At 44.1% G+C, this 72,089-nt stretch overlaps 1 protein-coding gene across 1 annotated transcript; it reads left to right on the top strand.

Annotated features, from left to right (window-relative positions):
* Positions 1 to 20,193: 20,193 nt before the first annotated feature.
* Positions 20,194 to 41,236, top strand: LOC119162292 (uncharacterized). The gene is made up of 6 exons (XM_037414745.2): positions 20,194 to 20,329; positions 31,256 to 31,326; positions 33,167 to 33,277; positions 37,463 to 37,570; positions 39,659 to 39,780; positions 41,102 to 41,236. The coding sequence occupies exons 1-5, from the start codon at positions 20,229 to 20,231 to the stop codon at positions 39,763 to 39,765; spliced, it is 498 nt and encodes a 165-aa protein (XP_037270642.1). The 5' UTR covers positions 20,194 to 20,228; the 3' UTR covers positions 39,766 to 39,780; positions 41,102 to 41,236.
* Positions 41,237 to 72,089: the final 30,853 nt, after the last annotated feature.

Raw genomic sequence — 72,089 nt, 5'->3', positions numbered from 1 at the left:
TACAAGTTACTCGTCTCCGCAGCCACACTACGACTTTTTCTGAATCCTTCTTTTGTCGATCATCAGCTGACTGGAACAGCCTGCCCCGTGATATCGTCGAAACTATCTGTTTATCCTCATTTTCCGAAAAAATAAAACTTGGATGACAAGAAGCAAGTCTGATCCAAAGGAATAAAAGTCATGGCGGTATAGAATCCCGTCTTTAACCAAAAAAATTCGTAAGGACGGGTCGCGAGGCGTTGATTACTGTTTGTCAATGATGGCTCATAAAAAGCATTTTGACGTTGCTTTTCGCCAATGTTCAGCAGCTGCGACACGGAATAAAAGTCTGTGATAGCGTCAGTATCGGTTGCTTCGTCCACAGGGTAGCGGGATAAACAATCCGCATCCTGATGTAATCGCCCTGTTTTATACATTACAGAGAACAAGTATTCTTGAAGGCGTAGGACCCAACGAGCAAGGCGTGTTGTTGGGTCCTTCAGGGAGGCTAGCCTGCAGTGCGCGTGGGGATCCGTCAAAACACAGAATGAGCGCCCGTACCGGTATGGACGAAACTTGTCGACTGCCCATTCAAAGGGCGATGCACTCGTGCTCCGTGATAGAATAACTGCGCTCGGCTATAACACGTTCGTGATATAGCACGGTCGTGTCCCCGATGGTGTTGCAATAGCACAGCTTCTATGCCGTGTCCACTGGGGTCCGTGGGAACCTCAGTCGGGGCTAATGAATGAAAATGGGCCAAGATTGGTGGCATTGTAAGCAGGGTCGTAAGTTGGAAAAACAATGTTGCTTATTCATGTCCCCGGTAAAACGAGGCGTCTTTCTTCAGGAAGTCCGTGAGAGGGCGTGAAATTGTTGCAAAGTCCTTAACTAAGCGTCTGAAATAGGAACACAACCCCACAAAACTGCGGCCATCGTTTGTGGTCTTCGGAATGGGAAAGTTTGTAACTGCGCGAATTTTCTCTTGGTCTGAACGCAAGCCTTGGGCATCGACAAGATGACCAAAAACGGAGATTTGGCGACGAGCGAGGTGGCACTTGGAGGCGTTCAACTTGAGTCTGGCTCAACGGGAAACGTCAAGAATTGCTGATGGAGATGTGAGTTGAATGTGGGCGAAAAGAGAATAACATCATCGAGCTAACACAAGCAGGTGGACCATTTTGACACTTGGAGCAATGGGTCCATCACTCTTTTAAATGTGGCTGGTGCATCGCAGAGACCAAAGGGCATCACCCTAAACTGATAAAGGCCATCACGAGTGATGAATGTGGTCTTCTAACGATGCATCTCGTCGACGGCTATCTGCCAGTAGCCAGACCAAGGGTCAATAGTTAGAAAATAAGTACCTCCGTACAGGCAGTCGAGGTCGTCGTCGATGCGAGGCGGAGGATAAACATCTTCTTTGTCACTTTGTTGAGGTGATAGTAATAGGTGCAAAAGCGCCATGTTCCATCCTTCTTTTCAACACGGACGACGGGAGAAGTCCTGGGGCTGCATGAAGGCTCGCTAATGTCTTTCGCAAGCATCTTACCGACTTTCTGTTGTAGTATTGCCCACTCCGACGCGAAAACATGGTATGGGCATCGGTGAAGACGTGAGGCCAGATGACACCATCCGCTCAATGTCAATGCCCGATGAACGTGACGGAGTTGAACCACTGGCTGAACTGCAGCAATCACCCACTCTGAAGGGCTCGACATGGTCGTCTTCGAGAGTGGAAATTTTCGACAGGATGATACTGTGTGGTAGAACTTGGTGAGTGAAACGTTGACAAGCGAAAGGAAGGTGTGGTTTCCCATAATCATCAGAATCATATGCGGCGCAGCAATCCTATGCGTAAGCATCACGGCAGGGATCGGGGTCACTATGTAATGACTGTCAGGTACTGGTGACGTGGAGAATAAGCTGACCTGTGTGACAGAGTTAGGTGGGAGGCGTGTGAAATCAATGCAGCAGAGGCTCCTTTGTGGTAGGCTGCTCGGGTCGAAAAAGTTAGGTAAATCAAGGCACAGAGAGCCAACTGAACAGCCCATGAGGGCAGAGTGCGTGGCTAGAAAACTTATACCAAGAATGAGTTCATAGGCAAATTAACGGCGAAAAGAACGACAGTGCTTCTCTCCACAATAGAAACTCAGGCAGTGCACACGCCAAGACGTGGGGCAGTTACTCCATCGGCGACTCGTATAGCTTGGTTGAGGGGGGGCGTGACAACTTTTTGATGTCGGCGGCGAAGGTTAGCATTCATAATGGACACACGCCTGCCAGTATCTATCAAAGTGCAGACACCAACATTGTCGACAGTAACGTCCAAATAGTTCAGGTTCGTCGTTAACGTTAAGCGAGGAATTCTTACGAATGTCGTCAGCGCAGCTCCACCTCCAGAAGCTACACAACCTAGTTTAACAGTCTGTGGTGCTGCGAATAAGTCTGGGAGGCAGCACGGTGTTATGGGGGCAACCGGAACTGACGACAAGCAGGGAATGGTGACCGGTAGTAGCGAGGTCTGCTCAGAGGGGCTGTAGGAGCGGAAAATGTTGTCGGAATTGATGGTAAAAGTTGTGGGGAAGACTGGTGGACAGAAGTGGAGTGAGACGGAGGCGCGTATTGTGATGATGGAGCCCAGCGGTTGCGGAAGTGACGAGCGATATGCTCAACGCGCCAACAGCTGAAACATATGTGCCTGTCATAAAGAGTACACCATTCGGACGGATTGCGTTGGAGGCGAGGAGCAGAAGGACGATGAGAAGGCTCAGCAGCGTATACGGTAGGAACAGGATGTAGGCCGAAATTCGATAACTCTAAACGACGGCCTGTATCAAAGAGAACATGGTCGGGGAAGTCGCAGGCGTCGGGAATGGCGTGGCTACCGGTTGTGCTGCCTTGACCTCTCCACGAGTGATGCGTGTGAGGTTGTCACATTGAAGGGCCTGGTGGAAGGCGTCATCACACGAAGAAGTGGCTACTGTGTTCTGAAGGCGCACGATGCTTTGGGCCACGCGGCGGGCTTTAGCTTGTTCGAGATGACGGCATTCGTTAAGGATAATGTCGATGCTCGAGACGTTGGTAAAAACGAGCAGGTTGAAAGCATTGTAGGCAATGCCTTTCAAAATGTGGTTAACCTTTTCGTCTTTCGACATGCACTGGTTGGCCTTGAAACAAAGGGCCAAGACGTCAAGTATGTAGGAGAGATATGATTCGTTAGAAGACGGGGCCCGTGTGGCAAGAGCCTTCTTCGCAGCATGCTGACGACCAGACAAATTGCCAAACAGGTCGCGGATTATTATTTTTTTAAAAGATCGCAGCTCGTTAATTCGGCTTCGTGACATTCAAACCATGTTCGGGGAGTGCCGTCAAGGTAGAAAAGCACCTTGGTGAGCATGTGCATTGGAACCCAGCGGTGAATATCACTCACGCGCTCGTACCGTTTCAGCCAAGTGTCAAGATCGATGGTACCACCAGCAGAGAATGTACCGGGATCCCGGAGGTGCGAGAGTGTGACGTAGGTTGTGGCATGGATTGATGAGGGTGGTGGAAAGGAAGTACCAGCAGTCGAAGCAGTCGAAGGTCGCCGGTGTTGTGACCACTGCGCGTCTCCATTCCGGTATGGGAGTCGTCCACCTCCACCAATCATTTTACGAGTAACTTCTTTATTAATCTATTCAAAATGCACATAACCCGACGAGCAAGATGGTGCCAGTCCAGCATCAGCCAACTAAAGACGCTGTTCGCTTCATTCATGCAGCCGTGTTTTAGCGGTTGTTATGTATCATTATATATATATATATATATATATATATATATATATATATATATATATATATATATATATATATATATTTTGCAGCAAGAAAGTAACGCTGGCCGTGGTAGAATAGGGAAAAATAGAGTGCGACGCACGTTGGTTTTGCACGGTATATTCTGACTGACGTTTTGGCTGGTGGACCAGCCTTTGTCAAAGTCAAAGGCTGGTCCACCAGCCGAAACGTCAGTCAGAATATACCTTGCAAAACCAACGTGCATCGTACTCTATTTTTCCTTATATATATATCATCGAACCCGTTATTCGAAGGTCGTAGGTTCGATTCCTGCTCACGGCTGGCTATTTTTTCACCCACTTTTCTTTCTTAATATTTACATTCCAGTGGTTCTAATAACTTCCCCTGTACATTCCTTGGCATTACTGTCTGTTAGATCTCAGTATTATTGTGTCAAAACACGGAAAAACGAGCCCTTAGGTATACACTTCTTTCCATTATATATATATATACATATATATATATATATATATATATATATATATATATATATATATATATATATATATATATATATATATATATATATATATATATATATATATATATATATATATATATATACATATATACTTGCAGAAAACTTGAAGCGTCGACATCATACGTTGTCCGACATCCTTCCAAACCATTTTGACGTGACCCCTGGCTCTTGCTGCGTCATTGGCGGGGTCGCTCTCAACTCGCTCCCTCGATGCTATCTTCGAGCCCAGTTTGCTCCCTTTTTAAGGAGTTAATTTATTCGCGTGGAATTCATGGGCAGTATTCTGCATAAAGATCAGTAACGATCCTGGCGTTGGATTCACACCTCCAATGGTGTCTAATACCTGCTTTCTTGTCAAACAGATAAACATTACTGTCTCTACAGATAGTCAGCTTTGATCTTGTGAGGGCCTACCTCAGAGCGTCTTCATCGGTTTGCTGCAAATAGATGCAATTTCTCGTGATTGTCGGCACAGTTCTAGTGGGTTTTGGCGTTATATGTAAGCGGCATTTCGTTTTTTAGGCGTTTATATTTTACGGCATTTCGAGTTTTCGCCGTTCTAACGTTAGGCCTTCATATTTTGGCATCCTAATTTTCAACGTTTTCATGGGAATCCTTCCCAAGGCTATTCAGTTGGCTATTCTCTGGCTGCGATCGGTTCCCTACAGTACGCACGTGTCATGTAGTATTGGTAGCATCTTTTCACTTGACCAGTTTTTACATGATGTGAGGTGATGGTACGTCATTTTATTGATGTGTCTAGCTGTTAATTGACGTTACATAATTTCACTCGAATGACTTGCTATTACGTGGTTACTGGCAGAAACATGTCGGCTGAAAAGTTGTTACGCGATTTAGTAACCTGACCCTCTGTTTCATGGTGTTACGTGTTCTAGTTCCATGAATAGTTGCTTCATGGTTTATGATGTATACATCATACGTGACTTGCTGTTACACAATGTTACCGTGATTCTAGTCAATGAAGTATTCATGGGATGTGGTGCGATATTTTGTCGCGTAACCGTTGCCTAATTTTACACAAATTTTGGCCGCATGAATAAACGTCAAGTAAGTCATTGGACTAAATGTTTTGATATTTTTAGTTACGAGGCTTGATGTTTCATTATGTGAAGTCCTTTTCAGTCACGTGATTAAGTTTTGCATGACGTTACGTGATTTGTTACGTGATTAGGTACACGATTTTACACGAGTCAGGAGACTGATAATGCGTGATGTTATTGATTTTTAAACACCTAACTAATGGCAACGTGGAAAAACATGACTTTACCACCATGAGTAGTTCTTATGGGGTGCTATATTGCTTCAAATCAAGGAACAGGCTCGCCCATAATTTAGTTATTGCATTCAGCACCTGACCAATTGGTACATGTTTGTCGGAGCAGAGCTTCTGTCCAAGAGGTGGAAGCGAACACACACAGGTTTTTGATTATCACCAGTACTGTTCACAATACTCAATGCGAAGAAAAGCTTCAATGGCTTCGCTCCTAAAAGAACCTATAAAAAGTGCTCGTTTACGACGACTTGAGGTTTTGCTAAAATAAATAGCGACTTCATGGCGGGTGTATTTATACACCCACGAAGTTACACTATACATTTCAAAAGTCTCCTTGAGTTTTTACAGCCCTCAGCCCTGTTTCAAAGTACTTCTGCCCTTCGCCCTGTGAATAATAGAGGTATTTCCCCCATACAAAGCAATAAAATGACCATTTTGAATGCAGCTTTTAGTAGAACTTGGATAATAACTGAATATGAATTGTCTGCACAGCTTGTCAGTACAACTGTCTATTGTTTTTCGATGCGAATTATTCAAGTGAATAAATAAGTTAGAGCACTGAATCACGACGAAATAGTCACATATTTTTCTGTATCACACAACATTGTGATTTCACAACAACAACAGTACGACAAAGACCACCCTGCTACTGTCAGGTCGGTGATTGTCGGAACACCCACCCGCCTTATCTCGTATCACGTGGTACCATATTGTCATTGTGTGTCCTCCCAAGTCCTCCCAAGTAGATGCCTCGAAAAGAAGGCTCACATGTTTCGCTTGCTGTAAAGTGAACGATGGGAACTGTCTTTACTAAGCAGAAAAAAGTTATACTTCGCATCAATACAATTGTCAGCCAAATTTGTGCAAGAACAAACCCTACAATGGTTTCGTGGACCAGACATAACAGATTTAACGTGAGCAATTTATAAGTGACAATTTACTGCTGAAAGAGTTTAACGAGGCGTTTCTTGGATGAGTGATCCTGTCCACTATTTTATAACCACACGTAAAAGTAATTAAAAAACGATGCAGGTGTGATACCTGTCTAGCTCAAGAGTCGTTTGTGTCCATAACTTTCATGACGCAAAACTACAACTACGACGGCTTCATAGTTTTAGTGTCACGTTACATCAAGAAAGTTACATCAAAACTCACAGCATATAAAAAAAACAAGAAAAAATTTGCGTAATTGCCAGAGGATGCGCAATGCTAAAGAGACGGAGAAGCTGATGAGCACCTAGGCAGTCTTGCTTGAGGCTGTTTTGCTGAGTTTTGCAAATTCTTTCCTTCTGTCTTTCTTTTGTACTTTCCGTCGTTCTTTGAACGTCGTGCATGCGTTTCCTAATTCTGTGTATTAATATTTTTTTCTCTCCACGTTTTTCCATGAGCTTTTCTTTTCTCTGTTTTTCAATATTTCGTTCTCCTTTTCTCTCGCTCTCTGTATGCACTTATGAATTCTGCATCGTTTCTGTCTTTCAGCTTCTATTTATTTCTGTCCCTTTCTTTGATTTTCTTTCTTTCTCTTTCGACCTCTCTTTCTTTATCTCTATGTTGTGCTTTCCACTACCCCTCCCCTTCATCTTTGTCACTCTTCCTTCCCATCACATGTTTCTTTCTTACGCTTACTCATTTTTCTCAGTCCCTTATTATACTACACTATAAAATGCTATCTTACACTTCGGGAACGCAGAGCATAACATATCAAAACAATTCATTTTTCTCCATGAAATATACCCGGGACAAGAGAAGACTGCTTTATTAGCGCCAAAGATGCCAGTCTATTTGAGGACCTACTTCAGCCAAATCTAAAAAACATTTGGAATTACTTCACATAATAAATGTTACCTTTTCCCAGCGTGTATTTATAAAGTTCCGCTTGATGTGTTTTTTTTTGTCATGAGAATGCATAGTGCGTGGAAAACGCGTACGCTAGATCGCAATGCAAAAGGAACTAGTGCTTCAAGTCGCATTTCATTCATGAGTCTGTTAATCTGAAAGTTATTAATGAAGACTTTAACACCACACCAACCTGGCATCCAATCTTTTTGTGGTATTTCTACTTAACAACCTCCCGATGCGACAAATTTTGAAGAACTTTTCCTGTTTTGGAGACTTGTACACTGCATGGATATTAGCGTTTTAATAGTTGTCTAGTAGTGCTAGTGCCATTATTGTCTCTGAGTGAATTCAACACCACGCGATACCGTTTGGTATTTTTAAGCACGCATTACAGAATAAAAAAAACTGCGCCTGGATAGTTGAGTGATGAAGACACTTCCCTTCAAATCAAGGGTACGTGGGTTAGACTCTAGTTAGCAAAGAAAACTTCTTTCTTCATTATCTTAGATTTTTTTTCTTTCGGTCTGTATTTTTCTCGCCAGATAAAGTCATGGCACCCCTTGCTGGACAAATTGGAGCTCGTGTTCCGGGAGCGAAGCAGAGGATGTTCAAGAAGACGATGAAGAAGAAATTGAACGCAATGCAGGTGGATTCGATGGTGTGTCATATCACAACAGATGAAGAAACGCCACACACCAGGGAAAATATAGAGGGAGAGAAAAAAAAACGTTGGTGCTCTTTGGTGTAACAAAGGCAAGTAGTGCGGGTTGTTTTTGCACATTTGAACTGAATACATACGGTGCGTGACGACGAGAGACAGAGGGCTCCCCATATCTGATCTCTACCTTTGTCCAATGTCGTCGTCGTCGTGGCTTATCTTTCAAATATTCTCTTCGGTGGTGGGAACGTCAGCAATATATAAATGGCCCAATCGCAAGCCTTGCCGGGCGAGAAACTTGGAGGACGCTTGAGCTTCACTTTCGAAGCTGGAATACGATAGCGTAATCGGAACATGTGCGTACTGCCTTCTCAATTGCCAGCATTGCTTCACTTTTCGGTGTTAACCCGAACCGCGGAACGAGAATCACCCCTAGTTCACACTGAAGCATCCACTTTCTACGGCGACCGAAATTCTCTTGCCGCCGAAACGCCGCGTCGTTCCACTGCACGCGCCTCGCGCCGCTGAATATGCCATCTACCGCGGGGCGAACGCGCGATGAATGCGCTGTCACCCGGTTGTTGTCGCAGCTCGCAAAAGCCACTACGCTATCCGGTGGGGTCGTCTTCGATAGTTGTCGTACGCAGGAAGGCAGAAGAAGCAGTACTGCTGACTTTGCAGGCAAGTCAATGTCTTGTAATGCACGAAGAGCAGAAAAAACCGACGACGCGAGTGGCATTGGTGGGCTCATCTCGCTTTTCAAGACCATTACAAGCTCGGTCACTTGTTTCACGAAATAGGGACGTGAAGTAGGCACAGAGTGGGTTAAACTCTCGTTGGTTACAACTTTCAGTTACGTGCACTGTGACCTGATAAGTAAGTAGGGCTTCACCGCCATTTTTGAAAATTCCTTGACAAGCGCTCCTATTGGTCCGCGCCGACCAATTTGGCGGCACACGCCGTAAAAATTGGTCCGACAGCAATTGGCGCGAACAGGGCCTTTTCGGTGAAGCTGACCGCCGCTGAATCGGATTCGGCGCACTTTCGGTGGCCGGAATGCTCAGTGTGAAAGCGCCCTTAATGTATCCGGTGTGATAAATTAAGGCCACATGTTCGCACAGCACGGTGTACCATTTGAAAGGGCGGATGGATGGATAGATTGGGTGGTATAACATGACTGTACCCGTTAGATCGGGCGGTGGCTAACGCCACCAAGCCGTAATACTTAGTGAACCAAAAACTAGATTTAATTTTTCCCTTTATATAGCGGGGTTGAGGATTCATACTTTGCAGTGAAGGGTTGAATTTTCACTCGCGCCTTGACTTTAGCCACCAATCAGATAACCTTCTTCTAGTTCATTCTACCCGCTTAAAGTCTATTTTGCCCTCCCTGTCCCTAAACCCCAGTGCTTTGAAAAACTCTGCGCCATCATCCTAAACTATAGGGTGAAGCCCTTTACAGAACATTATCAAGTGTTCGTCAATTTCCTCTTCCTCTCCACACGCATTGCATGCCGTGTCTACCCCTTCGTATTTGGCTCGAAATGTCTTGGTTCGCGATACTCCCGTCCTGGCCTCAAACAATAGAGAACTACCCCGAGTATTATCATGGATGCTTTCCTTGGCAATGTCCTGCTTAAAAGTTCGATAGATCTCTAGTGCGAGCTTTTTAATCATGCCAATTCTTCACATATTGGTCTCATTTTCCTTCACCTTCTTCTTAACTGGTAATTCTTTTTGGTTTTGCCCCCTGCTGTTTTCTAAGTATTTACCTGTTAGTTTTCCGGTTCGCTTCCTCCATTTTGTATCGACATTCTTCATGTACAAGTAGCTGAAAACCTTCCTAGCGTAACGCTCCTCCCCAATTTTTCTCAATCGCTTCTCAAATTTGATCTTGCTGCTAACTTCCCTGCCCTCAAATAATGTCCCTCCCATATCACCTTGTACTCCTTGATTTGGTGCATTCCCTTGAGCTCCTAAGACAAGCCTACATACTCCACGTTGCTTAATTTCTAATCTTGCTTGAACTTATGATCTCATGCACAAGACTGCATTGCTGAACTTCAGACCAGAAACCATGACCCTTTTCTATAACCCTGTCACAACATCATACCTATTGTAATTCCACGGTGCCCTGTTTTTCATAACCGCTGCATTCCTGTTACCTTTAGTCATCACGCATATTTCGGGTTCCCTTGGGTGCTCGGTCTCATTGATTATTCATACGCCGAGATATTTGTATTTATGTGTTATCTCTAGCATGAACTCCTGTATTCTAAGCTCATTACCTTCATTATCAATAAAAATCTTGACTGCCGATTTTTTTTACTGAATCTGAAATCTAACCTATCTGCCTCATTACCGCAGATGTCCATCAATCTCTGCAAATATTCTTTGGTGTCAGCCATTAGCACTATATCATCTGCGTACATCAATGCTGGTAGTGCCTGTTCAATGAGTTTTCCTTGTTTGACAAAAGAAATGTTGAAGCCCAGTTCACTTCTCTCTAATTTAGCCTGTAATCCTTGAGGGTACATCATGAATAACAAGGGTGACAACGGACAGTCCTACCTAAGCCCTCTTTTACCTTTGCGGTCTTGGATACCTGTTTTTGCCACTTTATAACTGCCTTGTTACCTTTTTAGATATGCTTTAAAAGGTTAGTGACTCCATCTTCCACACCCAGTGTGTCCAGTATTCCCCACAAATCCCCTTGAACCACGTTATCGTACGCTCCCTTCATATTCAAAAATGCTAGCCACAGGGGCCTGTGTTGCTTTTATGCTAATTCGATGCACTGCATCAGTGAAAACAGATTGTCTTCCAACCTTCTTTGTTTTTGAAACCTATTCTGCAGTTCCCCCAGCACCCCCTCATCCTGTATTCATGCCTGCAGTCTTTCTTTTATAATCGGCATCGCCAGCCTGCAGACCACTGACGTCACTTTAATAGGACGGTAGTTGTTTATGTCAGCTTTCTCCCCCTTTCCTTTATAGATCATGCTCATCCTGCTAAGTTTAATTCTATCGCGAAATTCACCATCGATTATTGTTTTGCTCACTGCTTCTCTCAAAGCCTGCTTAGACATCGGACCTAATGTCTTTATCAGCATAATTGGAATTCAATCTGGGCCTTTTGATGTACTACTAGGAACCTTCTTCCCAGCCTTTTCCCACTCTCGTTGTGAAAATGGAGCCATTGAGCCCCTTGATTCATCCTTGTCTATTGTGGTGCAGAAAGCATTTTTTTGTTGAAAATTTTCTGTCACCCTTGTTCTCATATATTCAACAGCTTCGTCCCCTTCTAAGCTAGCACCATGAGCTGTAGATATAAACCTCTGCTCTAGGCTCGTATGATTTCTTAAGGTGTTTAAATGGCTCCGAAATTTCGCAGCTGCCTTTCTATTTTTATCTACTTCTGCCAGCCACTGAGCTCCCTTTCTTCTAATCTTTTCATTGATCAGAAGGGATGCGTTCCTGCTACAGCTTGGAAAGATTTCCCAGTTTTTTCAATGTAATCTGTCGGTTCACCCAGCGGCTTTGCATGTCAGTGTTCCCTAAAGGCTTCCTGACGATTTGCTATGGCTGTCTTAACTTCTTCATCCCACCAACACTTGGGTTTGTGTCTTCTTTTTCGGGGTGACTTGTCACGTGCCTTGGCAAGCTATAGCTGAAACAGTCTAATTAGATTTGTGTATGTTCACACTGTTTTACTATCCTCAGTGATCACTTTCTCAATTTGTTTAGTAGGCCCCGCCGCGGTGGTCCAGAGGCTAAGGTACTCGGCTGCTGACCCGCAGGTCGCGGGTTCGAATCCCGGCTGCGGCGGCTGCATTTCCCATGGAGGCGAAAATGTTGTAGGCCCGTGTGTTCATATTTGGGTGCACGTGAAAGAACCCCAGGTGGTCTAAATTTCCGGAGCCCTCCACTACGGCGTCTCTCATAATCATATGGTGGTTTTGGTACGTTAAACCCCACATATCAATCAATTTGTTTTGTAGCTATATCTATTTGCCTTTCTGAATAAAAGTTTTGCTAGTTGCTCATAATGTCTCCTTTCCACTTTGGCTGCTCTTCCAAAACTTAGCTTGATACTATAGTTACAGCGCGAGAACGAAACGACGACAAAGAGACAAGAAGGACACAAAAGACACGAGCGTTCGTGTCCTTCGTGTCCTTCTTGTCTCTGTGCGTCGTTTTGTTCTCGTGCTATAACTAAAGTCATGCCATACCAACTAGCCCAAGCTGCCCCACTTCTTAGCTTTATACGTTTGTGATCACTACCGAGACGTTTGGAGCCACATTCATCTATGTGCATTTCCCTAAGCCTATCATACATGCTATGTGACATTAGTGCGTAATCTATCGTCGACTGAAACCTTCCTAATTCCTATGGTATTTGCCCTTCACACTTCTTGGTACTGTTGCAAATGATCAAACCATGCCTTTCACACATATCCATGATCATTTTACCTATTGGGTCGGTATACCTCTCTATATCTTCCATGTGCGCATTCATATCTCCTAGTATAATTATCTCGCAGTCTCCTCCCAATTCCTCAATGTACTTTGATATACACTCTCCCATCGCCTGGTTTTCCTCTCTGGCCTTTGCTCCCGTCCACGAGTACACCAAACCAAAGAATGTCACTTGCACTGCCACTTTCGCTTTTAGCCATAAATGCTTCTTGCACTTCTGCTTGACCCTTTGCCAGTCTTTACTTTTATGAATGAATGCCCCAATACCACCCCCCTTTCTGCTGTCTTCTGTTCTATTACAATATTCCCATGCGTAGTCCGGATTGTTAGGATGTTGTTCCATGTCCCTTAGATGTGTTTAACGAAACCGTATACTATCGGCCTCTCCTCCCTTAGCTGTTCTTTTATCTCTTCCCACTTCAGCCTCCTCCTGCCACCCTGCATGTTAATATACTCTATGTCTGAATTGCGTCGGCCCTCGTGGCTGCGCCCATTTCTGCCCCGGACTCTACCTGTCTTAGATACTGGGGTCACCTTGGAATCGTATCTGTGAATACCACCTGTCGAAGAGTCTCCCACGTTGTTTTCCTCGTTACTAGCTATCCTGCACCCCGAAGGGCCCGCGTGCCCCCAAAAAAGCTACTGCGCGTCCTGCAAGTCACCAACCCACCTCATGACCTAGCTTCCCATCGAAGTGAATTCTGTCTCGTTGAAAACCACCCCCCCCCCCCCCCTATGCACCTCTCTGTTTATTTCCACCTCCTCAAAGCCTTTCTCTCGACTCATCCGCCATATCTCTTGGTTTGCGTTGACAACCGCTCTTTGCAGGTTGCCTTCACGCGCTGGTACCTGCAGTATCGTGCATATCACTACCTGTACATGAGGAGAAGTGGCGCGCACGTCATCGACCCCTTTCACCAGTATGGTCGCTAGTTCACCGTATCTTCATTTAAGACATCATTTAAAAGACCTGAAATTATCACGAGGATTCGTCTATGAGCTGTAGTTTTGATTTTCGCGCTCGCTTGCCTCATGACTACTTCCAGCTTGCGTCCTGGGAACGTCTCTACTGCAAACCTCTTGTCACCTCTTACCCGCTCTTTGATTGCTTCTGCGCATCGATTTTTATTCGAGTCCCCGGCGACTATCACATGCTGTGACTTTTCAGCTGGAGCATCCTGAACGTGGAGGTTACTTGCCCCTGTGACGCCGGCGGCTTTGTCTCCTCCCAGCCCCACCACTACTTCGCTGAAGCAGGGCCTTGTTAGAATTGAACCGGCTGAACCTGTTTTTCCAAACTTGCTTGCTCTTTCTTCTTCGCCGTTCTGGTTGCCGGCTCCCTACAGTTCTCTCTGTTGGCCGCTCTCTTATTCACCTTGGCTAGTGCTTCCTCATCGGACTTCAGTCTTTCTCCCATTACACTCGTTTTCTCTTGCTCTGTCGCCAACGCAGTCTCCAGCTCGGTGATTCTCATCAGCAGTTCGCTCTGCGCAACCATCATTTTCTCCATTTTTTTCTTGACCTAACATATCCTACACTTCGTGTCAGCCTCTTCTCCATTCGCTTCAGCACTTGGGTCCATTTTCAAACCCACCCCGCATCCTGAACACTTTACAGCTTTTTCAACCACGCCTTTCTAACTCCAATAGACCTTATAACTTGTCTCACTTAATAATTACAAAACATGATCCCTGCCCCACGAAAAAGAGAAAGTCTAAGCTATACTAAAAATACTACAAAGCCTGAGCTCTACTACAATTGTTCAATGTAAGTGCACCTCCCTCATGGGTGGCAAGAGAAAAACAAAACAAAGAAGCAAACACACTCGCACGTACAAAGTAGTGAATACCCGGTGTTTGACCCCCTAAAAAGCCGTACGATGTAATAATTGCTACAAAGGGTTTAATTACTGTTTTAATAATTATCAAGGCAAGCTCTAAACATGCAAAACCACTTATCTGCGAAGTCGATCGGCAGTGCTCAAAAAACACGTACATACACCGTGCCAGTCCGAACTGAACCCCGGCATGGATGAATGGATGGATGGATGGATGGATATGGCTGTACCCTTTAGATCGGGTGGTGGCTAGCGCCACCGAGCCGTAATACTTAATGAAAAAAAAATTCGATTTATTTTTTTCCTTGAAATAGTGAGGTTGAGGATTCGTACTTTGCAGTAAAGGGTTCAATTTTCACTCGTGGCTTAATTTTAGCCACCAATCAGATAACCTCCTTCTAGCTAATTCAAGCGGCTTACAGTCTATTTCGCCCTCTCTGTCCCTAACCACAGTGCTTTGAAAAACACTGCGCCATCATTCTGAACTATAGGGTGAAGCCCTTTACAGAACATTATAAAGTGTTCGGCAGAGACTTCTTCCTCTCCACACGCACTGCATACCGTGTCTACCCCTTCGTATTTGGACCGATATGTCTTGGTTCGCAATACTCCCGTCCTGGCCTCAAACAGCAGAGAACTACTCCGAATAATATCATAGATCATTTCTTTGGCAATTTCCTGCTTAAAAGTTCGATAGATCTCTAGTGCAGACTTCTTAATCATGTCACTTCTCCACATATTGGTCTCAGCTTCCTTCACTTTCTTAACCGATAGTCCTTTTCGGTTTGGCCTCCTGCTGTTTTCCAAGTATTTACCAGTGAATTTTCTGGTTCGCGTCCTCCATTTTGTATCGACATTCTTCATGTACAAGTAGCTGAATACCTTCCTAGCCCAATGTTCCTCCCCCATTTCTCTCAATCGCTTCTCAAATTTTATCTTGCTGCTACCTTCCCTGCCCTGAAATGATGTCCATCCCATATCACCTTGTACTCCCTGATTTGGTGTCTTCCCGTGAGCTCCTAAGGCATGCCTACCTATTCCACGTTGCTTAATTCGGCAGCCTGTCAGCATTTTGCGCCATCTCGTGAGTGCTGTGTGAAGTTGCTCAATAACTTTCTAGATGTGCGTACCAACAACGCTAAGTGGTGCTCACCCTTAGTGCCCTACAGGTAGAAAGCGGGACGGCCGCGCGGCTGAACGAATTGCTTTGCGGAACAAGTCGTAGGTTCGAATCCTTAGTTCGAGACAAGCCGATGACATATTTACATTTTTAATTGTATCTTTCTCGACTCTGCACTTATGATAAACACTGGGGTTTTACTCACAAAGACAGCACAGCTCCCACTGACACCGGAATTTCCACAAAATAAGCTCTTCCATCCTATCGCATTGTAAGAGAGAAGTAAAGAAGGCCACCAAGCTACACGTTTGCTTCAAGCTTGGCAGCAATATAGAGAAGCCGCCTTAATTTCTTCCAGTCTGTTTACCGCACTATGCCTTTTGTAACGTGCTCCCTAAACGAGCTCTCGACTTATAGTTTTAAATGCCACCGTCATTTCAACTACTGCCTAAATATTTGCATTCAATTTCTTGAAAAAGCATTCATGTCAAAGTGAAGTTAAGTACAAATATATATTAACCATGGTGCGCCTTGATTGCAGGTACGCAACGATTTTGCTTACGAGCTAGCAAATAAGCAATTGTGAGTTTACAATAATGAAATATATGACGAGACATCTTAAAACTGCAAGGCGTCGGATCAGAGAAACACTATTAAAATAATGCTCCGCTTCTCTCATGAGCGTTTCAATGAGCTGCCTTAGGCAACTTTTTGAGGCCGTTCACTTTTTCATTGTCTTATAAAAAAGTGAGTTTACGCCTAATTGTCATATATAATGTAAAAACCGCCTGTATTGTGTTTCCAAGTTTATTCACTGTGCTTGTTTATTATGTGTGTATCTTTTTGTTTTACATATATATATATGTATTTGTTTTCTTTTTTATATCTCCCTAATTTTTTTACTGCTACATTACGAGATAATGGAAGCGATATTGAGCAGTAGTGCGAATAGTGGCGATATCCTGCGACGAATTATGCAACTAAACACTCTCTACCTCTGAGACATTTCCGCGCTGCGTATATCGTCTCATAGAAGGAAAAAAAATGGTAGAGTGCATATTAGTGTGAATGTCGCTAATGAACGCAATACGTCCATAGACAAGTTGACTAAGAAAAGTTATGGCGTCTTTGTGTCCTTTATGCCAACGTGACTCGTCACAGAAGATGTTGCTACCAGCACCGTTGCTCTTGTACACCTGTTCGGTGATCCGGTATTGGGTGAACGTCATAGGTGTTGCCGAAAATGTTAAATTCCAAATCTGTATTTGTTCCATCGTGCAGAGGCTTCTTATTGTCGTTCTTATAAATAAATGGCAACCCGATAGTTGGTCGCCGAGCAGCAACGACTCACATTAGTTACTAAAGTTACAAGAAAATACAACCCGGAGCACATCGTATAAAGTGTTGTCATGTCAGGTGGCCAAAACAACCTAAAAATTCTTTTATGAACAAAGCTAATATACTTTGAGTAAGATGGACAAAATTTTTCAGATGCTAGATTATATCTCATTCAAATGAAGCAAAATTGGTCGTAGTGCAAAAGTTTTCAAGCAAACATTTTTGTGCATAGACGTTTGCAGCCACGTGTTTTAGATATCAAAAGGAAAAACTTGCAGATGTGTAAAATATCTTGACAGACTACTGGAAAGTATCGTGTCGAATAAAACAACTGTGATTCTGTTTTGTAAATTCTAATCAGAGACACTATCATATCCTTGTTTTTCAGATAAAATATTTTTATTTACGAGCTCGGCCATTTTAAGACCAGTTCCACTGCTCCACATTTCTGTTGACTCCCACCCGTCAGCCATGTAAGAAAAACACATTATAGCAAGCAACCTAATTTGTTCTCAAACCGAAGGGAATTCCTGTAATCAATGAATGCCGTTTATTACCTCTGTCGAAAGAGTTGGGGGTTCATACACAATCTTTCATCGGTAGTTTGATAAATTTGGCGTCGGAAAACTGCAATAAAACAAGAATGAAGGTTTGCGTTATAGTTTGGCATGGTGTACCTCATTGTACCGAATTCGCCAATAATCATGGCCCTGTATTCACTGAAAACTTTTCTTATGAGACAGTTCCAGTTATTATTTGTGCGTGGCATATTACTGACGATTGTAACTGAACAACTATAAAAGCTCTTAAAAACAAAAGACTGTGAAGACTACTTTAAGTGCTTGAGCGTCTAAAGGATGCAGATATTGGTCTATTGGTCTATTGGTCTATATTGGTCTATTGGTCTAATAGTCTGGCGGTCAAGCTAACTATTGGTCGCCCAAATGACGAACTTCGATCCAGTGAACAAGTTCAATCCCGTCGCCGTCTGCTTCTCTGATGAGCTAGGCTGCGAAACATCACTTCGCCTACTCTTGGCCTTAAGCGCCAAACTTGAACATGTTTCCTGTGATGTCTTTCATTTAAGCACATTCACATCTATAGCAATCATTGCTTTGCTCAAACGCTGCTTACTTTGCTTGTTCGATTTAGAGCGTGTGTCGGTAATACCTTAACACACTCTAATTATCAGTTGCTTTTCGCGTAATTTTAGACTGGCAGTAAATAATTCATTTTCTAAACTCATCGCTAATTCATTCTTGTAATAATATTTTAAATGATTTTTGGCGTGTAGTACCGCAATATACATAAATTTAATCATAGTAGAAAAATTGACGCACTCTCAGTTGGATCTAACTGAGTGGTTCGCGACACCCACCGCATAATGACGAGGTGCTGCTATTAGTTCCTTAACACGCGCACCCCATTTTATGTCTGTTTTGTTTAGATTGACGATTTACAACACCTTGTCAAAACTGGAGATTATACAGCTGCCCATTTATCCCCTTCTCCGTTAGTGCGCATCCTCTTCTCCGATAGCGTGCGACGTAAGACGACGTTGTCCATTATGAACCCGTCGATATTTCGCGCATGAATGAAAAAGGGAGTGTATACACGCACGTGCGCAAAACAACCACTCTAGAGGAACGCGTTCGCCGGCTTTTCGCGCAGCAGAAATGGAAGGGCGACGCCACTTGAGTTCATTTTTTCGCCGGGGCAAAGATCTCATTCCAATTTCGTGAATGTCACAAAGCGACGGGCTCTGACTGAAGGTGTCATGTCCTACCCGTCGAGGAGAAAGAAAAGTGTTGCAGCCACTCGTCGCGTAGAGCGATATAACGTTGAAGGCTGCCACGGCGGAGCCGCTCACTGGAACCCCACGCACAAGATCCAAAGAATGCTTATGTGTTGGTCGGGATCAGGCATGATGGCGTTTTTTTCCGGGTAACGGCTCATTAAAGCACGTGAGACGATCGAATCACGGCCCCTGAAAACCAGCCTTGACCTTGTCACAAGGAGAATCACTGATGATTGTCTTTCATAGAAGCGGAAGAAAGAAACAATGGCGATCAAAAAATAGCGCACGTTTATTGGCTCTTTCCCATCAGCCGCCATCGTGCCAAGCTGGAAAGCACGGTTATTGAATACTAGCGCGTGTGCCGGTAGCTCACTGGGCTTCAAAGGATATCGTGAAAACCTGGTGAAAAAGTACAGGAATCTAAGAAATGGCAACAAAATAACGATGGACGAAGGAAAATAAAAACAAAAAGAAAAAAGAGCATGGGAGAAAGAAAAGTTGGCCGAGAGAAGACGCCGCCAGCTGCGCGCTTTGTGAATGTCTTCGACAAGCATTGAAATCTCCGTACTGTTTCTTTTATTTCTCAAAAGAGTGCCGGGGTACAATTTATACGGTGAATGAGCAAGATGAAGCAGAAAACAAACTCGCGTATTCCTTGAGAAACAGTGCCGGCTCCACGAATGATCCTATTGAGAGCGCAAGAGTGGTCGTATTTCGTTAATGATTTATGGTTGACTGCCGCAAGGCAAGCGCTTTATTTGCGCGGTATTCGAACGCGCTATACCAAGGGCGGAACTAAAACATACACAAAAGACAGCAATACATAAAAAGCAATACAGCAAACGGTATAAAGAAGATAAAGAGGTGCTCGCGCCGTCTAGTTCGACATCTTCTTTCTATCCTACGAAGTTTTCTTCGATGCGTTTTCTCTTGTCATCGGCGGACGCTACGCTCAAGGGAACAAGGCTCGTGGTTCAGAAGCTGTGACACGTGTAACTGAAACAGCCATGATCCCAGGGAGTGAGTCAGAGACACAAAGGGAACGAGAGAGGGCAGAAAGAGAGAGGGAATGAAGAGGGCTTGAAATTTCCGTACAGAAGACTGCATAAATCACTAAGGAGAGCCCAGTAGCAAGGAAGTTTGCTTCAGGTGTTGTGTAGTGGGTGTAAAATGACGAAAAAATAGCGATTGGCAACGGTAAATAAGTAAAATAAGAACCGAAATGGAAATTGTACTGGCGCTCCAACTCTGCGAAATGCATGAACGCCTCGTATGGATGCATTTTGTGGCACATGGTGCACAAATTCATTCGTTTCTCCCGTGAAAGAGCTCTTCCACGCATTTCTAGCTCACCTTTCCACCTCCTCGCCTTCTTTTAACCTCGTGTTCTTCGTTCGTCGGGGTGTGTACCCCAGCCATGAGCATGAACAAAAGCCAAGATCTATTTCTTCAGACTTGCGATCAGTGAGAGAGGGCCCCAAATTGCCCGTATATATGCGCACAACAGCAGGTGTTCCTCGCAACCGCGACACTCGAACCCTTCGCAACCGCCAACCGCTCCCAGGCAAGCATGGAGCCGACAGCGAGAGCAGGATTGATCCGTGTCCTTCTCGCCCTGTCCTGCGCGATGCTCGCCTTGGCCGGCAGCTCTTTTCCTGGCAGGAGAGGCCGGTATGTATGAGCACCACTTCGGCCTCTGTGAGGTACACATGTTCCCGAAATTAGGCGGATTTAGCCTCAGCAGTACAGTAGTTCTGGGCAAGATAGATAACACCACTTGTTGTAATTATGTATCCTTCACTTGTTGTAATTATGTATCCTTCACATCTCTGCTTTTGACAGAAGAGGCCTTCGAATGAACTGAGAAAAGATGTGTTTTGCACAAAAGGCAATCAGGTCATGTTCTGCTTCACCGATGCTAAAGAATGTGGCACCTCGAAGGGTTGGTGTCTCCTCCTGGGCCATAATTCGAGTGCACCACAAGCATGTTCTGCTTGTGTAATCTTGAGAATCGTTGCGTAAGTATACAAATAGAAGCAAGAACTCTTGGTGCTCTATCCCTTTTGGAGGCAGTGTTGCAGAACAGAAAAGCGTATCCATTCCTTGCTAAGACATGAGCAGCACAGTACGCTTGACATCAACATGGAAAGGCACAAGAGCATTTCCACTTTACAGACTTTATATATCGGATGATAAGTATCTTAGGACACCCTTGGGAGTACTGCGTCATTTCAGTTGTGATTTTTAGAATGTGTTAGTTCCATCAGCGGGTGGTTTATTGCGCTGACACAGGTTTAATCTTAATGTTTATAGAACAGAATACAGGCGGCATGAAATTCAGAAGTTTAAGCTCTTCGCAATGACGTAGATTAGACATCACGTGCTCAATGTTTCATCTAGCGGGCAGGCAAATGAAGCAGCTTTGCGAGGCCCTCTTTTGAGACATTTGCTCTTAGCAAGTTTGAGGTTACGTAAGTCAATTGCATGCACACTATCACAACACAAGTAAAAAAATACACGTTCAAAAAGGCATAATTTCGGTGAATTCACCAGCCTGACAAATATGTCTCCTCATTGCTTGCATTTTCTCATTTGAGAGAGCTAAGGCCGACAAGGACAGACCATCGCATACCAGTAAAGCTGATTCTATGCATTCATGTGAATGAGTGTTATTATTCGAGAGAGAGTGGTTTCTGCTAGTAATTGGAAGCGAGAAGAATGCCACAGCTTTCAATCCTTGCCCACAAATGGTATCAACCAGACCACTGTGTCGTTAGAATTTTGTTAGAATATGAAAAAGAGAGGGACAGAGTTGTGAAATCAGCAATACAAATTATAATATTTCGCAAAATTGAAACGAGGCGGATCTACCTACAAGTGTGCTTACTGTGTGGTGCACACCATCGACCAACATAGTGGACAGCCCACATCACGGAGAAAGAGAGCAGGTTTATAGCACACACAAGACAAGATCGGCTTCTGTGTGTCTTCCATAGGCTTATTCCCAGATTGTACAAGCTTCGTAGCCACACAACCGGGGAGAGAAGCGCCGCATCGGCGCATATTGAACATTGTAGGTAAAGGAAAGGCTATTTGATTTCAGCCTGCTGACATCAACTACGCTGCTGTGATGGTGCTGACGCTTTAGTAATGAAGTTGAAGGAGCGATAATCCAAGCGACGCGAAAGTCCTTGTAGGTGAGGTCCATCACTAGGCAGACAAAACGGTGAGAATTCGTGTACCAAGGTAACTTCTCTGAGAAGCCAACACAACGCAATGAACACCATGCAATGACTAGAGAACCAGCTGAAGAGCAAACATCGGGATGGGACTGTTATAAAGGCTCATTTAGGTGGTTTGCGGAGCCGATAGCCCAGTGGAGGTGATTTCGCTCTTTTGGTATGCTCGAGCAATGACATGACATCTGCTTTAAGCGGGCGACGCTTTAGCAGCTGGAAGTATAGGGTGTCTAGTGGTAATGCCGAGTGAAATCCGAAGAGAATATAAAAGGGTAGATAAGCGACAGTGTCGTAACGCGATGGATTGTAGGCGAATGTCATGTGAGGAATAGTGTGGAGTCCCGGACCTTGTGGTCAGAATAAAAATTAAGGCAGCTTCGCACTAAGGGTGCCAAGCCTGAAGTAAGTGCAAAGCATGGCAGCCTTTGTGTCTCTTCAGTTGTCTTTATACATTCTCTTCTTTTTCTCTTTTCCTATTTTATCTGTGCTCTTTCTATTTATATTTATTTAAGTTTTTCCCATGTTTACCTTTTGTTCACGTCTTTCTGTTTCTTGTTTGCTTTCTGTTTTCTCTTTGAACTTCTAAACACGGTTTTGCCTGTGTTACACCAGATGACAGTTGTATACGACAGCCCGCACCCTCAAAGTGCTCCATGCTTCATTTAATCACCCAGGCGATCATAGAACAAGAGGAATATGGCTTTTTTGGCGTGAGCACTCGTTCAATAGTTGAGAGATTGCTATGCCATACATGGTTTTGCCCGACGTATGCCAAGCAATGACAGCAAACGACCGCATACAACCGCCCGGGTCCCCAAGAACGCTCCACAATTGAAAGATATATTGAGAGCGTATCTGTGAAGGTGTGATTTGGGCCCTTCATTAAGCCATTTGTTTGTCAAGCGATGTTGTGGTGATGTGCTATGGACGGAACACGTAAAAACAACACAAGAGACAGTTTTAACAGGACTGTGAATTCTGTTATTTGTACGTCTTCTTGCCGTAAGCGCATAGCCAGGCCGAGATGAGCCAACTACTCATTTTATTGCAACCTGGTCTCGTGGCGGTTCAGCTATGGCATATTTAAATTCGAGCTGCGTGGAGCATGAGTGATAAAGACTGTGAATTACTCAGGACAAAAATTCTCTGCCGCATTCTATGAAAAATGGACGGCGATCACCATGGTGTAGAATGACACTTTCAGCAAAATATGGACAACGTTCAGAGCGCTCACGGGGTTACATACCCTGTCGCATAATCTGTAGCTACAGGGACGCATTTACGGCGCGATTTTGACTCGGGCAAAAAGACCGAAACGGCCGAAACTAGTCCGAACGAATGATTGGGTCGGAATTAGCAGTGGTTGCAGCAGTCCAGCGGAGACTCAAGTAGTTAGCTTTGTATGTTGGAATTCATTAGAAGAATGATAAGTTCGGCGGCTGGGTAATGATGCATAATGTAACTGTGCAAAAAAACGGACAGAAACACAACAAGAGAGGAAACGACAGTCAATGTATTTTTTTCTCTGTATTTCTGTTCATTTTTTGCGCAGTTACATTATGGCATTCATCATAGGACACTCCATACATCAAATAGAGTGTGCGAGATAACACCAAAAGAAACGCTGCCAGACACAAAAAGTAGCTTGACGGCAGTGAATTGGTCATGAAGACCATGCAGGACAGTTCAGTGTAGATGTCTAGGCACAAGAAAAATATCTGAGTGCCGTGTGCTTGATCGTTTCTATGGTATAGCACGCATTCAAAATGAACGGCATGCACAGTGGCGCTTCCTTAGGGAATCAGGTGGTCCATGAACAATTGCAAACAAGGATAATGACATTGTTTGTCATCAATCTGCAGAAACAGCGAGGTAGACGTCATGCAGGGACTAGGCTGTCTTACGAGCTTTCAGATTGAGACTTTTATGCAACTGAGGACGAGTACTTTTGAACTAGTATTGACCAAGACGTCTCGTAGAGGGAAAAAAGCCAACGGAAAAAAGCCAACGGAGAGCGTATACACCATGGACCGCCCAGAAAATTCAATCATTAAATTTCGTTCTGTAATAGAGTGGTCGAGTTCTGTCTCCAAACTGAGACGACTTGCGTATGCAGTAGCATGATGGGCCATAACTGCAATGATGTGGTGATTACTAGCACCTGCGCCTACTTATGGTGAAACAGCATGGGCAAAATGTGCAATAATATGTGGGGTCAATGGAAGGGGGGATTACATGAGAGAAGGCATCAGCTTGTACAGAACCGCAATAAAATGGGACGTCTTGTTACAGATGGTTTGTGAATAGGCGTGCGAGTGCCCTAGTGTTCATTGATGGAAAAATGTAATGCACGTTGCGAAAAAAACTATGAACGTTATGGATTGAACGCGTCAGCAGGGTGTTCCAGCACAGTTATTTAACAATGACTGATGCAGTACTTTGAGTAATTTAGCCGGCAGCGAGCTGGTTGGAATATAACCACAGCCGGTGACAACCTGCATATTGCCTATATGTACGGATATACAGAACACATTTTTGCTGATCGCTCTGTCACGCAGACATCTTCAGCAGCAGCTTTCTGTGTACCTGACATGCGAATCACGAAACGCTTCAAGATAGCACACCAGTCATCGTCGACTGCCACTGAGCTGTCAGGCGTCTGACAGGCTGCATGCTATATTTTACAGCAGAGTCCAGCAAAATGGGCATTACTTTGTGATTCTAAGCTGATACTTCAGCTAATTAGAAACTTCACGAGCAAGAAACTGTATATAGCCCCTTGGTGTGCGACATAAGGAATATGGTAAATGAGGCCTATTAACCCCGACATACCGTTGCATTGCAACGAATTTAGAGTTACTGTGGCATAGCGGGGAATGAAGGAGCTGGAGCAGTAGAAAAAAAGGCACACAATAGCGGTGGAGTGTTATAAAATCCCTTTTCTCGATATGGCGTCAACGCCTTGCATTTTTAAGCCATGAAAACGAATATGACAAGACTATAAAATGACCTTGATTATCGCCGCGAGCGTCTTTATAGGCTTGACTCTAGTCGTGGTTTTCGCATTTCGTTCCGACTAAGAAGAGACCAGGAAATTCTACTACAGAGAATGCCGCTGGGTGTTGCATATACACGACGATGCCTGTGCAAGATTTGGGAGGACCGAAACTATAACAGCAGTGTGCATCACACGTCACAGACGTGTGATATAAAATCCTTGGAGTGCGCCCTCAATACGCGTTCAAAAGACAATAACTAAAGTGGCTCACAGATCATCTAAAGTGCCAACCCTTTTCAGAGGAGAAGCTATTTGGTGCTTGGGAACGTGTTGATCACGCCTAACGCAGATAAAAACGCTCACAGTTCTCAGCAAGAGAGGTTTAGATTATCGTCTCTAGAGTACGTGCTAATGTAGCTAATGTGGAGACTTTTGTGCGTGTTGTATCCCGAACGAGACAGTGTGTGCAGTGACTCATTGTGTTATACCGCAATCGCCCCTCATCATGCCTTCCTCTTTCTTTTTCTTTCGGCTTTCCACTTACCAAAGTGAGGAGTAGCAGGCTGGAAATTCGCTTTCCAGACCACTCTATTTTTCTTATGCTTCTTATTAAATATCTTCCTTTTCTTCTTCTTTTCCCGGCTACAGCAACTGATGAATACAAACTCAACCCACAAAACTGATGTGTTTGTCGATTTCATATGTATAAGAATTGTAGAATCTGGTTTGCTTTCAAACCATAGGTATGTTTTAGGGTAATGCAAATACCAAGATTTTCAAAAACGAAAGGTCTTTCGTTCCTTGAGAAAATATGGCTAAAAAGGGATTTCGCAATCTCACCTAAATATGCCAGTATGCTCGGGTTTGTGACCTAAAGCCAGCGACATGAACATATGTGCGCAGGACAACACTATCTAAAGAGCACATGCAAAGTGCATGGCACCACGCGAATGAGAAAATGTGATTGGATAGAATGGCCATGAATGTTCTGTAAGGGTGGGACTATGATGACTTTGGGTGGAGCTTGTATTTATCAACATGAAAGTGTTTCATGCTGGGGTCCACCACACCTCCGCTGACGTATTTTCGTAAGGGATATGACGTTGTAAGATTGCCAAGAACATATGAAAAGAAACGTTTTTGTCACGGGGTGTCAAACCACCAACCTCTAAATTCGCTGAGCGCGGCGCTAACCACTATGCCACGGAGTGAAAGTTGTCAGGAGGACAAATGTCATGTCATTTAAATGCACCATACGTCGTTTGGAGGTTCTCAGAGATCCGTAAGTTTAGCCTGTTTTAGTTATCAGTAGCGAGATGGCACGATGAGCTCGCACTGGACGCGCTCTATTGGTCATAGCAACCCCTTCACGGAGCGTGGTCTCCTGCGCGCTCTCTCGTCAGACTCGTAATTCGAGAGAGCATGAAGGTCACTTCGCTCACTTGCGCGGCCGCTTTAGGAAAGGAGCGCGCTGCTGATTCACGACGAAGTAAGCGTTGTGACAGTTGTTCGCGCTTGTCCCGTGTATACTTGTGCCTTTGTTTCGCGCCTATTTCGGCTTGAACGGCATGCCTAAATTGTCAAGCTGCGACAGTTTTTAGTCCACGCACGTTCTGCGTATCCTAATTTCGTGCTTGCTTTCTGCTTGACGTGTGCGCTGCAAGTTTAGAGTTGCTTGCCGGTCTTCACGTGACTTCGCAATTTGTTACTGTTGCTCAAAAATGCACAATAGAACCTCAACTATCTCTATGAAGACACGTTCGACTTTCATGTTATACTGATTTCTATATGAGAGGATCAGCCACGTTTCTTCAGGTAGTAACAGATTATATAATAGTCGAAAGCCACTAAACGTGAGTTGAAAAAGTGTATGACCATATTAGGATATTGGTCAAATACCATAAACAGGTCGACCACTGAAATCCTTGAAGCATCATATCCACATTCGCCGAAAGACCACATTGCCGTTGTAGAGACCATAAAGCTTGAACTCGAACTGGTGAAGAGCTTCAGGGGTAACGAACGTGATATGAAGTTGAAACCTGACCGAGAGCGTTCACCTGGTCAGGAAAAAGGCCTGATCCAATTATCTTTCGAAAATCGCTGTCGCAACTTGGTTACCATAAAAGGTCAATAGGAAGCAGTTATGGTAGTGACAATGACGGAGAGCGAGATAGAGAGAGAAAAGAGAAAAAAGAAAGACAGGGAGGTTAACCAGAACCTATAATCCGGTTTGCTACCTAAGGGATTGAAATATATATATATATATATATATATATATATATATATATATATATATATATATATATATATATATATATATATATATATATATATATATAACAACACAGAAACGCACTCACACACACAAAATCGATCCACTCAGGGTGGTTAAGACAGGTCAGTTGTTTGCAGAAGCCCATTAGCATGCATGGCCTTCTCTTACAAATATGAGCCTGGACGATCGCGTAGTAAACTTTTCTCTGTGATCAAACGTGCTGAATATATTTAAAAAAGATTGCCTATGTATGGTATATTCTGCGAAATCGCACAGGACGTGTAGAATCGTCGTCTCTTTTTCTGAGCAGTGTACGCAGGCGGCCGTGTCGGCCATTGCCATGCGGAATGCGTACGCATGGGTAAATACGACGCCCGACCATAGTCTGCACAGAACACTAGCGTCACCCCGTCATAGCCTTGTTGGAAATTGTAAGCACAATGTCGGATCAAGAGAGCGTAATCTTGCATGCGTAAAATCCCCATTGACGTAATTATCTGTTATGAAGGTGAATAAGTCAAGTGACATCTGACCCGAAATTGCTAAGGATGTAATGTCAAGCTTGCGGAACGGAATTAACACATAGTTAACTCATATTGTGGTTACTATGAGTGGCACAGTAACATTTCGCGTCTGTCGTACGTTAATTACCAGTGTAGCGATATAGTTGCCCTTAAGAACTACAGGCGGTGATACCAAACAGACATACTGAGTGACGTATCGAGGGCTGCAGGCGAACAAAAGTAGTAATCTCTAGAGTGTAATGGGTGTTCGACAGGCAACAGACAACGCAGGAAGGCTGAGGCGTAGTGTATCAGAATCACAGTCGATTAAGGCTGAGTGTGCCGAGAGAGAGTATAGGACAAGTTTGAGGTCGTGTGGACAGCAATCAAAGATTGTTCACAGATAATTTTCTAGCCCTGCGGATGCTTCCACCAAATGTCGCCAACATTGCACAGTGATCCAATTCAACCACATTCCATAACAATAAAAAATATTGAGGCACGCAAACAAGTATTGGGATGAAACAATGCGCTCTGTGACACTTTTTAAGAGATACTGAAACAGCTGCAGCGAGGTATTGGTTAATCGTTCATGGTAAATAAGACATAAATAAATAAAAAAACGAAGCACGTTGATTGGATAGAAAATAAACGTATATAAAGTGAATCTGGAGGAAAAAAAAGTAGGATTATCAAAAAACAACTTTTCGACAAATTTTCGCTTTCGTTTACACACTGAGTACAAGTGAAATGAACAATTGCATCGCGGGACACATCTGACCGTGTGCAGATTGCAAAATGAGTAGTATTCTCATCATAATAAATAGAGTAACACAGTTTTCTAGTCACAGCAACATGTTAGAGTATTGTTTTCCGAAAACTGCAACCAAATGGAATTCGCTTCCCTCTACTGTGGTGAAATGCCCGTCTCTATCATGCTACCTCCAGGCCCTTCAATTCATAACACAAAGCTCGGAAGTAGTTTATACATGAACCCTGACAATGTTGTTTTTTCTTATATATATGCATCGATGTTTTCACTAGTTATTTATATATGTTGTTGGTTTTTCTGTATGAGTTCTCTATTTTTTGCCATTAAACTAACCCAATGTTCTTTATTGTTTATCATTGGCGACACTTCTTTTCATGTATTCGCTAACTGAGGTTTTGTTATTGCCGCAAAGCCTAATATGTGTTTAATGTTATCATTTTTTTATTTACTTGCACCCAATACTGCTTAAGGTCTGAAAATAAGACCAGCAGTATTGTTATAAATAAATGAATAAATAGATAAATCATCAAAAAATTAATAGACCACTCAGTTTTCATTTTCGCGGCAAACAAAACATATAACATAATTGAAAATGACTACCATGTAGGTTTTGTTTAGACAAGACGGTAATATCAGCCCAGCCACATGATAATGGTAATTGGCCCTAGCACGTAAGGTCACCCAGAGTTAGCAAGAAACCACACATAGTTTGGTCATATCAGGGAGTTTGAAGTAGGGTCCACTGGCTCAAGGCTCATTGTGTCTATAAATGTTTTAATTGTACCAATTGAGTAGCACTCGTTCATAAGTGTCCATTAGGGGAAAGAATTTTATTATGTGCCAATAAAAAAAAGAGGCACGTCAAAGTAGTCGGGAAGATTCACAATACTGTTCGGACTCTTTTGCGTTGCTCCCTGTGCAATTTGGTGAAATTGCCAGCAATAACTGTGCGCCACTGAAGGCTACAATTAATAATATGAATTAAATGTACAAACTACCACAGGTGATGCCCAAGGTTACCTTTCCCAAAATTACATAACTCAACAGATATTAGCCATTAATAAATCCACAGGCGTATTCCACGAAATAGTGATTGATTTCACTGACAGCACAGATTTCAAAAATAAAATGCTGCGAGAGTAAGACACCAGCCACATTCGCAGATAATGTCTACGTGGAAGCGAGAACATTTAGTCGTGGCTAGAGCTACAGTGAAAGGAATAATTTCTAAAAGCACGTATGTGCTTTTTGAAATTATTCCTTTCACTGAAGTTCTAGCCGCTACTAAGTGTTTCCGCTTCCACGTAGACATTATCTGCGAATGTGGCTAGTGTCTCACTCTCGCAGCATTTTATTTTTGAAATCTGTGCTGTCAGTGAAATCAATCACTATTTCGTGGAATACGCCTGCGGGTTTATATCTTCCACATGATAAGGCGCAGGACAGTTTCGTATATGTTTACCGTTGGTTTATTTTTTCCATTATCTACTGAGGTTGTGTTTGCCATTGGCATTCTCATACAAACTCGGCTTCATTACAAAAGCATACGTTTAGTAAAAAAAGGCGAAATAATACTCGTCTTTGGTTCATGAAGTTTGACGTCCCAGAGTGACTCAGGCTATAAGACGCCGTGAGGAGTACATGTTGCTGCACTAGTTATAATTGCTTATTACTTCACGTCGTTTACCTAAACGCACATCGCAATGACGTCTTCAAATAACAATGCAATAATTAATGTACCAACAAGTCCTAAACAGGAACACACAGATGCACGCACGCAGACAATACCAAGGCCTCTATGCGACAATACACTAACTGAAACTTTAAGTCCATTATAAGGCTCCGTTTTGGTAAAGTGTGAGTTGTACGGATGACCGGTAATAATGAAGCACAAAACTTTTATTTGAACCCGATCAAGGTAATTATAGCTTCCTTGAGTTCCCTATAAAAGTGTCCCAAGTGTAGCAGAACACACTCAGGCTTGTGAAGGGAGTAAAATGCCCTCAACTGTCACACACGCGGGTGTTAAGCTTTACTTATCCCGACAGCCTGGGGAATAAAAAAAAGTATACTACCTGTCAGATGTATCTCTAGTCCTGAAACGTTAGCGAGACGTGAAAAACTGAAATGAAAGGGGTAAATGTGGCAGGTACTAACCATTTCTTGGCCTTTTTTTTGTTAGTGCTAACTGTGTAATGTCAATACGTCTTACAGGAACCCAGAGGGTAAAAATTATCCGCAGTCCTCTACTACCGCGTCTTTCATAGCCTGATTTACCTTGGCATGATAGCGAAATAAATGAGTCATCTTCAAATGAGCTTTTGCTGATTGTCAAATGCAGAAAATAATGTTTGAGTACCTATGTTTAGAATATAGTCCTCCTCTGTAAATTGAGGAAGCTTACTCTTTCGCTTCTTTTCTGCAGAACGTGAGTGTGCGCAGTGATTCGTTCTAAAAACTGCCTATGGGCTCACAAATCTCCTTTTGTTAGAGCAGTACACGTATAATATTAACATATTTATTTTTTCAACCGCTCGATTGTGACGCCTTGTTCTATATTGATGGTCACCCAGACACATATGAATTATGTCGCTGGGCGGCCGTACGTATGAAATATTACACGTTAATCATGAATACGCCAAGAGCTTAGCCGAAAAGAAAGTGACTCGGTTTGCAATGAACTGACGTGTGTAGGTATCAAAACAGGACCTAATATACGTAAGATACAAGTACAGGTAAGGGAAACTGTAAAGTGTTCTCTACCTTGCTCACTAAAATCTGCGCGTTTTTTTACGCAAACATTGCAGTAGTGGCGGCCAACAACAGCAAATGAAGATGCCACCCGTAACAAGAACATGGCACATGACGTCTGTGTCCGGTAAGTATAAAATGACAGTGTGCCCAGTGGGCTTTGCTGATCGGAATAGTGGGCCATATCAGGCAAATGATTTTTTCGGAATAGGTAAAAAAGACTCAAGTTGCCGTTTCCAAATGTTTTGAAATCATATCATCATAATGAACTTGGGTGAAAGCATGTTTGTGTTAAAATTGAACTACTGTGTCGTTTTTGGCGTACTTAATTGGTACCTCTACAAAGTAGTTTCACTGGAGAGGTTTAGGAGAGGTTTAGCGCTCTTTCTTATTTACAGTTACTGGATAAGTACACGGGAGGAACAACGCTCTTGGGGACATCTGATGATGCGGAGATCAACTTGAGATACAAAAAGCTAATATTGAAAGCACTTGGTGCTAAACGTGAGCAGTGAAATAGTAGCTGGCAGCAGATTCATGTTTTTATTTACAATAACACTGGCACTGCTGAACACAATTTCAACGGCATCAAAGTTGCACAAAACGTCACTAGGTGCCGCTACCAGTCTTTCTACGACCTTGAACGCCTTGGTAACCTGCCATCAGCTATTGAGAAAGTAGTTTAGAAACGTATTGTAACACTTCAGTGAAGAATTTTCTAGCGAATATAGCAAAAGTTATTTGTACACAGTTACATGAGGCTTCCACACGAGTTCAGAAAAATATAGTGCCAGTTGCTACAAGTGAACTGAAGAATGAAATGTTATCATAGGTCATCGATAAAAAGAAGTGACGTGCGTGAGTGAACGACTTTATTTGGTTCACAATAAGCACTTCGCCGAAATCGCCAGGGGCTTATGGCATGAATACAGAAGTTTAAGTGTAACCCACAGCTCACACAGCACCTGAGGAAGTGCACTGCAGTAATAAGCCTGAAACAAGCTGCAAACGATAGCCAAAAGTGACGATTTGGAATAGGTGAGAACAGAGGACAACACCAGATGCTAAAAATTTCCCTAATTCAATCTTTCTATCCTGAGCTGATGAGTATTGTGGTGAGGAGTATACGTGTGATTTAAAAGCTCGGTAACGAATGAACCAAAGAGTTAAATTCGGGAGACGTGCATATACACAGCAGTGCATCGTAGGTGATGTGAAAGTGCTGTGGACCCTAACAGAATTTTCACTACCGAAGTTGTGTGCTTAAGCTTCGCCGGTAAACAGGCTCCGAGAATTGTCTGTATATGCGTCCCTCATGTTTGCATTCACAATTATTATGGTCACATGAGAAATTTATAATAATAATAATAATAATAATAATAATAATAATAATAATAATAATAATAATAATAATAATAATAATAATAATAATAATAATAATAATAAATAATAATAATAATAATAATAATAATAATGCAGTTACAAAGACGAAGCACTGTGTGTGTTCGGCCTGCGCTTCAATGCAAAATACAAAGTTGCTTGCTATAAATAAATTTGGTCCTCACGTCTGAAAGCTGCTTTTTTGGTGACTTTGACTTCTGTTTATCGCATAATTGCTGAACTTTAGATAAAACTTAAGGCACCATAACTTTCTTGAATTCAACTTCGTTTTACCTGAAATGACTTTATATAGGAACCACGATAGCTGCCCCCGGCACCAATAGCCATTCTTATAAAGCATTAGTAGTTCCGTTACCTAGCGACAAGTCTGACAAAGGTCACTCATGTACTGCCCGTACGCTGTTTTTAAGGTACAGGACAATGGGGCAAAGAAAGGCCAGAAAAGCGCCGCGTAACGTTGCGTCTTTGCCCGTGACAAAAACATCAGGCGAACGCAGTTGCGGCGTGGCCGTACATAATAGAAGTGCACACTATGAAGCTCACGATCTTTTAATGTGTCCGTGCAGACTGCAGCCTGGAGCGATGCCAGCAGATCTGCGAGGAGCACTATGGAGCCACCAAACTTGACGTGACGGGACGCTGCGATGGTGACGGCTGCAACTGCGAGTATCGAGAACGTAAGAAACGACTCTGAGTTACCGCGAAGATCACGAGCTTTGCCTGAATGACAAGGCCTATTTCTAAAATAGTGTAGTGGCATAAGAGAGAGAGAGAGGGGCACTGAAAGCGAGAGTCAGAAGACATGTGATATTCACTGCAGCTGGTGTGGCATAAATAATGATTTTAAAACCTGCTACAGGAAGAAATGCGTGTTATGAATTTGATCAATTTTATCAGACTATATTTCCACAATGAGTGTTTGTAATGCTGTAAAATACCGCTTATATTTAACGTAACCTAATATTTTTAATAGCATGAAAGCTCTGTGTTGGGGTAATAGCTATGGCGCTACCTGTGTCTTGCAGAAAGAACTTTAGTGAATTCGATGAACAAGCGTCAATACCTGTGGATACGTACTCCATGTTCATGTGCGGGTTTAGGCAAAACTTCAACTGAAGAATATTGGAATGAACGAGAGTACAAAGACACAGGCGATAACGGAGGCCTGGTGCACGTTCTGGCATTTGAGCCTTCATGGTTGTTCATTGAGAAGAGCTCGTGAGGTCTGCGGCGATTGCTTTCTTTGGCGGCCGAGCTTCTCAGGTAAAGCACTGAGATTTCTGTACTTATCTTTTGGATCTTGTTAATGGTTCAGAATCGCCCAAAACAAATGCGAAGCCCTCTACAAAGGTGTCTCTCAGAGCCCCAGTGTTTTTACACAAGGCTCGCGGAATAAAATATTTTTTCGCTTTTGTTCATGGGAATTCCCGGATTTCTCCTCTAATTACGAGCACCTTCCTCATTTACATTCATTGTACTGCTGGTTAGGTTGACTACGTTAGTAATACTTCGCGGTTGTAAAGTGAAGGAGAACGGCGGGAGAAGCATTACGTCTCTTGGATCTCCTTGTTGCTTGCAATGCTCATTGTGCAAAGTGCTGCGCCGATTATTAGGAACGTATACAACGTAGGGTTACAGTAATCATGATCTGTGGGGTTTAACGTCACAAAACCAACGTACGATTGGGAGACACGCCGTAGTGCTGGGCTCCGGAAAGTTGGGCCACCTGGTGTTCTTCAACGTGCACCGAAATGTGAGCACACAAGCCTACAGCAGTTTCGCCTCCATCGAAAATGCAGCTGCCGCAGCCGGGATTCGCTACCGCGACTTGCGGGTCAGCAGCCGCGTACCTTACCCACTATACCACCATGGCGGAGCCATAAGGTTACATGAGGAAAGCCGTATGACTCAGTTTTTTTTTATTGAACAAAGCTATAAAATTTGACGGCAAAGATTTCGCTTTAACAGATTGACTAGTAGGTGAATTAAAAAAAGAGATCTAAATTACTTCAGTAAAGTTATGTTTTCGTTAACATGACAAAGAAAAAAATGAGGAGACTAAATGTAGCTTGAGACTACGCACTCGAGGCTCGCATTCAACTAATTCTGTAGTCAGTTCATAAAAGAATTAGCCTATCGAAAGGTTCGACACAAGGATGAAACTGAGCCTTTTTGTCTGGCTTTAGATAACTAACGCTTTGAGTCGAGGCCCAGCCGTGAGGGCGTATTTCCCGGCCTAATTGTCATTTATTCAGTGAAGTGATACGTAAGTACAGCACAGTATCGTTCTGTAATGACATGGGGCACAAAAGAAGGAAAGAATGCCGGGATAACCCAGCACTCACGGCCCAAGGCTAAGGGCACAGCGGAGCTGATCGGTTCCTAGCTGGCCATGGTTATGCAAAGCGATACCAGTTATACAAAGTAGTACCAAAAGATGTCTAGCCCGAGTCGAGTCCAGCGCAGTTGCCTGTCACCGTTTCAGCCGTATGGAGTCGTGCACTACTTAGAAGAAGTCGTGTCCATCAGTTTCGCTCGGCACCGCAACGCGATTCTTCGTAAGCGGCTTCTTCTGCAAAGTGCGAACCTTTTTCTCAACGGCTGGGCCTGGCGCCACATGGCTCCTCCACGGGGCAACTTTATCCAGAACAAAGTAGCTCGTGCGCAGTTGGCCGTGATGATGACACACCTGGAGTAACCGAATGGCTTCGCGCAGTCTCCAAGCAGGCGGGCTGGTGGCGGAGCAGTGTGCGTTCTAGAGAAGCAGACACAAACGTGTGCAACCGGTGGCTAGGCAAAGTGCGGGGACTTCATCGCGGTGCTGTTTTTTTTTTGTTGTTGGACAGATTACAACCAGCTTATGCAGCCGTGCTGTTAAAATACAAGAGAAATGTGATACAAGACAATGAAAGGGTCTTTAGAACTGCTTATAGTACTTATTCAATGCGCAGCTCTAGACAGGGACGAAAAAAACAAGACCAAAACAACATGAGCGCCAACTTTAAACTGGTTTATTTATAACAGATATGGCACTTGGGCACATCGTCATCACCAGCACACCTGGTGGTAGTTAAACACGTGGTCGTATCGACACGCAGTGATCGACTATTTCATTTACATTTATACGGTCAACAAAAAACTGCGTAAGAAAACCTTGACGACACGTGCTGCACAGGAATAGAAAATTTTCACCTGATTTTCATATGGAGGCCTGACTGGAACTTTTATTATTCATGTTTTTGGTAAATTTCTAGTATCTGACTTTAGGGTTTTGTGACACTGCTTTTTGTTTGCAATATAATTGTGAAATTAATAGCGGGTCGTGGTGTGTCATGCGACCACGTGTTTAGTAAACACAAGGTGTGATTGTGAAGTTTATGTGTTTAGGTGTCGTTTGTGTTTCAAGTACACCTTTTGAAATCTTACACTCAAATAGTTTGCTTTCTTCGTCTCTGACTAGACTTCGAATTGACCGATTAATCAATGCCAACTCACCCAACTCCAATTCTCTGGATGCCTGTGGCAATCAATAAATCAGCGTAGCTGTTAGTCAGTATAAACTTGACGCATCAAAACCTGATACATAGTTATGAATTGAGAACCATATTATACATGAAAACGATATGTCATGTTGAAGACACAAGACGATGACACTGTAGACAAAGTGTGCTTAGCATTCAGGAGAATTGCGACTAATGAATAAACATTATAGGCACTCTAAATAATCACAAAAAATAAAAAGCAGGTTTTCGGCAAATCAAGCATAACACACTCCACACATGTCGAAATATTTATACAAAGTGATGAGAGAAATGTACCCTTGCCTAAACTGAGAAGAATTGAATTAAAGAGAGCGTTTGACGCCTAAGCCTTCCTATTTTGAGGTACAATCATGTTCAGAACCAGTACACTCTAAAAAAAGAGCGAGTAAAAAGGGAGTCTTTTTGTCCCACAACAATAATCATCATCTATATAGCGTTCCATCCTTGCGCTATCGCCCCGCGCCAAGTACACTCCGGTCACGATCGACATGCCCATCATCAGGGTTACATGGCATTTGCGATAGGAAAGTGGCCAGCGCCAAGTTTTCAAGAAAGGAAGCTCACGCAAGCCTGATGACGATTATTGTTGTGGGACGAAAAGACACCCTTTTTACTCGATATTTTTTTAAAGTGTAGAATAGGAAAAATGCATGCACACATGAACATACGATAAAACTGACAGTGTTGATTGCAAAGCTTTGAAGTACAGCATGCTTATCGTGAACTGCTTTTGATAACTCTGTAAATAAGCTATTTACACACTGCAGTGACTAATGTACTAAATGCTTAGCATGCTCGTCTCCAAGAAAAACTTGCAAACATGGTCTCATGAATGTGCATTGTTCAAAGTCTCATATATTGTACGGTAGAAATTGTCATTCTGGTGACCACCTGGGAAGGCCGGAATGATGTCAACACGAGTGTGTCAGATTTTTGCATGCTGTAATGTCTCAATAATACGTGCCTAGTGGAGAGAATAAAAATGTAGCCATGAGAACTCAGCACTTCATAAAAGATATATTGCGTTTCCTCTTCCCACAAAGTAATAAACTGTGCAAAACTTCACTCTGAGGACACCTGAGTCCGAGTCTCGCAATAATTTAGGTAAGCTTCCACGCTATGACGTGGTACTTCAACTAATGATGAATTCGCTGCCCTTGATACCTTAATGGAGATAGGTATCTCAGAATACAAATGTTTTCAATTGACCGCAAGAGTTCAAGTATGGTACAAACGTGCTCACTTTGTGAGCTCTATGTTTGTGTAGAACAATTGGTTGTGTACTAATGGCCTTATGATTGACTTCTTGAACGCTTACAGCATGCAGACAAATGCCATGCTACCAAAGCTGTCTGCGTACCAAGCGCGGAAAGCTGAACCTCAAGGCGAATTGCATCAGACACGAATGCTTCTGCAAGTGGGATAACTGTAAGTTCGGGAAAATGCCAACCTCTAGGTGCACAAACATGCATGTCCTGATACAGTGTCACATGAAAGAGAAATGAGTGTAGGTAGCGTTCTTGAACCCGATGAGTGTACACATCTCTCATGAGATTGTTGTTTACTTCTTGTGAATATACTATTTCGCTCAATATAGAACAATATCATTTGAACATGTGAGACATGTCCAAAAAATTGTTGCGCAAAATGAGACGATACGTGACTATTTGTGAGTGTATTGACACCGATGAAAACTAAGCACAGCACACACAGTGGGCAAGCCAGTCCTCTTCATTGTGTCTGTACGCAGAATGGTTCACCCTTGATGCGGCACTTGCGTAGCATTACCCCTCGGCTGTAAAAGCACCATCTCGGCGCAGTTTCTAAGTGGTCTTAAGAAGGAGGGCGGTATGATGTAACCACTAAAATGATATAAATTTCGCCATGGTTACATGATGTGATTAGATATGTACCATGAGACACACTGCTGCCTCTCTTCGCCAAAATTATTGAAGCAGTGTTTGTAAGACAAGCTTCGTAATCCGCTCAATATGCATAAGCTGTGACCAGTCACTGTGTTTGATGTAGTCAGATGTGAACGGCAGCACGGCTTCGAAAATTTGTACATGCTCACAGCTTAGGTGTATATATTTCAATCTAGTTTTCTGCAGAAAAAAAGACTATCTCAAACGATTGTTTTCCTTCTTGTAAAGGTGTTCCTGGTTTTTGTGCTTTACTTAAGGGCCCATTCAGTAGCACATTTACCTGAATTACCACTAAAAAGGTATTAGTGCTTTTATATTGTACCTTTACGGATGGCTTATTTTGTCTTCTGCTCTGAATCAAAATAAAAAAGAACTAATAAACGTTAGTGTATGTACGACCTATAAGAAAGAACCCTTCATTTTGTTTGATACGACCATTTCACTTGCCTCTCTTTTTATAACAGCAGTATAATAACAGGCACTACTTAGTACATCATAACAACTACACATTGTGAAAGTTTCGTTCTAGTAAGTTAAGAAGCGACTAGAATAAGTAGACTAAATTCTCTTTTACCAAAAAAAGAGCCCTTCAGTGTTTCTTGCGTAGCCATGTTGTGGGACTGAATATTGTTTGATGTTTTATTTTGTCTATGAAGAAGACATGCACAACACATTTACTCTTGTATCGCCGTTTCTCCCTTTTTCCCCGACTGTTTACCACCTGTATATATTGTTATGCTGAAAGATTATCTTTCACGCATCTTGTTTGAGATGGAGAACTTGTTTCTTTTTTTCATCTCGTGCTGAACATTCTGAGTTGCTTTTCACCAACATCCCTAGTAGGGCACCAGTATCAGTAGGCTAGACCGCAGTAGATCATGGAAAATCAGTTCGTCTGATTAACACTTCTTTCCTGCGTCTGGTTCACTACACTACCAAATAGAAAACATAAGATAGAGAGAGAGCGGTACTATGCACACATAATTGCGCACAGTCATTGATGTAAATCGTATTCGATGACCACGAGAAGCGAAACAATGACGCATTGGGTTATATGAAGATACTGAAAAAAATGACAAGAGTGCGAAAGACATTACCACAATGACGGAGGGGAACAGGGATTTATGTTGGGGTCATTTGGAACGTCTTTTTAACGTTCAACGTGCTAAAGCGTTGCTGAAAGGTTTTCCCCTCGAAGAAGCGTTGAGCGTAAAGCCGAATAGATGCGCACTTTGCTTTCCTCCCAATTTTTTTTTGTTGTGAGCTGTATCGTGCGAAAGGGAAAAGTTCAAAATCAAAATCAGTTACACTAGCCTGTTCATGTTGCCTGATGGTAGGTACATACAGTCGTGGCGTACAGCCGCTATAATATGAAGGTATTGTTAACGTTCTAGTCAGTTGACCAATAACGCTGTAAACCTCTTGCATGATTCTTACTTAACAGACTAACATGCTACTTCTTTTTTTATTGGTTAGGTAAATATTGAAATAAACGAAATAAGCACAACATTTTGTGTGAAAGCCTGTACGGGTGATATTCGAGCACGCAGAGAACCGCTTGCTTTGTAGTGACCATGTTTCGTCCTTGCAGACTGTGAAGCGTCAACTTGCGAGGCGTTGTGCCTTAGGGACCACAAAGGAAAGGAAGGAGTGAGGGGACTCTGTGTCGGCGAGGACTGCAGCTGCAGGTGGAACTGAAAATAAGGATAAAAAGTAAGACCCAGGAAAGCTGCCGCAACGAACCTTACCTCGATTGCTTGAAAATAGAATGATGCACGGCATTTTTCGCATGAATGTTGATCTCGTCTAAATGCCGACATATTAGAAAAACCGGATGACGGTCGGTAAACTTGCTTTGTTAACGCATCCAAATTTAAAAATTAATGGCGTTTGTTATTTTCATTTTGTCTACTCTTACGGTCAGTGATGTTCTGATAGGTGACTCAACTTCGGCAACAATATTGCTCTGTATTGCTTCCGCAGAGTAATCTTGTCGCAAAAAGTTGGTCAAACCTAATAAAAAAACAGTGCTAATAAAAATCAGGTTAATGTTCTCTTTAGAGGAGGTGTTACGGCGCAAAAAACGAATGAGTACACAAAAAAAGTGGGATGCACAAGCATGTGCAACTGATGATTTTTTTCAACAGGTAAGCCAAATGCGAAGAACGAGAAAAGTGAAAGGCAGGGCAAAGGGTGTGTTGCTTTTTTCTTGTCTTTTATATGTGGCTTGCTTCTTAAAATAAAGCTTCACTTGAGACTCAGCGCCTGCTTGTGCTTTCCTAAGTAATGTTCTCACCTCGTTTTTGCGCAGTTATACAATGAACTTGTTCCAAATATCCCAACTTGCCACGCTTTTCTCGAGATTAGCATTCTGTTTTTTTTTCTTAAGGAGATTTTACTTTTGACATTCACATGGCTGACATTCACATGGCTTTGCTTACTAACGAAGCATTGCTATTTACACTGGGTATGCTACAAATGAAGCAGCTACCGTCATAGGCCTTCAGTCATTTGATTTCTTAGAATAATTGCCTCATAAACATAACTTCTTTACTCTGAGCGCATCTGTGAAACTATTTGCCTGCTGTACCCACAGACTCCTCACAACAACAAAAAAAAACGTAAATATACAGGGCCGTCCACATCTAATTAAATACTTTGTTAGTATTCACGGTCTCAGAGAAACTGACGTTTCATACATAATTAAAAATCATTACTGCGTACATCGATGCGATGACTAGATGCTATATAAGGGTCTTTCCCCTCACGAAATAAAATAAACGTTGTTTTACGAGCTTGAATACTAAGGAGGTGTTTCACTTCAGATGTGGTCGGCTCTGCAATGCATTGACGTCGAACGTTGATTAGAGCAACGTTGCTTGTCATTTCAGATAGTCTTTATCTGCTGTTTATGTTTGCGTATCACGAGGAGGCTTGTGCACTAAGAGGAATAGAATTCTGAAAGGAGCTCTTCCCATGCGAAAAAGAATTTGTGTGTTACGCAGTAAGCAATATATCTTGTCCTTCCGCACAGGCTTAGGACATCTGGCTGGCCTGCATTCCATCTTCTATACGGAATCATACAAGGAACTTCCGTCGGAAATGAAGTCTTTTTAACGTTCTGTATTTTTGTTTGTTCAATAAAACTTATTTTTGATTCCACCAATAACCTTTGATAGTTATGGATTGTCACGTTTTCTCATATTTTCGGCTGGCGCAGTCTTCATTCCCAACATTCAAATTCGATCACTTTGTTTGTGCATCTCGGGCGTCATTGTCACGCACGCACGCACGCACGCACACAGACACACACACAAGCACGCACACACACAAGCACACACAAGCACACACACACACACAAGCACACACAAGCACACACAAGCACACACAAGCACACACACACACACACACACACACACACACACACACACACACACACACACACACACACACACACACACACACACACACACACACACACACACACACACACACACACACACAGTCTTGAATCCAACATTCACAGTCTTGTCTACAAGCGCGTGCGCTTGTAGACAAGACTCGGCAGTGTGGCCTCATGTTGCTTATTAGGTTACTCTCAGACATTTGCGAAAGTAGCAAAGCTCATTTGGTTACGGTGATAAAAGGTGTCATCCCATACAATTTTGCACCACCAGGTGACGCCACTAAACAGCCACTGGCGTTTATGGCTAACGAAACTCTTCGTAAAGCATGTTCTTACGATTTTGCGAAAAAACAAAAACACCGTCGCTACTCTCACAGCGCTGCTACAGATTTCAGGAACCGATGGGACTTGATGAATTTCGATGGACAGTTCATATTCGAGCTTCATGCTTTGAACTAAGTAACGTTTAAGCACTTCATGTTTAGGCGAACTGTTGACAGTTTGTTTAAAGCTACTTAAACGTATTTCAGTTATTTTTCATCGATACATCAATGTTGTGCTACATAACTGGTCGGCCAGTACCTCAAAGACTATTTAGGCCCATCGCCTTTGCACATGTAGCAGCTATTACCCATAAAGTGCATATATAGTTCTCATGATACTGTCACGAAGTCGGGACGTGGCCGAAGACAGTAGACTTTATGTTCGGATTCAACTGTTTATTTGGGTGAACCTGTGCCGATAAACGGAAAGTCGGATTACAGTAGCAGTCTTGCACAGGTGGCAGTGAACGGAGCGTCGGCCGTCGATCAACTGACAAGTGCCGAAGCGTGCCGGCATTTATACACTTGCCATAAAACATTTGAGTGTTATTGCAAGTGGCGATGTTGTTTGCAGAATAATCTGAAAGATTCACGAAGTGGGCGTAATCTTATAATGATCAGCCTCGAAGCTTCTCTAACAGTGTAGGCGTGGTTTGCGCTGAACATAGTGCAACATGGCGATAAGAAAACTTGAGTAAAGGTACGTGGCATTGCCCCCCTCTGAAAAAAGACATCGTGCCAATGCTTTGCAGAAATTGAAACTACGAAAATAATGTGAAAAATACAAGTAAATATAATGTAAAAGACAAGTAAAAATAATGTAAAAATGCAAAAATAATGTAAAAAAAATACAAGCACTGCCTTACGATACAGCAATACCGACAGAAACAACAACAAACACACAAAAAAATACACTGTTTGAGTTCAATAATGTGCATCAAACAGCTTGAGACGCGTAACATGGATGACTTCAAGTCGCGATCGGCATCGTTGAGAGTTCGTGATGCCGTCGGGAACAACCTCGTTATTGAGTGGGCCGAGCCGTCGAATCACCCTGTATGGTTCAAAATACCGGCGCACAAGTTTTTGACTGAGTCCACGTCGGCGTATGGGGGTCCATACCCAAACACGTTCGCCGGGCTGGTATTCCCCGAAGCGCCAATGATGATTGTAAGGGCGGCTATCCATCATTTGTTGGCCCTTGATGCAGAAGGGGGCGAGTTGTTCAGCCTCTTCGGCGCGCTAAAGGTACTCGCTCACATCGAGCTTTTCTTCGCCGGTGACGTTGGGTAACATGGCGTCGAGCGTCGTTGCCGGGGTCCTTCCGTAGACCAGTTTGTACGGCGTCATCTGCGTCGTTTCTTGAACGGCAGTGTTGAATGCGAAGGTCACGTACACAAGCATGGCATCCCACGTCTTGTGTTCGACATCGACGTACATGGCCAGCATGTCGGCGATGGTCTTGTTTATGCACTCAGTGAGGCCATTCGTCTGTGGGTGGTACGCTGTAGTACGGCGGTGGCTTGTCTGGCTGTATGCCAAAATCGTCTGGGTTAGCTGAGCCGTGGATTCCGTACCTCTGTCGGTGATGAGGACCTCCGGAGCACAGTGACGTGGGACAATATTTTCGACGAAGAACTTAGCTACCTCAGATGCACTGCCTTTGGGCAAGGTTTTTTTTCTCAACGTAGTGGGTGAGGTAGTTGGTAGATACCACGATCCACTTTTTCTCCGAAAGCCGAAGTCGGGAACCGCCCCAGTAGGTCCATGCCAATCTGATTGATATGTGGGGTTTAGCGTCCCAAAACCACTATATGATTATGAGAGACGCCGTAGTGGAGGGCTCCGGAAATTTAGACCACCTGGGGTTCCTTAACGTGCACCCCAATCTGAGCACACGGGCCTACAACATTTCCGCCTCCATCGGAAATGCAGCCGCCGCAGCCGGGATTCGAACCCGCGCCCTGCGGGTCAGCAGCCGAGTACCTTAGCCACTAGACCACCGCGGCGGGGCTGCCAATCTGCTGGAATGGCCGGCGAGGTGGTCGAATTGCCTGCAGAAATCCCGCTGGCCTTGTCGGCGTTGTTTTGCGTCGCTGGCAGTCGCGGCATGTCCTCACATAATGAGTGACGTTGGCGGTAAGACGTGGCTAGTAGTATCTTTCTTGTATCCTCGCGAGCATGCGGGAATCACTGAGGTTCCCTGCCGTCGGATTGTCGTGCAGGGCTTGCAGAAGTTCTGGTCACAGAGCTGTAGGCACCACAAGAAGGTACTTGGCTCGAAACAATGAGAAGTTTTTCTTCTGAAGAAGACTTTTTTGCAGGAAAAACGACGCAAGTGCGCGCTTGAACACCTTTGGAACTTCGGCAGTCCTGCCTTCGAAATATTCTATTAGGGCCATAAGTTCCGGCTCAGCTCGCTGTCGCTCAGCAAAGTCGTCGGCAGTTAGCGTTCCCAAGAAGCAGTCGTCATCCGGGTCGTCGGGCGGTGGTTGGTTGACAGGCTCACGAGAAAGACAGTCGGCGTCGGAGTGTTCTTGCCTGATTTGTAAACGACGGTAATGTCGTATTCTTGAAGTTTCAGGAACCGTCGTGCGAGGCGACCTGAAGGGTCCTTCAAGGTAGCTAGCCAACACAAGGGGTGGTGGTCGCTCACAACTTTGAAGGGCCTGCCACATAGAGGTAGGGGCAAAATTTTGACGTAGCCCAGATGATGGCCAGGCACTCTTTTTCTGTTGTGGAATAATTGGCTTCTGCTTTGGATAGCGATCGGCTGGCGAAACTAATAACCCTTTCCAGTCCGCCAGCCTTTTTCACAAGAACGGCGCCGAGACCTACGCTGCTCGCGTCAGTGTGTATTTCTGTCTCGGCGAATTCGTCAAAATGGGCAAGTAACGGAGGCGTCTGGAGGCGATGTTTTAGCTTCTGGAAAGCGTGTTCCTGTGGCGTTCCACACTTGAACTCCACTTCGGCCCAGGTAAAGTTATTAAGTGGATTGGCGATGCGGGCGAAGTTTCTTACGAACCGCCTATAATAGGCCTACAGGCCCAGAAATTGGCGCACTGCCTTTTTGTCAATGGGCGGCGGGAAGTCAGCGATGGCGCCTGTTTTCCGCGGATCAGGACGGACTCTTGAACTTGCTAATACCGTGCCCCAGGAACAAGAGCTCCTCATACGCAAAACTGTACTTTCTGGCTTCAGGGTGAGTCCAGACGTCTTGATGGCTTGAAGTACAGCTTCAAGGTGCCAAAGATGCTCGTGGAAACTCGAGAAAAACACGACGACGTCGTCCAAGTACACAAGGCAAGTCTGCCACTTCAATCCTGCAAGTACTGTATGCATAACGCGTTGAAAAGTGGCAGGCGCTGAGCAAAGACCGAAGGGCACCACTTTAAACTCGAAGAGGCCGTACGATGTTACAAACACCGCCTTCTCTCGGTTTCTTTCGCCGACTTCGATTTGCCTATAGCCAGTCGTGAGGTTCATTGACGAAAAGTACTTGGCGCTGTGGAGCCGATCCAGTGCGTCGTTTATTCGTGGGAGAAGATACACGTTCTTTTTTGTGATTTTGTTCAGGCGGCAATAATCGACGCAAAAACGTAGTGTTCTATCCTTTTTCTTCACTAACACCACAGGGGAGGCCGATGGACTCTTGGATGGCTGGATTACGTCGTCCCGTAGCATTTCATCAAGTTGTGTCTTTACAGCTTCGCGTTCTTGTGTCGAAACCCTGTACGAACTCTGACGGAGTGGTCTGGCATTTTCCTCTGTTATGATGCGATGTTTCGTGATTGGCGTCTGCCAAATTTTTTAACGACGACAAAAAGCAATCTTCGTATTGCAAGCGTAGGGCCTTGAGCTGTTCCTGCTTATGGTTTGTGAGTCTGGAATCGACATCGAAAGCTGAGGGAGGGGCTTAGTTTTTTTTGAGCCGGTTCCACAGAAAGAGCGAGGGCGGAAACACTGGCGGCTTCCACGATTTCTTCGATGTATGCGACCGTCGTTCCTTTGTTCAAGTGTTTGCATTCATTGCTGAAATTCGTGAGCATAACCGTTGCTTTGCCTCTCCGCAGCTCTGCAATACCTCTTGTGAAGCAAATATTCCGGGTGACCAACAGATGCTGAATGCCTTCAACGACGCCTTCCAAGTCAGGGGATCTCAGTGCGCCGACTGAAATAATGACGCTGGAGCGAGGCAGAATGGTGACTTGTTCTTCCAGCACATTCAAGGCGTGCTTCTCTGACGGCGATGGTAGTGCTTCTTATGTAGAAAGCGTTATCGACTTTGTTTTGAGGTTGATGACTGCACCAGGGAGGCATAAGAAGTCCATGCCAAAAATAACCTCTCTTGAGCAACGCTGTAGGACTACAAAAACTGCAGGATAAATACGGCCGTTAATGACGACTCTCGCTGTGCAGATTCCTGCTGGCGTTACGACATGACCTCCGGCTGTGCAGATTTTGGGGCCTTCCCAAGCTGTCCTAACTTACAACTTCGCGACGAATGACCCACTAATGACGAAATATTCGGCTCCAGTATCGACGAGAGCAGTCACACTGTGGCCGTCGATACTGGCCGTCGAGGTGGCTAGTTCGCCATCTCGCGTTGCAGTTAGGCCCAGGCGTTGGGTCACGGCTTCATCGGCTTGTTCCGCTACTTCTATGTTGCGTCGTCAGGTCACCTTCGGTAAGTGGGGTTTCGTCGTCAGGGCTTTGCCTGGTTGGCGTTGTGTTCGGAAAGCTCCGTCGCAGCGTCGTCGTCGTCGGAGGATCTTTAATAGTTCGTCGCACAGCAACCGCACCTCCATCGGTTGCTGCCCTTAGTTTCTCGGATACGGGCTAGGAGACCAGCCTAGCGTTGGGCCAGAGTACTGCCGGTGGTGCGGTGACATGCGGCGGCTGGGCGACGGTGAACAAGAAGGACTTCGTGGTGTCCACTGTGTTCCTGTCAGTTTGTCAGCGGTGTCACGTTGCCGTTCCCCTGGCAGCGGACGTGGTGCATTGACGGCGAAGCCACGCAGTCCCGTCTGTCGGTACTGGCAACGGTGGTATGTGTGCCTGGCCTCGCCGCAGTGGTAGGAGAGCGGGCGGCTGTCAGGTGCACGCCAAACGCCAGTTTTCTTCGGCGCACTGCACTGCCCCTCTGGCGAACGCTAGGACGTCGGTGGAGGTGTCGTCTGGTGACGGAAGTGCGATGGGGGGGCGTTTTTGCGTGGACGGGGAGGAGCGTTGTGGCGCACTTCAGCGTCGTAGCTCATAGCTTCCGGCTCGGGCCGCGGTGCTTGGGAAATTCGAAGCGATTGCCGAACTTGTTCTCGCAAAATGTCGGCGATCGAATCCACTTGAGGCTGCGCCGAAGGCAACAGCTTGCGCAGCTCTTCCCGCACGATCGCTCGGATCGTTTCACGCAGGGCTTCGGAGTCAATAGCTTGAGCAGCAGCGCAATCTGGAGTCGGGCAACGATTATACTGTCTGGTGCGCATGTCCAGGGTCTTCGCGATAGTTGTCGCTTCGGCTTCAAATTCTTGGACGGTGTTCGATGGATTGCTCATCAGTCCCGCGAAAAGCTCTTATTTGACCCCTCGAATGAGTAAACTAACTATCTTCTCCTCAGGCATGTCTGGGTCAAGGTGATGAAATAGGCGGGTCATTTCTTCTGTGAAAATGGCAACATTTTCATTTGGTAGCTGAACCCGGGTCTCAATTAAAGCAGCGGCCCTCTATTTGCGAGCGACGCTCGCGAATGTTTCCAGGAAAGCGCCGCCGAAGACCTCCCGCGTTTGATGCGCGGACTCCAGATTTTTGAGGCAGGTCCTTGTGGTGTCTTCCAGGTACAAGTACATAAGACGGAGCTTTTCTTCATTGTCGCAGTAGTTGAGGGCGGCCACACGGTCGTATGTTTCTAGCCATGTCTCCGGGTCTTCGAACAATGACCTATGGAGAGTTGGTGGTTACGTGGATTGATGCATGAGGATCGCGGGCTGGGACGCTGTGATTGTCATTATCGCTGCATTCGAGGTCATGGCTCTGGTCTTATGCGCCTTGTCTTGTAGGGCCCGTACTCCGGTGGTAGACCTTGCTGTCGGCGGCTTGTTCTCTGCTCCTAGTTGGCGTCGGTGTCTTCTCCGCGACGCGGGCTGGGTTCCCGGCTTGATGGGGGCTTCCTGTACATGAAAGAAGCAGCACCTCCACCAGATGTCACGGGGTCATGACGTGGCCAAAGACAGGAGATTTTATGTTGGGATTGAACTGTTTATTTGGGCGAACCTGTGCCCGGTCAACGGAAAGTCTGATTACAGTAGCAGTCTTGCACAGATAGCAGTGAATGGAGCGTCGGCCGTCGATCAACTGACAATTGGCGAAGCATGTCGGCATTTATACACCCGCCATAGAACATTCTAGCGTTATCGCTAGCGGCGATGTCGTTTCCAGAATAATCTGAAAGATTCACGAAGTGGGCGTAATTTTACAATGATCAGCCTCGAAGCTTCACTAACAATGTAGGCGTGGTTTGCGCTGAATATAGTGCAACATGGTGATAAGAAAACTTGAATGAAGGTACGTGGCAATACAACACTATACATTTAGACCAAATATATTCACTCAAAGTCAAATACTAGAAAGCAGTACATCATACATATAATACTTTTTCATTATGTACAGTTAGCAAAATGCATACTTATAAAGCTCAGCCCAATAAAAATCAGTATATTTTGAATATCTTTTAGTACGAGAATGCTTAGGAACAATGCGTAGATGCAAAACAACAAAAAAACAGTACATCACGCGTAGAAGCTGCGCGCTTGCAATGGTCTGTGTTCAGAGGCTTAAGAGGAATAACTCCTACAAAAAACAATTTACCACAGTATCAAGCACCTGAAAAGAGAATACACTAAGCATAATTTTGTCATGACAAGCTCGAAGCGGATCGCCATATTTACCTCATGGGGTAATGCGTTCCAAATTTTCGCCCAATGAAACTGAAGCAGTCGTTGGCCATTTGTGCTCTACAATGCGCCTGAACATTAAAAAATATGTGGCAACAGAAACTATCCTCCGATCACCTTTAGTTTGCGAGTTACAGCAAGATTTATTACCCCATGCTCGGATACCAATACCGAAACAACAATGTACAGAAGGGTCGAAGCACTCGGCCAATGATAGTATAGACACAAAGGAGGACTTCCTATTGGTGTGCTTAGCAAAGTTAAAAATGTGTAAAGCAATTTGTGCTCGAATGAATTTCTGATGAAATGTGCATGAAAAGACACAAATTGCAAATGAGTGCTTTCATGGTCTGATAAGACAGCTGGCTTCTAAAGAGGTCTGCGTAAGCTTTCCTACAGCAATGTTTGCCTTGCATGATGCTGTGGCACACTTAAATAATGGCAGTGTAAGGACTCTAGACATCCTGAGGCAAGCTGGTATAGAACCAGGGTACTACATGATGAAAGCTTGCATCGCCAGAGATCACAAGGGCATGCAGAATGCCAAGCGCAAACCAGCGGATGAGACTAAACAGCCCAGAAAGAAAGGAATAGCAGCCGCACGAAAAAAACAAGGGTACTCTAAAGCTATTCATGATATGTGGGGTTTAACGTCCCAAAACGACCATATGAATATGAGAGATGCCGTAGTGGAGGGCTCCGGAAATTTCGACCACCTGGGGTTCTTCAACGTGCACCCAAATCTGAGCACACGGGCCTACAACATTTCCGCCTCCATCGGAAATGTAGCCGCCGCAGCCGGGATTCGAACCCACGACCTGCGGGTTAGCAGCCGAGTACTTTAGCCACTAGACCACCGCGGCGGGGCTGAAGCTATTCATTAAGGACCCACTTATAAATCAGGTGCATTTTAAGACCCCGTGCGAAGTTTCTGACACCTTGTGTCCACTCTGAAGTCTTAGTTTATGTTTTCCTCAAAATAAAGTTTGCTCCGAATCATGTGACGCGAACATTCAAACTTTTTTTCTCAGTCGATGCTTTGGAATTAAATTTTGTACAATGTTTCACTACTTATGTATCTGTGCAGTTAACTGGCATAAAAGAAATTGATTGATTAGTTTGGAATTCACAGTTGATATTGCAAACAAGTTCAGTCCTGATTGGCACTTTTTTTTCCGTTTTTCAGAGTTTTTCTAACATACCTTCCTTGACATTTGCTGTATAAAATTTATCCCTGTTCACAGCATAGCTCCAACCTTTGGTTATAGAAATGTCAAAGCTTTACGGAACTCAGGGACCCTTTAGTTACTTATCACGGCTTGCGTGACTAGCAGTCATTAAATTTTCGACAAAGCAGGCCTCCCAAAAATAAGTATTCAATATTTTGCACTATGAATAACTAGGCAAGGTAACTAAGACACGCTTGTTAAAAAAAAAACTGTTATTTTAAGCCTGGCTCTTCCAGTAAAAAAATTTTTTAGTCTAGCTTACAACCTTAAAGGCTAATGCCTCAATATTGCTCCGTGGTCAGCTGCATGTGAAATGAAGATATATTAGTTGCCCTTAGCTTGGTACTGAAATTTAACGATTTGCAGCGGCTGACACTTTGGTTGTCGACAACGGCTCTGCCAAATGCCACACATGACGTCATGCATGCCATGGCAAAATGGCGGTTGCTGACGGTGGGCGAAGTCAAAAGCAAGTGCCTTCTAAGGCTTGATTTTGCTGAATTGTTCTTTGACAGTTCACTCTTCATATAGGTAGTGGCACAAAAGGCCTTCTACTTCTATTTCCTACTGAAAACTGGACATAGTTGGGTGACCCTGTCATGGTTCGTTTGCAACTGAACAAAATGTGAGTGCAAGTTTGTTTACCAAAAATGCCGATATATTTTTACTTATTCGAAGTAGATGGTATAAGTAATATACCACAGATTAATGTATGTTGCGTTTATTCAAAAGTGAAACTCACCATGTCTCATATGCACAATATCTCGCACGGTCTGAAGAGAATGGGAAATGAATTTCAAGTCAACGTTCACTTTCCTGCGCGGTGTAAGTTGTCCGTTCCTGTGCCCTAATGAGCAGCAACAAAAACATTTAAAAATTGATGCCTGGGGAATAGCTCAGAGAGATACATAACTATATGCCAAGCAAAACGGAAGTTATGCGCGAGATTCTACTTAGCTGTACTTCAGTATATGGCTGCCGTATGGTACGCTGCGTGCATTAATAAGCGTTTTCAGGAGCACCGCTATTCATTCACACAACATAATAGTATGCGCCTGCCTTGGCACTGCCAGTTTCAAAGAAATGACAGGAAAAGGAAAATGCGTGCCGTTTTTCAGGCAAGTCAAGGTCATAGGCCGTGCCTAAAACAAAAAGGCACGCAAATATTAGCATCCTTGCATAATATAATATACGGGCCTTATAAGTGTATCAGTGAAGCTGCGTTATACATATACAAGACAGACGTTCAATTTCTTGTTCGTTAATTTCTCATACACGATACACGATGAACAGTTATGGTTGATGGTGCACATGCGCTTTGCTGTGGTCGGAAAGAGACGTCATCCAAGTAAAGCAGTTGTTAGTACGCGCTGGTCTCGTCCACTTCATTCCTGTGTCCTGTATGTAGGCGTAGTTTTGTGTCTCCCATGTCTTGCTAACTATAGCCCCCCTATAAGCTTCTCATGCTTCAGGCTTGTGTTCATGTTAGTTGCACGACGCTCTAAAAATGCCACTCATTTCAGGTATAGTTCCCGAATGAGACTGAAGCGTATCGTGAAGTTTTTATAAAATGAAAAGTATATAGGAAATAACGCTGTACCACGAAAACGCTTCAATGGTGACTGAGTATTAGTACGTTTTGACAATATAGTGAATATTGTTGTTCTATTACATCAGAACTCTCCGTATCTTAGCTTTCGTGGTTTCGCCCTATATTAAAGCGCAATGACATAAGTGTGCATCAAATAAAACATGATAAATCTGCACATTCCCCTTCATAAGAACCAGAGACATCGCGATAAAATACCTGTTATGAAAGAGTTTTGTATAGCCACCCATTTTCTAAAAACTGAATGCGTGAACATCGAACACTGGTTCAATAAACGCCGGTCACGGTGTCCCACTGTCCTGTTCCAGGAACACCTAGGCACTTGCGCCTCTTCTCGTTCAATTGCTCGCAGTGCTGCGTTATACGGTGCTTATCCACTGGGTGGTCGACGCTCGTGCGTTAAGGTTACAAAATTGGCGGATCGACATACGTAATCTACATGCCTGTTTCAAGTGATCTGTGAAGATTGATTGATTGATATGTGGGGTTTAACGTCCCAAAACCACTATATGATTATGAGAGACGCCGTAGTGGAGGGCTCCGGAAATTTTGACCACCTGGGGTTCTTTAACGTGCACCCAAATCTGAGCACACGGGCCTACAACATTTCTGCCTCCATCGGAAATGCAGCCGCCGCAGCCGGGATTCGAACCCGCGCCCTGCGGGTCAGCAGCCGAGTACCTTAGCCACTAGACCACCGCGGTGGGGCGATCTGTGAAGAAAAGTACACAAGAATTTGGTGACTGTAGGCTATTTCTATTATATGACTTCTTTCAAAGGCGTTATAGTATCAGCTGCAGTTTTTTATTCTTGGAGTGAAAGCGAATGACCTTAGCTTTTCTTGCATATATATTAATTTGATTTAGTATTTACTAGTTAGAAAACTTTCCTAGAAGTTCATTAGGTTCTGTATTCAAGTTTCGCACGTCGTTCCTAGATAAATGACAGTGTGTTCTCAGAATATGTGAAAAATAATTCTGACAACACGGTTTACGGAAATATTCAATACAAGCCGCCCTAAAACCGTTTTTTTTCGGGATCGGGGTGGGGGGGGGGGGGGCGCTAGCCTGTTTTGCTTTAAGAAAAGACATGTGACCGTTAACGTGCACACTCTCGTATCAATTATCTTAGCAAGGCTTGAACAGGGATAAACAGCTACGTCGTTTCCCGCATAATTATAGTTTGTGTAACAACATTTTATGACTTGGCTAGTGGAGTGCCTCACTAAGATCGATAAATAACGACAGACTGTAGTTTTTATTATATTTTGCTTAATGAACCATAGCGCTGTTTTTCGGGGAACTATGTTTTATAAAGAAGAGTTTTGTGTTCATTGTAACACAAAGCTTACCAAAAGAATTGACCATATAGTGGTGCATAATTTTTATCGAGCTACTTGGAAAACAAGGGTAAGACTGAAATTGGACTCGTAGTAGCTGAGGTCATAAGCACAACAACTTCTCAAGATTGCTAAAACTAAAGCGTATTTAATCGCTTTCGCAAAGACAGCTGACTCAAGTGTCAAGTTGAATATGCGAGTATGAACAGGGGAAAAAATGGTGTGCAATGATTAGTTGAACCTAGTTGCAGTCTGCTGATGTCTAACATTTTAGCATTTTTAAGAAAATAAGTGTGGCACCCACTTCACATTCATCAGGGGGCCGGAAATCATTGCTAACCATGACAGCAGTTGCATTTGTTATTCCCCGTGTTCATGCGCAGACAGTTTACACTAAAGGAATGTAACTTTAACGAAGTGTTGGTGAAAGTGGGTTGCAAGGACCTTATCTATCTATCTATCTATCTATCTATCTATCTATCTATCTATCTATCTATCTATCTATCTATCTATCTATCTATCTATCTATCTATCTATCTATCTATCTATCTATCTATCTATCTATCTATCTATCTATCTATCTATCTATCTATCTATCTATCTATCCACTTACGTCTGGTTGTTCTCGTGATCACCCGCTTAACCAGGAGTAAACCAAAATTAGTACGAGAGGGCAACAAGGTTTGACGATTAACACTCCCTGGCCATCACCTGAAGAATGTCGTAATCTTGTAACGTGCGTCGTCAAACACTTTCCCCGAGACAGAGGTCCAGGGGTATGTGCCATTGTTCAGCAGGTGTGTGCAACAGCTGATTGCTGCAGTCCATATCTACGAAAGCAGGGTGAGCACACACGGGTAATATTAACACGCAGGCTTTAAGAAATTCGTCGTCTGCGTTGAGCCGACAAATTCGAAGAAAAAATGTGAAAGTCGCAGCAGGAATCAAACCTCAGAATTCTGCATGGAAACCAAGTATTCTACCGCAGAGCCTTGCCGGGTCTCGCAACTGCTTTTCAAATAGTCTGCAATGTTCGTGAAGCGCCATTGGGGATACGGTGATGGCTATCCATCTTTAGAAACATTATATATGTGGTCCTACGATACACTCGTCTCGTCATGTTAACATCAACTGTAGTCAAGAAAAATGCACTGAAAGTGATTGACAATTTACATCAACTCATGAACGGCGTGAACAGACATTAGAAATCTAAGAGCGTGAAAAAAAGTGTGAGCATCTCCACGAAGAAAAGGTGATGAGCAGGCGAAGCGATAGGTTTAAAAATCCGTAATGTCTACGCTTATGTGACCGATTGATTGATTGATGCATGAGATTTAATGTTCGAAAACAACCATATGATTATGAGAGACCCCGTAGTGGAGGGCACTGGAAATTTTGACCACCTCGGGTTCTTTAACGTGCAGCGAATTCTGAGCACATGGGCCTACAGCATTTCCGCCTCCATCGGAAATGCAGCCGCTACAGGCGGGATTGGATCCCGCGACCTGGGGGTCAGTAGCCGAGTACATTAGCCACTAGACCACCGTGGCAGGGTGCTTAGGTGGCCTACAAGTTTAAAGGGCTGGCAGATGGACGGACGGGCACACAGATGGATGAACAGGTAGACGTATGCACGAACGAACCGACGCATAAATGGACGGAGGAATAGATGGGTGGATAGACATAGAAATGTATGGATGGACAGTCGGACGGTGCGGGTGATTATGCATTGTGCTGTCATGTAGTTTATTACACACAAAGCTACGCCAAGTCTTTTAACTGATTTTCAACTAGAGCGTAGTGATAGGGAAACGTCAATGGCGGTTTCAAAGCTCGGTATCCAATCTTACACTCAGTACATGCGTACTCCTAATAAACAGCCATCACGCCGGGTTCAAGACAACTGTAGTGAAGTGCTATCCACTGAAGCCCACTTATTTAAAAGTGTTCAGGGTTGCCATCCTTACTGGCGCAAGCGCTACATGTTAGCTTATCACTTCTGGTATTGCTAATACCCTTGTTGCTGTTGGAAGCATTACGCTACAGTAAGCATGCATCTGTTTAACATATGTCTGCGCGTACAAGGTTTGTACATATTTTTATTGTAATTTTGTAACGATTTGCTCTATAAAAATAACAAAACAGACACTTTCCCTCCGCATGGTTTGCATAACATCCCTCTCAAGGTACGTGGGATCTGCCGACTTTTATTTTTGCTGTTCTATAAGGATGTTGCTGTGAGGCACTTAGGAAAACGTTGCTGCCATCATGCTAGTTTAGCAAGCCGTGGATCACAATTAATTTGGCTTCAAAAATGGTTTGAGGGATTGTCTACCACTCAGAGAAAAATTTTGATTGTGGTGAAAATGACAAGATTCTTACATTGGCAGTAACAGCATGTTTATTACCAATAAAAATTGTATTTTAATTTGGTTCTGAAAGTAATGAAAGTATGACCAATATTGTCATCCAGCCAAGGTGTGGTTCAATTTATTAGTAAGAACGAAAAAGTATCGCAGCTAAATTTACTTTGCTTAAAAGAAATATGTATAACTCAAAACTGTATTGATACAGTTTTAGCAGCTTTCCTTTGTGCCACAGAATAAGTTATGCTTTCTTTATGTGTAACAAGGGGCGCCCTGTGGAGCTGTTCACAACGTGTTAACCTGCTTGCCTAGTGTGTCCAAGATAGCTCCATTAAGCTGCGCAACACAAGAGTTCACCACTGCAGAATAAATTTGGCCAGACATGTTAGCAGCACGGCATAGATTCTAAACGAAAACAAGAGTGCTTGTTTCCTGTACCAATGGGGTTGAAGTCAACTTCTCTTGCACATCTTGCCCCCTCAAAATTTCTCTTGGCTCTGCCCTGCTCATTCTTCTTTTATAATGACATTGTCTCCTATACGTTTATGGTGTGGGCTGAGGATTTTTTTCCTACCTCACAATCAAGAATGTAGAGAAACGCCAGGCATGAGAGCATGGCGGCCAGCACTGCCAACAACAACAACAACAAGAACAACAACAACAAAACCATATTCGGCGAAGATCAGCGCATGTAACTAAATTCTGAGAACTTCCAAGCCTTGCCCAAGGTATATATGTGTGAACTGGTAGCGTAACTACCACAGAAGCCCGTGAATGGATCCAGTAGTTGGCTGCTTATTACAATCATCGCCATCTACGTCTGGAGGGTACAACTAACAGCAAACCAAACATAAAAAATAAATAAAATATCTCGTCACAACCAAGTCTTCTTATAGCGGACCTTTCATGGGTCAATAATAATACGCAGTTTATTGCGCTCTGCGGCTCGGCAATCGCTTGCGGGAGAAAAAAATAAAAAAACTTGAGTGTTGAGGAAGCAAGGTTGTTTTATAAGCAAAATGTCGTACTTACCATACGAATAATAAACTTCGCAAATGCAATTCTGACACAACTTTTTTCAAGCACAATAGTGCCTTAGTTCGAAAACTCACGTTGCCCAATTACGGAAAACCACTCCAGGGAGACAGCAGCCTTGAGAACAACGCTTTCGCAACCGTAGTGTACAGCGTATCGTTGCTTAGCGTGTCGTATTCACCGTCATCAAAGGCGAAGGCACGCCAGCCACGCGCCAGTGAATGACGTCGGCAGTCACAGGAGCGGCTACCTACACATACTGAAAGGTTAAGAGAGGACACTGCCATAGGCTCCTGCGGTTGATTTCGATTCGCAGTGCACCAAACCGGTGTGGTGAAACTTTGCAGCCTCAAATATGGCAGACCGCAAAAACAGTCTCGAAGGTTACTTTTTAGTGTCTACAAATATTATAGAGCCTCCAAGACCACCTATACGCACGTGCTTGTCTCTGGGGCCATACTTTATTTCTCTAACACGTCGTCTGCATGCATCAATGAGCTTCGAGTAACCTGCACCACTAGAGCGGCAAGCACACGATGCAAATGTGAGTCTATACACACATTTTATTAATCGGAGAAGCGAAAAAATTCATAGCATATCCATGGTGTGAATTATGATGAGTGGGCGAAGCTCCGGAGATATTCATCGGTAAATCGTGAATTTTCCATGTAATTCACCGAGTCGATCATCATTTAAAGACGTGGGAAACTGTGTGTGTATGCCGTGCCGCTTGGGCTTCCCGTTCGCGTACGGCAGGATCTTGGTAGCGGTGTCGCGCAGCTTCACGGTGCGCCAACAGCGAATGAATTTTATTACAACGCTCCACCTAGCGTACGTCACCACACTAAATAGAACAATTGCCTTCCATCAATGACGCGCGCCATATGTGATATCATTCCTACCGTAACATCTCGCATCATTCATTATCAGCTACAGGTGCCGCCACCTAGTTTTATAACATTTCGCATCAACTACCGCCACCTAGTCAACACTGCAAAAACTAAACTAGAGATGGCTATCTACCACTACTACAACTACATAACTCAGAGGATGTACGGACCCACCCCTTAAGCAGTTCTGCCCCTAAACGCTTATCTTCAAGTGATATTCTTGGTAAGTACGTGCTCTCTTTATTGATGTTTGATAAACGCAGGCAGAAAGAGAGGTTCACTGCAGTGTGATACGCGAAAATACAGGTGCCATATCATGATTATAAAAACACACAAGAAATAAGCGTGTAAGCTACATTATAAGAAAAACCGCAGCAGAGTAAAACTGCAATAAACGCACACCGCTACACATAGAGTGCACATTGCGACACGGCAGTAGTTGCCTCAGCACTTGACTCCGGCATGAACCGAAAAAAGAAAAGAAAAATGTTGGCTACGTCTTCTTTCCCACCTTCGCACTAATTTTATTCTGCACACTTAACATCGATCTCTCGCGAAAACAGTCACAAGCAGTTGCCGCAGCAAAAGCAAAGCAATATTAGGTGTCATGCAAGCCGTTAGTGAGGCAAGAGTGTTTACTCAAAGATCATGTTTTAGATTTAGCTAGCAAACATTTTTCTAGATTCACCACTTCTCTCTTATTGTGCTCGTTAGAGCTTCAAGCAATTAGCCAACATCACAGACAAAGTTACTGTGCATAGCTGTACTTTTCAAAAAATCTCACTCATGCAGTGAATTCTAACACATGTAGCGGCTCAACGAAAACCTAACTATGAGAGTGGTGGCTAAATTTCTTGAGCCAAGAAAGAATTTCCTCGAAAACTTGTGGCGAAGCATTCCTGACAGTTTCCTTTCGTGTGAAGCAATCCAAGAAAACAATATGCGAAGTGAAGACCACAAAAAAGGTCTCTGCGCTGAACAGCACAATCCCAGAAACGTTAGGTTAAAGCTTCAATGACAAATGAAATACGCACTTACCAAAGTATCGATGGCGATCGTACCTAGCAGCACCCAAGCTGACAGGCAGACGAAACAAGTGAATACCGCGAAGCACGCCGAGCTAGTTATCGCTCATGTTTTATGGAGTCTGCCCGCTGCTGCCCGTTTTTCTTCGTTGGCCTAAATGCTCATGAACAGGAAGCGTGACAACGTTGCGTCGCGTCGGTGCCATGCGCACTTCTCTCGCATCCAATCGACCCGTGATTCCAGCCCTACGATATCGCACCATACAATCGCAGATGATAAAGACGGGCTAAGGCCACTATCCGAAACGCAAAAACACGTATACGTATAATGCACTAGAAAGGGTACTGTACTAAATAATTGGTACGCGTGTTTCTTTGAAGCAGTGCGTGATGTGTTGTCATCTTACGGCTGGGGTCAAGCTGCGTAGCTTAACAGCTTTTTGGCCCGAGTCACCACTCTTGTGATTTTTGGTTACTCTAAGAGCAGATTGCCTGAATACGCCCCCCCCCCCTCCTCATTCATGGCACACGGCCACACATTAATGCAGTCAATCATTTATTCCAGTGTCAGATGCACCATAAAGTAAGTTTATACATAAAGGGGCGGTGACAAAAAATTTTGAGGCATCCCAAGCCTGTTGTTCGTTTCCTCTGCATGCAAAGACTCTCCACAAAAACGCGTAGAATATGTTTTATTTCACTTCTAAAAGTGCAGTTGACTGCTCACACTCGCGATCTAGGCAAATCGGCTGCGCAGCAACACTGACGTTTCAGAATAGGAGAAAGAACGGCAGTTTTCGAGACGTCACATCAGATTTGTGGTGACGTGAGCGACGTCCGGCATCCACGAAACACATTTTGTGGACAAGGAGAGAACTAGCATGCCTGCTGTTAGGAATGTGCTGGCGTCCCTTGCAGAGACACTGTGTGCGTCTGTCAAGGACTCTGCGTCTGTCAAGGACTCTGCGTCTGTCAAGGACTCTCGAAAACACTGTCGACGTGTCGTTCACAGACGCTGCGCGCGTCCAACAGTGAGGCTGTCTAATCCTCCAGCAGAATCTCGGCGCCTATAAAGTGCAACCACTTGCACACGTCAATAGCGTGTAGTCGCACCTGTGCAGGAAAAGGGCGCGCAGCCACTGGCAAGCGTCGACTGCCTTAACGCTCATGCGTCCAAGGCTGATGCACGGTGTTGCTTGATCTTTTGGCTTAAAACTGTCGAAGAACAGAACGACGTGTTCTTAACTGGAGTGGGTTCACACTTTGCCGAAGATTTGATAGCGCGTTGCAATGTTGACTGTGCTTCACCTGCCACAGTTTTGACAATTTCAGAACTGATTGACATAGCAGTGAGCAAAGTAACTACAGCGGCATGCACCAGAAATCAACTTCAGTGCGTCCTCCGCTCCCGAGAACGAAAATTCACGTCAAGTATTGTACGTTCCTCATAGGCGTGCACAGGGTTCTTTTTAAGGGGGGGGGGGATATTCGCCGCAGTGCCCCCCTTCCTATTATATCTATGTAGGGGCTGCCTTAGGTCCCCCTCCCTAATATATTAGGCTATGGAGCCGACATTGCGCCCCCCTTTCTTCTGTGATTAAGGGGGTGGCTGCCCCCTTAATTAGGTGTATAAAACAGGTTTATAAAAACCAAGGTGTATAAATCACCAGGCTTCCATTCCTACACAACCAATTTTATAAATAATATTGTGAATATCCTCGTACATTCAGTAGCTTACACTTCATAAATTACAGCCCTCATTACCTTATAATCACACCCAAAACTTCATAATGTGCCAGACTTAGGTCATAAATCTACAACAGAGCCCTATGTAGAGGGTTTTTGGATGATGTCTAAGACAGAAATATCCTCTAATGCCAAAAAAACACACCTGGCTCTTAATATTGCAACACATATTAGTCATAAGGTAGGATCCAAACACTGCGTAGAATGCTTCTGGGCATTTGTCGTAGGTTAAGTATGCTTTGACACAGCTAACTGTGCTTCACGCTTCATGATGTAACAGATATTGGTCATAATACTGTAACTGAATCCCGTATGGAAGACTTCTGAACGTTGTCTGTAGTCAAAATATTCTCTAATGCGACAAGCCGCACCCAACACTTCATACAGTCACAGATATCGATCATACGATTGCAACTGAGCCTCGTAAGGAAGGCTTTTAAACGATGTCTGCAGCCAAAATGTTCTCTAATGCAATAAACCACGCTTCCCATTTCATGATGTCACAAATTAGGTCATAAGATTGCAACTGAATTCTGTATGAAAGGCTTTTGATGATGTATGTATTAGAAATATCTTCTAATTCAAGAAAGGACACCTGGCTCTTAATGATGCAACAGATATAGGTCATAAAATTTGAAATAAGCACTGCGTATAATGCATTTAGCATTATCTGTAGTCAAAATATGCTCCAACGCAACTAACCCTGGCACTTCATGATGAGACAGATAATGCTCAAATGACTGCAACTCAATCTTGTAAGACTTCTGGACGTTGTCTGTAGTCAAAATATTCTCTAAAGCACAAATCACACACAGAACTTCATGAAGTCACAGATATCAGTCATAACATTGCAACGTAACCCTGTGCGGAAAGCCTTGCAGCTTAAAATGCTGTCTTCAGCCAAAATGTTCTCCAAGCCAATAAACCACACCACACACTTCATGATGAAACAGATATCAGTCATAACACTGGAAGAGACCAATCCGTTGAATGCTTCCGAATGGTATATTTATTTATTTTTACATACTGCACAGCCCGATTCGGGGCTACTACTGAAGTGGTGTACATATATAAATACAAAATGAAAGCACTTAAACAGTAATATTACAGTTAGTGTGCAAATTAAAAAAAAATATTACTACCTTCTGACTGCAGCCCGGTAAAAATTGAGAAAAATAGCACATTATTATGATACAAGTGCCTCCAAAAAGTCATACACATTGGTATCAAGAACTAAACTAAGTAGATCATTGCAGTGTTTGATAACTTCATTTGAATGTGCTATAGAGCACTAAAAATGGCTCTAAGCGGTATAGTGGTTGCAGATCAGTGCTATATTGAAGAGTTTTGCACTTTGTTGGTAGTTAAGTATGCTTTAACATCTACAAAATGCATCTAAAACTTCTCGATGTGACAGATAGTGGTTTTGAGATTGCAGCCAAGCACTGCGTAGAAGGCTTTCACATGTCTTCAGTAGTCAAAATACCTCATAATGCAATAAAGCGTGCTCAAATTTTTTATTGTGATATGTCGGTCATAGGATTGCACCAGAGCACTGTACCAAAGTTTTTGGCGAGTTTTCTAACCTAGCCAATCTGAATATCTTGATATTTTCAATATGCTTAAGTGCATGCTTATATACTACAAGTTAATGCGTCTACAACTGAGCAGAAATGAACCAGTCCTTGCAATTACATAGATAGATTTATTGATCTAATAATTTCTTCAGCTCATTACAGTCTGGAGGAACAGATAAATACATGCACATTTCTGAATGGTCTTATAAGTCACATGAGGCACTGTTTGCATTTCTTCTAAACAAAGTGCAGTACAGTACTCGTGCACTTTCCTTCATTATGTGCATACATGTGGCGACCTTCTCTTCCTACTATATGGTCATCGTGCAACTGATTTTAAATCAGGTGCTTCTCACAAGGTTTTCAGTTATCTGTCCAGCTGTAAAAAAAATGCTTGTTATAATATAGTAAACTGTAAAACGACGAAGAAGCGCCATTGTATGCCTATAGCTATGAGTATCAGAATGAACCAGAAAGAATGTGTGTGTTAGAATTCTGCCAAACAACGTATGTGCTACTTAGCGTGGCAGAGAAGAACAAGAATTGAGAAGTGAAATAGCAAGGCAACACCAGCAGCATTTAATCATGCAACTTTCTTTTTCGATCAGCACAGCAATGCACGTCGGAATTTCTATCTTGTAGTACATAAATGGAAATGAAACGATTGACAACTGAACGTGTCAGCGTCGCTAGTACTCGACACGAAATCACATCAAACTGCTACCAACCAGCGCGCGCTTTTTGTTAGCTTGGCAACACACGCAAACCATTTTCACCAAAGCTAAAGAATCTTTCATCGTCGTATGATCCGCGAATACACTCATGTAAGTACGGACGTTTTCACATCACCGAATTGTGTTGGCTAGTGCGAGGTTCACAGCGATGATGAATTGGGGTGTTGAAAACAAACTCAGTGCAGATAAGAACTTCTCCATATGCACTACGCGATGTTTCGGGCGTCTTATATCGTGTCTATGTTGCGACTGAAACTACCGTAGATCTTTTTCAGTTGATGTTGCTCGCATGAGCTGGTTCATACAAACTCGACGGTAGAAGCCTACGCTGGATGCAAATGACATGCTCTGAATTGCCTCCGTGGTAGGCGAGGGTTCAGGCTCAAAGCTTCGAAACTTTGAAGCCTGTTTACACTCGTTTTCAGCAGACAAAATCACAGATCAAAGCACATGAACACCAACATGTCTACGATGTTTTTACTCGGTCGATCGGTCGACGATCGCACTCAGGACCAGCGCAAGCACAGCCAGCCGGCATTCCCTGGATTGGTCGGCATTCCTCGAACTCGGCATGAAACCACGTCACGCTGGTAGCACTCGCCGTCGTTCATGGTGTCGTTGTCGTTCTATATTACGAAGCGGTAATTCAAGAACGTTTGGAGTAGTTTCTATGCGTGCTTCCAGCACTCGGTCGTGCTTTCGATGCAGCGGCCATTAGGCACAGCATTCTGAGGTACCGTGGCCTCTGGTTGGTTGGCGCCGCTGTACGCGTGGTGGTGTGGTGTACGCGTGGCGAAAATATCAAGCCCGGCTTGATCTAACGCACCTCCTCACGCATGCCCCTCCGACGCTGACGCCAAAAGGCACATTTGACGCTTTTGACGCGTAGACGCGAGCATACGCGTGCCAGTGGTTGGCGCTTAGCTCAACGCGATGTGTGTCACAGCTTTGTGTGCTCACGTGACCAAGGCACCTATGCATCGACATGTCTGCCCGATTCGGCAACACGAAACTGAAACCGAAATAGGCTCGGATGAGTACAGCATTATAAATTATTTAGCAAAAGCACACGAATATTGATGTGTGCCATGCTTCCCGGAGCTGAAGGAAACGGTTACAGCAAACAACACGCATGCCACAAATTTGGTGGCACCACCCATATATAAAATTACGACTGCTAAAAAAATGTTGTATTTAGTTTCTACTTTCGGTTATTTGACCCTGCTCACCTGGTCGTGCTTCAATGGTCGGTGTACGTTCATGCCTGTTGGCAATAGGTTTTCGACACTTTTCGTTCCAAGTTGCTCGACACATGTAACTTGACCATGCCTTGGCTGTGAGTCGGAACGATGATGGTAGAATAAAAGGCAAACACGTCACTTCACCAATGCGCCACACGTGCCATGAAAGTGCTCGAGTAGCCACCACTCTTCCACAAGATGGTAGCGGGCGTACACTAGGATGATTTGCCTGCTCCGACACGTTTGAAAATATGTGGCCGGCGTGCGTAGTGGGCATTGAAACTGGTACTTATCGTCTCTGACATTTGAGAAGCTATTTCGCAGTGGTGTAGTGCTGAGCACAAGAGAGATCTCCATTAACGCTGAAGAGTTATCGACGTTTAGAACGGGCTTTTGGCAGAGGTTTGAGTTTGAAGTGAGTCACGAGTGATAGCAGACGACGCTCGGTGTGTGTCTCTCATCTTCGCGAGTCAGTAGGACTACAGACACATTTGTTCATCGTTTCATATTTTAATTTTCATTTAGCTGAACACAGATTGGTTCTGAAAGCCATGCTGTGAGTATCGCGTCATTGGCTTAAAAATCATGTCGAATGAAAATAATTTTGTTTTGTTCGCAGTGAAAAACGCCTCTTTCATTTTACTCCTTGCAATATGAGTAAGAAAGCCTTTAAGAAATGTACGAGTATACGAGGAAAAGTATTTCATCCCAGAACTATGTCAGCTGGCAGCAGGCACACGTATCCCTGCGCGGAAACAGGTAAATCGCTTTGCAGACAGAACATCATAAATTACCGACGTCCCTAAGCACACCTCTACGTACAATGGCTATGCGCACAATTTCTCACTGATTGCGTGCACGAGAGAAAGAGAATACCAAGAAAAACTCTTCTTGAAACTGGCTTGTTTTATTAGCCAACATTATGCCAGTAATATACACCAAATGCTTTCATGGAAGATGTGACATAAGAATTTCACAGCAAAAATCTATCCACCGTTTTTTTAAGGATTTCATGCACATAACACTGTGCAGTCAGCGTGTTAGAAGATGGGGTCAAATATACCTGCAGAGGAAATTACGCACTAAGCATTAAAGAAACACCAGTACTGGTTCCGAGTGCAATTTACCCAGTGAGGATTGCAGTCATTTCAGTAGTGGGTATTATGCAGATTGACTTGGGTGTTTCTGCAATAACTTGCTTCGTCTGTCCAGATTACATTACTAAGAAAGCTCGGAGATTCGTCGCAATTTGTGAGGATACAGCTCGAGAAATATAGGTGGCCCTGAAAGTTCTTCTCTTCCAAGCTTTGGTCCAAGTTAAAGTGGTAGGGATGCTGATCCGAGTTATTCAATATCCGCCAAACTGATGACTTGGAAATGGGTGCTTGGGTGGCCACGTCTCGCGTTCTATAGCTTGAGGGTTTGCTGCTCTAAATGCCAGAATATCGGCCCGTATAGGTTGCCATTGAAAGATGCAGTTTCCAGCCGCTGTTTCGTAAAAGAGACAGTTTCTGGCAGGTTTTCATAAGTTCTAATGATTCTTGATGCGTTAGGTCTACCGCCCCACTCCCATAGCAATAAATTTTTGCGGCCTTTCTTGTGTTGCATTATGGGGCTCTCAAGGTACGGATCATGCTCGCCTTCTGTTCATTAGAGTAGGGCAACTTGACAAGTGCGAAGAAAAACCCACCTTCAAACCTTTAAGCTGACTGCCACGCTACCGTGGTCTGGTGGCTATGGTACTCGGCTGCTGACTCGCAGGTGGCGGGGTCGAATCCTGGTTATGGTGACTGTATTTCCGACGAAGGCGGAAATGTTGTAGGCCTGTTTGCTCAGATTTCAGTGCACGTTAAAGAAATCTAGCGGTCAAAAGTTCTGGAGCCCTCCACTATGGCGCCTCTCATAATCATATGGTGGTTTTGGGACGTTAAACCCCACATATCAATCATGAAACCTTTATGCTGACTTTGTGAAACCGCTTTTGTTGCGACAGGATTTGTAGCGAAAGCAAAAAAAAAAAGAACTGTGCGTGCGCTATTTAAGCAAAGAAAACAGCTGCAACTGCCCGTTTAACACCAAACGCGACTTGATGCTTACGCACGTCACACGTGCCTATAAAAACAGGAGCAAGGTCATGATTCTTTTTTTTTCGCCCAATTATTTCACTCTGCTGAAAGGATATCTTGAAATTTTTTACGTGGGGTTTAATATCCCAAAACCACCATATGATTATGAGAGACGCCGTAGTAGAGGGCTCCTGATATTTCGACCACCTGGCGTACTCTAACGTGCTCCCAAGTAGGAGCACACGGGCCTACAACATTTCCGCCTCCACCGGAAAAGCAGCCGCCGCAGCCGGGATTCGATCCCGCGACCGGCGGGTCAGCAGCCGAGTACCTTAGCCACTAGACCACCGCAGCGGGGCGACCGGCAAAGGAACCGCTTTCAATCAGGTTTATCGAGGGCGTTGCTTCACGATGCGGCTGAGAGGGCAGTCACGCGGTACTTTTCATATTTCGCGGGGATTGGTTATCACTCAGACGCAATTCAAACGCTGCTGAACATTGTGCAGTTCGATGCCCCACGTGGTCGACTACGACTGCCTCATTCACGCTTCAACAATTAGAACCGTAGTTCTAGAAGTAGATGTTGAATAATTCATGTAATAAAATATAATTACCAAAACTTTTTATCGGCTAGTCCACTGAAGTAGCAACAAAAAGCATAAGTGTTTTGCCGAGTAATGTGAGGAGCTTTTTTTAAATTGAGCTGCAAGTCAACTGGGAGACCCTGTATATTTGCTTTCAATAAGCCAAACAATTTGCTACAACCCACCTCGGTGATCTAGTGGCTACGGAGCATGGCTGCTCACGCACACGTCACGGGATCGAATCTCACCTTTAGCTGCTGCAATTTAGATAGAGGCGAAACTGCTTGATACCCGTGTGCTTAGATTTTAGTGCACTTTTTGAGAATGCTTTTTCGTTTCGCACTAGACATAAACTGGCTAATGATGTTACCTTTGTCGCTGTCTTGGTCTGGCACTTGAAAACAGACCTACATACGACCTACAGTTATTGGCTCACTTATGGTCCTGCCAATCTTAGACACAATGTTAACAGGTGTTATCTTCAAAATGCATTTCTTTGCGAACTATGGAGACTTTGAGCATCTATCTATCTATCTATCTATCTATCTATCTATCTATCTATCTATCTATCTATCTATCTATCTATCTATCTATCTATCTATCTATCTATCTATCTATCTATCTATCTATCTATCTAGCTGCCTACGACATTTCGCTCTTCTGGCCGCTTTGACAATGGTATCGGTACCAAAAATGATTGATTGATATGTAGGGTTTACCGTCCCAAAATCACCATATGATTATGAGAGACGCCGTAGTGGAGGGCTCCGGAAATTTAGACAACCTGGGGTTCTTTAACGTGCACTCAAATCTCAGCACACAGGCCTACAACGTTTCCGCCCCCATCGGAAATGCAGCCACCGCAACCGGGATTCGATCCCACGACCTGCGGGTCAGCAGCCGAGTACCTTAGCCACTAGAACACCACGGCGGGGCTCGTTATCAAAACTGGTATCGAATAACATGGCTGTATGACGAGCATAAGTGACTAGTCACAACATAAACATCATGACATGTATGTCATGAGTGTCATGAATTACATGTCATGGTTTTGCTGCTCTTGCTGTTGTTTCTGTCACATGACATATTGACATGTGGAAGACATGAGTATGACATGAGTGCATGGAAAACATAAGTTGCAGACCCTAAGGTGGAAATTATGACATGTCTGTCATGTGAGTCATGAGCAACACGCACATGGTGCGCTTGCGGTCGTTTCACCAGCTTGGCATATATCAAACTTGGTATTACGTGACACCAGTGGACGACCAAGGTAAATGACACGTCCAAACATGATAATCGTGATATGCGTGCCATGTAATACACGACTACATGCTACGCATATAGGTTAACAGGGCCGTATCGCCAGCTCCGCATATCCCAAACTTCGTATCACATCACGTGAATAGACGACAAAGGTAAATGACACGGCCAAACATAATAATCAGGACATGGAAGTCATATACGGCATAATTTATGTCCACCTCGTAATGTTGTGCTTTTTTTAAACTGACGTATCAACATTCCTCAATCGTGCTTCGCATATCATCGATTCCCACTGTCCATGGGATCTGCTTATTTTTTCGTCATCATAATCATCATCAGCTTGCCTACACCCACTGCAGTGTGAAGGCCTCTCTTATGACCCGCCAATCAACCCGGTCTTGTTCTTTCTGCAGCTAATATATATCTGCAAACTCTTTGATCTCATCGACCCACCAAACCTTCTGTCTCCCAGTTGATTACCTCCTCCTCTACTCGCTTCTACACTAGCTAAGGAGGAAAGATTTTTGAGGTTCGAAATGGGTACCCTCGATCACTCGAGTGCACGGTGGCAGCGCGAATGAATAGCCGTAGTCCGGTTAAGAGACGCTTTATTGCAGCCTCGGGCGCCTCCGAGGCTTCATGGCAGCCCCAGGCTGAGTCCAAGCCCAAACCTCCGCTCTCCCATTTCAGATTCAAACATTCTCTTTTCAACCCTCGGTTGAACAAAGGGTCTTCACACAAGCCGATCACCCGTGCTGGCTCGCATTGCCACAAAAAATTGCAGAAACACTTTCTTAATAGACAGTGCATTAGTAAAAACCACGTTACCAAATACAACACGCAAAGGGATAGGTTCTCCTCGTGTGACACTACCTCCCATGCCAGGTCGTGTTGCCTCGGTCGGCCGACTTCCGTCGGTGGCTGTTCTCACTCTCGAGCCCCGTAAGCTCTTTCACTAAATGTTGCGTCGTAGAAGCCTGCTTAAGAGCGGTGAGTGCACTGTTGGGCTCTGTGTGCTTACCAGGTGCACATGTGACAGTGAGGTGCCCCACCATCATTACAATACTCTGTAATGGCGTATAGTGAGGGAGGATAGGCTCGTCTCCGTGCCGACACCATGGTCAGCCCAGTGGTCGCGTTCCCGCGGCATTTTCAACGCACTTGCATGCCAACAATGACTAAAACTCAGACGGTGGCGCCTGGCCTGCTTCTTGCCAGACGCTCTTCCGAGTAAGCCTTCCCCTTCTAGTCCCAAGTGGGGGTGACTGACGGCTTCGCTCGTGAACCGTGTGAACGAAGGAGGCTCCTTTATTTTCCGTGCGCAGGACTCCCGCGTTCGCCTTCGCGGAACCGATCAGCTTCACTAGTTGACACGTCGGGAACTGGCTCCGTGTTCTGCATCAGCCGTATTAATTGCGCGACACACAACCCAGCGCTAATGGTTACCTGATACAAACTCTCCCCTTCTTGCGTTTGTCTTTATAGAAAATCCACTCAGTTGCCCTAATGATCATCGGTTATCCTGCCAACATGCTACGTGACTGGTCCATGTCTATTTCTTCTTAATTTCACCTATAATATTCCTAACTCTGGTTTGTTCCCTGACCCACTCTGCTCCCTTCTTGTCTCTTATGGTTACAACCAACAATTGCCTTGCCGTTTCTCGCTGCGTCGTCCTGAATTTAAGCTGAACCCTCTTTGTAAGCCTGCAGGTTTCTGCTCCGTAGGTAAGTAGCGGCAGAGTCCTTCAATTTTACCGGTCAGAAAACTGCTCCGTAACTCAATGAGAGAGCTTCATATGATGCGTTGGGTTGCCGCACGGTGGCGCCACTATCTCACTGAGGGATTCATCGGGCTGGTCGGGCGGCGTTGCGCTGGCTCGAACGACGCTGCGAGTTGTTGCTTTGTGTGGGAAACGTGCATATCGTGCTGTTGTGATGCGGCGTTAGTGCAGCGACGATGCCGAACACGTGTTGTGTCCCGGGTTGTCGTTCCGGGTACAAGGGCAGAACAGAAAAAGTTTTCTTTTTCTGTTTACCCAGCGACGGCGTGCTGCGCGAGAAATGGAAGCGCTTAATTCCAAGGCAAGAAACGGGTGAGTTTTGCTTCGACTCTAAGTATGTGAGAGTGTGCGAGAAGCATTTCGATGACAGTGACATTGTCCGCGCAGATGAATTTGTGGTGAATGGCGAAAAAGTGTCACTTCCGCGCGACAAGCCCCTTCTGAAGCCTTGTGCCATTCCAAGGAAGTTTGACGGCTAGCCAGCGTATTTGACGAAGCCGAAGCAGCGGTCACGGACCATGACAAGAAGGTCCCCAGCGAAGCGACGTCGTGAGTCGTCCTCATGTACCCGTAAAACAGAAGTTCACGCCAAACCAGGCACATCGGGTGCCACGTCGTGTGATGAAGGTGAGTTTACGTTCAATGTTGTTTTAACTTTCTTGCCCGTGCAGTGATTATATCGGTGATATTTCGAAGGAGTGTGTGAGCTGAAAATGCGCTATTTGAAACGATTTTTGAAATTGTTTTGCAGATCTTGCACTGCCCACAGATCTTGTCGGCGAGGGGCCAACGCGTACTTCGGACTCGGCGTGCCAGACAGATGAATTTACCAGCCCTCTCGCCGAGGTTAAACTGCTGAAGTGCCAACTTCGGGCAAAGAAACAACAGCGGACCTTGTGTCAGACGAAATTGGCCAAGATGAGAGTGCAAACGAGCAAGCACAAAAAACTTGAAGAAAACCTTCAAAAAATGTCAACCCGCACGAAGTTGAGTTTTTGATCAGTGCGTGATGAAGGCGAATGCCAAGTCGGCGAAAGCTGCCAGGTAAGTTTAGAAAACAGGCCAGCGCGTGTAGGATGTTTGGGAGCAGTGTTGGTGTATTTCGGTGTCAAATTTGGTTCTTTAGATTACCCCACCATGCTTCTTCGCTGAAAATGCACTTTAACGGTAACATTCCTCGGGCATGTTGCGAATATTGGTTCAACAGGCCATATGCGTGTGACCACATCGATTTTGTTTCAGCACCCCCTACTTTTTATTACTCCAGCAGTTTCAAATAAAAGTTGTGTTTGCTTTTCATAGCATTCCTTTTATCCTTAACGTGCCAACAGTCTCACTTTGCAGTGTCTGTTGCTTATTGAGGATGAATACAATTACAGACGGATGAAGTTTTATACATTTTTGTATTGCCCATACTACAAGGTTGGAGAATGCGCTGCATATGTTTGCAACGTGTCAAATGCTATGGTTGCATAACATACGATATGCCAGAGAAACGCCAGATCACATGTATTTATCCTGAACATGGTTCATCTGTGCCTACTGTTCATTGGGCTTTCAGCACATGCAGCTCGAAAGCAGCATACAGCATGTCATGGATTGGGGTATTCTTGAAGCACCTACGCATGAACCTGGTATAATGTGCTTGTATCCTTTTAGCAGTTTCGCTACTGTAAATGCATGTGAAATCCATTATAAAACAACTTTACTATTTAATGCATGTGTTTCAGTATGATGAGCTCCCTCTCCTATTTTTGGTGTCTGGTGCACACACATTATGCATGCATATAAAGCATCTTGTCTGTGTCATGTACATGCATGTAATTCCAAATGCACTGCACGAATGTTTTTTATCCTGAAGGCCCACTATGTAGCATGTTTCGAAATGTGAGAACAGTTCCCTACTTTTCTCTTTAGGTACAGGAAAGAATGGCTTTATGACTGTCTCCTTCTGAAGGTTAAGTCGACGTCTGTGTACACGTTCCTTCATGAGAACGAATTTCTACCTCTCCCTAACCCCCGCACTCTGTACACTTACATGAAGAACCTGAAAGCTGACTTTGGATTTGATGCAAACTTGTTTGCTGTTCTGAACGAAAAGCTTGCAGCGGTCCCAGAGAGAGAACGACGAGGTTTGGAAAAATATCTATATTTAAAATCAAAAGCAGTGCCTGTGACTTTTGACATTGTTCCTAAGCCATTTGGCCATTTCTATTTTGCAGGAGTACTCATGTTTAATGAGATGAGTGTTCGCAAAAGCCTGCTTGTCAGAGAATCTGATATGGCCCTGCTTGGAAAAGTCAACTTTGCTGAACACGCCAGGCCAGGGGATAACGAGAAAGACGCTGATCATGTGTTGGTGTTCCTGATTCGGCCCTTTCTTGAGGCTGGTCGCAAACACTGGGAACATTCTGCGCTTCCAGCGCTGCTCCTGGTTCTGTTGCGGCAAAATTGCTGCTGCAGTGCATTGTGCACTTGGAAAATTCTGGCGCTGTTGTCCAGGCTGTGACATGCGACAATTCTACAAGCAACCGGTCAGCTTTGAGGTCGTTTGGTGACAACTTTTTCCTGTAACAATCCTAGAGTACTGCTGTAATATATGGTTATACAGCTGAAATTTCTTGTTTCCAGGCATACATGGGGACAGAAAAAACCCACAAAGTTCATTTCAACACCCCTGTGACCCGTCAAGAGAGATTTACACTGTCATCGACCCACCGCACATTTTCAAGTGCATAAGAAACAACCTTCAAAAGGTTGCGAAGTTTCTGGTAAGAAAAACGAGGCGTCGTTTTGCTATACTTTGCTGTACAAATTGTTTACAACAATAATTGAAATTTTGTTTCAAGCTGCCAG

Source organism: Rhipicephalus microplus, chromosome X (assembly GCF_043290135.1).
Source record: "Rhipicephalus microplus isolate Deutch F79 chromosome X, USDA_Rmic, whole genome shotgun sequence".
NCBI classification, from domain to species: domain Eukaryota; kingdom Metazoa; phylum Arthropoda; class Arachnida; order Ixodida; family Ixodidae; genus Rhipicephalus; species Rhipicephalus microplus.
Note: the sequence above shows the minus strand (reverse complement) of the source record. Positions and strands in the feature narration are given on the sequence as shown.

Excerpts from the sequence above, each read along its gene's own strand:
- LOC119162292 (XM_037414745.2), top strand. The coding sequence starts at position 20,229 with ATGGAGCCGACAGCGAGAGCAGGATTGATCCGTGTCCTTCTCGCCCTG. Across the intron at positions 20,330-31,255 it reads TTTCCTGGCAGGAGAGGCCG|TAGTGGCGGCCAACAACAGC; the intron begins GTATGTATGAGC and ends CAAACATTGCAG. Across the intron at positions 37,571-39,658 it reads CTTCTGCAAGTGGGATAACT|ACTGTGAAGCGTCAACTTGC; the intron begins GTAAGTTCGGGA and ends TCGTCCTTGCAG.